At 37.2% G+C, this 72,089-nt stretch overlaps 1 protein-coding gene across 7 annotated transcripts; it reads left to right on the top strand.

Moving 5' to 3' along the window:
• The first annotated feature begins 31,796 nt into the window (after positions 1 to 31,796).
• Positions 31,797 to 57,332, top strand: LOC131062798 (pentatricopeptide repeat-containing protein At4g02750). Of its 7 annotated transcripts, XM_057996536.2 has the most exons (5): positions 31,797 to 34,388; positions 34,519 to 34,661; positions 56,335 to 56,473; positions 56,704 to 56,796; positions 56,910 to 57,332. In XM_057996536.2, the coding sequence occupies exon 1, from the start codon at positions 31,968 to 31,970 to the stop codon at positions 34,095 to 34,097; it is 2,130 nt and encodes a 709-aa protein (XP_057852519.2). In that variant the 5' UTR covers positions 31,797 to 31,967; the 3' UTR covers positions 34,098 to 34,388; positions 34,519 to 34,661; positions 56,335 to 56,473; positions 56,704 to 56,796; positions 56,910 to 57,332. The 7 variants fall into 7 exon arrangements, with proteins under 7 accessions (XP_057852519.2, XP_057852522.2, XP_057852521.2 ...); XM_057996539.2 differs by having other exon boundaries at positions 31,797 to 34,093; positions 34,254 to 34,388; positions 56,335 to 57,332; XM_057996538.2 differs by lacking the exon at positions 56,335 to 56,473.
• The last annotated feature ends 14,757 nt before the right edge of the window (positions 57,333 to 72,089 follow it).

Raw genomic sequence — 72,089 nt, 5'->3', positions numbered from 1 at the left:
TAAATCCTCATGCCTTGAACCCATTTTACATGTGACAACCCCGGCCACTCTCTAACACAGGCAAGCATGTATAGCAGATAGGATAACATATAAAAATTGGACATTCCAAGATAATTACTCAAACCCTCATGCAATCTCTCCGCAATAACAGTTCCCTAATCAATGAACCGATTTCTATCCAGTATAACCTGGATGAAGAAATACATCCAATCTTCCCAGTAAAAAGAGTGAGAGTTACCCTTCACCCTACTCAGCAGTATGACTAAATCTTGGATTGCTGGAATTAAATGTTCATGAGTTAAAGGTCTCGAAAGCCTCGAGCCCCCTTTTTGGAATTTTACAAGCCGATTCTGGGCAATCACTGTTCTATAATATTGCTTCTTCTCAGAGAAGATTCCATAAGATTTACCAATAGTCCAGTCTTCATAGGGTTCCTGGTGTGGAATGCCCATAGCTACCATTATCGTCTATCTGTCAATAGACAACAAGACTTCACCATCATTTCTCCTTATACACCTATTACCCTTGTTGTAATGATTCATGCATTCTAAAACTAACTCTAGGCAGGGAGCAGCAGTGGGGAAGGTGGCAGCTTCTAATAATCCGCTCTGAGCCACATCTTTCATCATGTCTACGATTGAATTCTTTACTCTCTATGGAAAAACCTCTAAATCTAGTTGAACCAGGGCTATGTCACCCAACTCCGGTAAAGAGCTGACTAGGGAAGATGAGCTCACCAATTTGGATAAAATAGGGCTCATATTTTGATTCGTGATTTTCCCCAAATCAATTCTAGGCGAAGAAGGAAATTGAAAACAAAAACCTAAAGAATAGCCAGATCTTTTAGAACAAACTACAGCAATTCAGAAAATTGTTGAACATACCTTCCTCTGCTCTTTGTGACCCTCTATCACTGCCTAATCTTCCCGCTCCATGAACTCCTTCTCAAAATTTTCTCATGAAAATAATAATTTTGATGAGACAACTACTCAGTTTTAAGAAGAGAAAATCTTACCCATCATTACTAAAGTTGCCTTCATTACTCCTTGTTCGTGTGAAGTTACTTTGAAATGATTACACTGAGGTACGCCTTAACCATTAAGTCACTTCTCTTCTGACATAGCCAATCTTCACACATACTTGCCATAAATGGCAAATTTCAAATCATTAGAAAAATAATATTACTTTCCTCAGCGACTGTCTATCATGTTCTGAAAGTCCGGGCCAACACCACGTGGCAAGTCACACGTCTTCCAAAATAAAAAACCTAAACATAAAACTCAGAGCCTTACGCAACCATCACAAAAAGACATTGACAAGACGAATGTTGAACTTGAACTTTGAACCAAAAAAGGTTCAAGTTCAAGGTTCAAAGAATGCGAAATGCCGACAAGACTAATAAAGCTTAAAGTTGTGTGGATAAGAAAGACACTTGAAACAACGCCCGTTGAACTTTGAACCTTGAACCAAAAAGGTTCAAGTTCAAGTTCAAGGTTCAAGTTCAACGCAGTGACACCTACCAAGGACTAAATGACAGGAGCAAAACTTAAGCAAGTTGTTGACCGATGAACTAAACAAGCACGACTTCTAACAGGGATGCATATGGAATGAAAATTGTATATGGGCCCAACATATACTAGATTTAACAGAAAAAGTGGGGGCATTAGAAAGGAACCCAATCCCTATTCGACTTTAGATAATGGGTTAGCCAGAACAACTTTTTGGAAATCAAGGCTATCAATGGAAACTTTACTTGGAATAATAGAAGATCAAGTTTCAACCAAATAACATATAAATTAGATAGATTCTTTTTTAAAGGCAATGTTACCTATTTTTGCTCAAAGCAAAAAATAGCCTTTCAATGATCACCAGGCCTTATCTTTGGGGTTTAGTGTTATTGTTTCTAGGAATAAAAGGGTCAAAATTATTATATCAAGTACCTTTTATTGTAAAGTTGTAATTTTACATTTATTTTATGTGTAATTTAAAATTAAGCCTTTCTTGTTTGGAGGGAAAGTTGAATTCAAAAAAGGAAAAAAAAGGGCAATTTTTCTTATGATGCATGAGATACTAAAAGATTAAAATTATCATTGCTAGGAGATGAGCCATGTCATAAAGTTATATGCTACATATTAAAGGTCAAACTTTTAGTTATGCATGGCGAAAATGGATTTCTTCATTAGTGTTTGTGGGGCTTCTCCTTGTTTAAAAAGGAATTCATGTTAACTAGGGTTTATCTGAGCTCCAAAGGGGCACAACTATCAATGGTAAGCTGGAAATGTAGAGGTTACCCTTGGAAGAGGGGGCCTGGTTTAGGGCCAATTGAAAAGGGTATGGACGTGATTGTCCTCCTTGAAACACATGAGCATGACAGATGTAAGGTTCCAAATTTTGAGGGATATATGAAGGTATCAATATGGAATGAGCTAACTGAAAGTGGAAAAGGCCATGGAGGAGTAACAATCTTAGTAAGAGATTCTTGGGAAAGAATTACACATGTGGAAAAAGAATACCCCAATAAATAGTACATATGGATAAAAATAAAGGATAAAGAGTTCACAATCTACCTTGCAGCATGCTACTTTGCTCCTTATGGCTCAAAATTTTATAAGAAGAGGAAATTAGACAAAGAGGACCCTTATGCAGCCTTGAAAAAAGATATATCAGCATATAATCACAAAGGTGAGATCATATTAATTGGAGACTTTAATGCTAGAACAACCAATAACCGGTCCCTTTGCCTTAATGATGAGGAGGGAATAGGGTAAAATCCTTTGTGGTTAGAGGAAGAAGGGGGTCAAAAATGGGAAAGAATGTCTCAAGATGAGAAGGGAGCTATCACACATTATGGGGCAGAATTGCTAGGAGTCTGCAACTTGTATGATTTGATAATATGCAATAGTTTAAAGGCTTGGCCGAGATCAAGGAACATTACGTGTCACACTTATAATGGTCAGAGTGTAGTGAACTATGTTATAAGTTCAAAGAAGCTTGTGAAAAGTGTAATAGATATTGTGGTGAAGGATTGTCCCATAGAAATGAAATCAGATCACAACCTAATATATGTTAAGATTGGCATGCAAAAAGGCAATCAACATCAAAAGGAGATGCAACAATTAGAAAATAAGGAGGTCACTCAAGGATTTATCCTCTTGACACGTTGAAATCAAGAAATCTTTCAAACAATGCTCAAAAAATAGCTGCAAGAAGAGGGTGTCAATGGGTTGGTCAATTCAAATAAGGAAATGGTTGGTAGCGTAAAGTTGACATCTATAATTCTCAGGGATCTCAAATCATGAAAAAAGTCTAGACCTAAAATGGACAATAAGAATAGCTTCCCCACAACCCCATGGTATGATAAAGAATGTAAGGCAACAAAGAAAATGGTCAAAATACAAGGTAACAACAAGGAATATACAAAACTAGTGAGAAAGAAAAAAGAGGAGTACATGCAAACAAGAAGAAAAGAATTGATTAAGCTTGGGAGACAAAATCCAAGGGACTTTTGGAAAGAGTTGCAACAAAGAGACACAAGCAAAGAAAATAATATCGTAAATCTTCAATAGCTAGAATATGCAAAGTAGCTATATGAGAGAGATCAAGACAAACATAGTCCTCTGATGATCAAATCAAGAAGTAAACTCTTCCCCTCAGACAATATTAGAGAAGGAATTAGAAAACTTGTAGTGGGTAAAGCTTGAGACATAGATGGCATACAAGCAGAACATTTAAGGTGGGGATTAGAAATCCTCATGCCTCACATCAAAAGAATATTCAATGGAGTCATCCAAAATGGATTTCCAACAAATTGGTCAACTAGTGTGGTCATCCCTTTGCTCAAAAGTGGTGACATCAATAACCACTCAAATTACCGCACTATAATGATCAATCCTCTCTTTGGTAAACTTTTTGGAAGCATGATAGAAAGGTGAATCAGTAGTTGGGCTAAAAAGGAGGGAAAGAGAGCAAATGGGCAAGCGAGCTTTAGACCAAAGTATTCTACCATTGATCATCGCATAACACTTAGACATTTGATTGAGAAAGTATGGGATAAACAAGGAGGGGAAGTCTTTTTTTGTTTTGTATATTTCAAAAAAGCTTTTGACACGGTACCTAGAGACAAATTGTGGAGTAGAATGGAAGAGTTGGAAATTCTAGTACAATATAGAGTTGTTGTTCATAGATTGTATGACCAAGTTTGGGATAAGTTATGAACAAAATAGGGACTATCAGAATGTTTTAGAAGTGACATTGGGGTCAATCAGGGCTTCCCATTATCTCCTACCCTATTTGAGCTATACATTGACAAGTTAGAGGAATGGATAGACAGGTTTGGGGGTGGGGGAGTTCATTTGCCCAGCTATGTAATCAAGCTACTTTTATATGTTGATGACCTTGTTTAAATGGAAAAAACAACACAAGATTTGAAAGAGCACTTGAAGGCTCTAGAACAATTTTTCCAAGAGGCGGGGATGGAGGTGAAAACTAGCAAAACCAAGGTCATGATCTTTACCTTGAAAAGAAAGAAGGTCCATAGAGAATTTGTCTTTGAGGAAAACACCTTACAAGTGGTCAATGAATATAAGTACCTTGGCCTATATTTCCATATTAAACTCAGTTGGGAAACATGTAGAACAAAAAGGATCCAATGAGGATGGAAATCCTTATACTCACTCCAAAATAGATGCAGAAGAGCATAATTATGGGATTGGAAAACTAAGAAAACTCTTTTTGGACTTCTTGTGGTTCTGGTGGTATTGTACGGGTGTGAGGTATGGGGCAGCAACACTTCAACAAGGAAATGGAGGCAAATGGAGAGATTACAAAAGCATTTAATTACAACTAGTCTCAAGATTAAATCATCTATCCCATATGAGATTTTCCTCGTGGAGGCGGGGGCTTTCCCTATTGAGGCATCAACTATGTTTCGATTACTAAGCTACTTAAGGAGGTTAGAAACATGGAGATACATCATTGGCCAAAAATGGTAGCAGGGGAGAAGTTAGACAGAAGGAAGAGCACATGGATGAAACAAAACATTAAATGGATGAATAAATGGAGTATTAACCTACAAGACTGCCCGAATAACAATGAAGAAATAAAAAAATACGTACAAGAAAAATTCAAAGAAAACATTTGAGCAGGTCAGTTGGGGAGGAAAAAAGAATACTACATCAAACACTTCAATACTACACATGACCATACAAAAAAGAACTACATAGGAATAGACATAAAGTGGAAAGCAAAAATACTAATTGCTTAAATAAGGACCAACTCACATCAACTTAGATGCAACACTGGGAGATGGGTGATACCCAAAGAGGAATGGGAAGATAGAAGGTGTAGATATTGCACGCAAGGGGTGGTGAAGACTGAATGGTATTACATCATGGAGTGCCTAGCCTATAGTGACATCTGGAGTAAGTATGTTGAGATACTAAATGTGAACACCTTAAGTAGTCTATTTGATGAAGAAAAGATACCAAGAGCTGCAGATTTCCTAATCAAGTTACACAACAGAAGATCCAAGATGCAGAAGGAGAAGGAGAAAGAGGTTTAACAGTTTGGATTTGTTTGGGCTTTGCATGACTTCTTTGCTAGCTATCTGTGGGTCCCATAGGTTGTTTGGCCTCGTGGATGTTATTAAAAACATTCATTCATTCATTCATTTTGATTCCTACTTTCAATTATGAGAGTTCATTCAGATACTTTGACAGTTTCAATGGTCTTAACCTTTTGTTCTCAGAGCTTGGGCGTTCAAAATCTCAAAGACCATGCATGCAAAGAGCAATCTCAGAGTTCAAGGAATAAGTGGAAGAAGTTATACTCAATGTTAATAATGAGGTATTGACCTAAAGCATACAGATTGCAAGGGAAAAAGAGTATTCATGCATTTTTTCAGTTTTCCTCGTATATTCTTCATGCATTTTCTTTTAGATCTTCTCGTATTATATAGATTGCAGTTATATAAGAAAGCTTTCAATGGTAAAAATAAGTGCATCTCCAAGGTTTGAGTAAACCATCGTAATGATCAACATAAGGCAAGTTCTTGTAAAGTATAAAGTAGTGCTTCCAAGCAACATGCATGCAAAGAGGAGAACCATTCATGTCAAATGATAATCAAAGCTAGGGTTGTATTCCATCCTTAGATCGTTTAAAAATCAACCATACCAAAAGACAATCCTATCTTCAGTGTCGGTGGGGTATCAAAAGCTTAAAGGACAACAATTCTTTGAGAACTATGACCTAAAAAGAAAGTCATGTCCATAAGATTCTCAAAAGATAGTCATTAAATTAAGCAAATATTGGCAGCCAATACATTGAGATACCCATCAATGAACAAATAGTCCCTAACCTCTAGGATCAAAATTCCAAAGCAATGGTAGCCATTGAAGGCAAAAATACAGTCTGAGGCCAACTAAACCAAAGGCCATTATCAGATTTTACAGCAGAGAAATGATAAAATCATAGTCAAAAGATCATCAAATCATAGTGAATAGACATATGAGCAATGAAAAGGCTAAGAGCATTGTAAATTCCAGTCACAGTGATCAAGGAGATATATTAATGATTGACAAAGACACTTGATAGCAAGGAGCAACAAAATGCAATCTTAGTCATGAGGATCTCAGTCTAATGACAACCACAACAGATAAAAGGACCAATGAAAGGAGTCAAGAAGATAGTCTAGAGAAATGACAAATAAAGAGAAGAAGAGACTTAAAAGTTACATGCACGCTAGAGGAGAGTCTTTCTATCATAAAGATTTTACCAAACAATATTGTTAGAACAATAAATAAAGATCCTATCATCATTCGAGTATACACAATCAAGAAGACAGTCTTCATGAAGTTGTTTACATTGTAAGTATACAAGGATCATTGTGATTTTGACATTATAGAGGGATTAATTGCCTCATTCACAAATCAGTCATATTACAATCAAAGGGTCTATTACTACAAATGATGCAATGTATAGTATGAACAAGATCATTGTCAAGAAGACAAAAGAAACGGTGGAGTCTATTTAAGACAAAGCAACACAAGTAGCAGCATCATCCATGTGACTAAGACAAGAATATAGTGATAAGATGTTCTATGCCCAATGACATCAAGGTGATATAAAAAAGAAGTCAAAGCCCAAAGAGACAAAAGATAGTGTTTACATTCGAGCACAATATTGCCATCAAGGGACAGGTAGATAGCATGATACACAACCATAACAGTCATAAAGAAACATAGTGACAAATTGAAGCAGAAAACATAAGGCATGTTGAATACTTGACAAATATCTCAAAGAAATGTGATTGGTTGCAACAGGTACACTATTTTGAGTAGTCTAAATGAATGGAAACAAAGCCAATCTCAAAGACCATAAAGGTAAAAGCAACCCAGAAATCAGTCACAAGACATATGAGGACATTCACAAAAAGATGACCTTCAAACAAAGCAATGAGTAGATTGAGATAAAGACACGATTAACAACAAGGTAGGCATCAAAGTCACAACCCTAAAGTAGTATGACAGCTTAGATAGCAGTCATTTGTTAGACAGTTCAAATAAATAGAAGGCAACTGAGAGGGGGGTGAATTAGTTGTCACAAATTACTAGAACCTTAAGCAATTAAAACTTTAATATTGGAATGCTTAAACCAAATACCGGAATAACAGATAAACGAATTAAGTATAAACAATAATCAGATAATAAATACCATCCACATGACACCAAGATTTATATGTGGAAAACTCAGTAAAGGGAAAAACAATTGAGGGGCCTACACTTGCAACAGCTTAGAGCACACTTCTCATCACAAAAGGAGTCTCACTGAGTACATAGAAATCCAGACTACAATCCACAAGAATGAATGAACTGCAAAGATAGCATCTCCTCTGCCTGAATACAGTTTTGGTTAAGCTCAATACAGGAGGACTAAATACTCTTACATAAACCCAATTCAATCTCCAATGATCAACCAAATTCTTTGCCTGAATGATATTACATTATTTGCACATTACATATCCATATCCCTTTTCTATATCCCGATTATCTACAATGAGATCTTACATCATATATATACAAACCCTCGACCATAAACAATCAGGTCGACCACCAGACAATAAACCAATTACATAATTACAAAACATGTCAGCCTTAGACCAAACAAATGATATCCAACCCATAAGACATCTCAGAAACACATCAAGAGGTCCAATCCATATGTTACATTAAGTCGGTCCATAACCTAGGTCAACCGGGACCCAATTAAGGTCCATACACACCAAAGCAATAGTCCCAATTTGCCAAGTCTCGAACATGATGACCATCAACATCCTGAATCTCCACCAAAAGCCACACCAAAACCACTTATGCATATCATCAAAGATCTTCAATAAAGCTCTGCTGGTGAAACCCTCGCCAAAACCACAAACCAAGCTTCCAAGAAAATAGGATAGCATCTGGTCACCATAACAAAACCAACTGACTAAATATGAACATGAGTAAGCCAATTCCATAACCCAAACATATCGGAGCATACCAGATCATGCCGGATCCAAACCAACCAGAAACCACACAACCTATCAAGACCAGAAGAGTGTCGGTAAAGCATCCAAAATAGCTAGTGTTGACATCAATGACAAAACATCAATGCAACACATAATCAATTCCTCCAAATGGCCAACAATCTCCCCCTTTGGCATTGATGGCAACACTAGATGTGAAAAACATCTAAGTACCAAGAAATGTCAAGCAAGTCTCCCCAATGGAAGACAACCAACAATCTCCCACTCAAAGATATAGCAAAGAAGTTTTGAAACAAAGACCAAACTCCCCCTGTGAATGCTATTTCTATAAAGCTTTGTATTACACATATATTTCTCCCCCTAATGTATACAACTCCTTAAGTTTTTCACATTAGTATCTCTCCCCCTTTGACATCAATGCCAGAAATCTGACAAAAATATCAAAGCAAAAAAAACCATTGAAACACAAGGCTAACTACTCCCCCAGAGTAGGATCATCCCCACATCAGTGCCATAATAATTAATATCTCTGATAATGCATACCAGACTGATGCCAAAAAGCATCAATCAGTTCTCTGTCGGAGGGACAGAAACCCCTAACCTGTCTCTCAAGTACTCAAATGATTCTTTAGGCAAAGGTTTAGTGAAAATATCTGCAATCCGCTCTTTAGTGTTCACATAAACCAGTCTAACTTCATTTTCTTCCACCTTCTCCTTCAAAAAGTTATAGTTGATAGATATGTGCTTTGTCTTAGAGTGAAATATCAGATTATTTGATATGTTAATAGCAGCAGAGTTATCATAGTGAATAACTATCGGTCCAATGCAATGCACTTTGATATCCTTCAACATTTGCTTCATCCATAAAACCTGTGTATAGTTAGTAGTAGCAACAACATACTCAGCTTCAACAGTAGATAAAGAAGTACATGATTGTTTCTTGTTGATACATGAAACCAACTTCTTTCCAAGAAAGAAAGCACCACCGGAAGTACTTTTCTAGTCATCAACATCACTAGCCCAATCAGCATATGTATTCGCACATAAAGTAAAGTCATCATCCTTAGGGTACCACAAACAATATTCAGATGTACCTTGCAAGTATCTAAAAGTCCTTTTCACCACACTCTCATGATTTTCTCTAGGATCACTCTAAAATCTAGATGCAATACAAACAACATTCATTATGTTAGGCCTAGTATGAGTCAAATATAGTAGACCTCTAATCATAGATTTGTATCTTGTAGGATTTACCGGTGCAAAAACATCTTTCCTTGTCAATTTCTCACTTGTAACCATAGGAGTACTTACCGGTTTAGAATCTCACATACCAAATTTCTTCAACAATTCCCTAACATACTTAGTTTGACAGATGAAAATACCTTTGTCAGTCTAAATAATATGAAAACCTAAGAAAATTTTCATTTCCCCAATCATAGACATTTCAAATTCCTTCTCCATATTCATAGAAAATTCCATGCACAACTTATCTTCACCTCCTAAAATGGTGTCATCAACAAATACTTCAATAATCAATATATTATCATCAGTGACCTTATAATATAAATTACTATCAACATTACCCTTAGTAAAACCAAGCTTCAAAAGATATTTATCCAACCTTGCATACCAAGCCCTAGGTGCCCGTTTCAATCCATATAAAGCTTTCCTTAACCTGCAAACCATGTTTGTATCATCTAAAAGTGAAAAACCATCAGGTTGTTCAATATAAACTTCCTCATCAAGATCCCCATTCAAAAATGCACACTTAACATCCATCTAATAAACCTTGTAGTTCTTATGGGCAGCATAGGCAAGAAATAATCTTACAACTTCAATCCTAGCTACAAGTGCAAAAGTCTCACCATAATCAATTCCTTCCTTCTGAGAATATCCTTTACAAACCAATCTAGCCTTGTTCCTTACAACTTGACCATCTTCATTTAATTTATTCCTAAAAACCCATTTAGTTTCAATAACATTCTTATTTTTAGGTTGGGGAACTAAAGTCCATGTGTTATTCTTCTCAATCTGATCTAATTATTCTTTCATAGCTTTCAACCAACATTCATCTTTACATTCTTCAATTAATGATACCGGTTCAACTTGAGAAATTAAACATACCTCATTAGTTGGCAGTATTCTTCTTGTCATCACTTCATAGTTCTTATCTCCAATGATCTGATCTTCTGAATGATTAAATCTCACATACCTAGGAGTCTTCTGACTCTTTGTTCCTCTTCTCAGTTCTTCAGTTACTGTTGAATTTTCTGATATTGTCAGAGTAACTGGTTCAACACTTTGTTCCGGTAAAGGTGCTACCAGTTCAGATATAATCATTTCCACTACTAGTTCTTGCTCATAAACTCTGATTTGACTTATATTCAGCTCATCCACCTTGGCATTAGCACTCTCCACAATTCTCTACAATCTCTTTTTATAACATCTATATGCTTTTCTTTCATTAGAATAACGAATAAATACTCCTTCAACACATCTAGGATCAAATTTTCCAATGATATCATCTCTCTAGATATAACATTTACTACCAAAGTATCTAAAATATTTAACTGTAGGTATATTGCCAAACCATAATTCATAACGTGTCTTACCGGTTTCTCCTTTGATATGTACTTTGTTGAATGTACAAACCATTGTGCTCACTGCTTCTCTCCAGTAGATATGACATAGACTAGCTTCCATCATCACTATTCTAGCAACATCCAAGATAGTTTTGTTCTTCCTTTCCACAACTCCATTCTACTGAGGTGTCTGGGGAGCAGAAAATTATCTCCTTATATCATGCTTCTCACAAAAGGTATTAAACTCACCAGATGTGAATTCTCCACCATGATCTGACTTCAAACATTTAATCTTCAATCATGTTTCAGTTTCCATTTTAGCCTTAAATATTTTAAACTTTTCAAAAGCCTCAAATTTCTCCCTTAGAAAAGTAACCCACATCATTCTAGAATAATCATCAATGATTAACATAAAATATCTATCACCTTGAAAACTTTTAACTCTAGCAGGGCTACACAAATTAGTATGAATAAGATCAAGAACATCGTTAGATTTATCTTGTATACTCTTAAAAGAGGTTCTAACATGTTTACCCATTTGACACTCTTTACATACCAGATTATAGGGCTTAACAATCTTAGGTATATCTCTAACTGCCTTAGTTGAACTGATCTTAACAATGCAATCAAAATTCACATGACATAGCCTTTAATGCCACAGCCAACCCTCATCAATTTGTGCAATCAAACATGTCTTCTCACTGGAATTCGAATGAAATATATTACCTTTTTTCTGTGTACTAGTTGCAATCTCCAAACTAGTTCTGTTAAATGATTTTGCATTTTCCATCCTTGAACTGTAATTGAAATCCCTTATCCACCAATTGCCCTACACTTAAAAGATTATGCTTCAAACCTTCAACAAAATAAACATTATTAGTATTGTGCTTACCATCCAATGATATAGTTTCTTTTCCTTTGATCATACAGAATTTGTCATCTCCAAATCTAACCAGACCGCCATCAAATTCTTGCAAAGATAGAAACTTCCTTTTATCTCCAGTAATATGATGTGAACATCCACTGTCAATTACCCATTCATATTTGTCTTCAATTTTAGCAGCAAGTGCCTTCTCTTCAGGTACATTCTCTTCTAGTGCCAAGACATCTTCCTTGATAGCCAGGAACACCCATTCCTTCCCATTGCCGGAACCACTAGCAGAGTCTTCTACTGGTTCATCATCAGAGTCAATCACACCTTCCTCATCCGCTATGTAGCATGATTTATCTTTTTTTTTCCTGTACTTATACCTTTTCTGATATCCAGGGTTAGGCTTAAATGATCTTCTAACTCTCTCTTCAAATCTTGAATTCCTTTCAAGACATCTAGATGATAGTTCCTATACTTAATGTAAGTACAGATGCCAAGCTAATAAGATGAGAGGGGGGGGTGAATCATACAAACTTAATCTTCCATAAAAACATCAGATTCAACCTTAGTAACCTTTACTTTAGTAATATAACCAAAACTGCTAAACATGTAAACTCACAAGTATATAAACATCATAACACTCATAACACCAGATTTAACATGGAAACCCAAATAGGGAAAAACCACTGTGGGATTTTGGACCCACTAAGAAATATACTCTTCTAGAGTATGCTCAGTTAAAAGCAAATCCTGTTAAAGATTACAAACACATTGCTAGATGTGACCCAGTTAAGGGATTTCCCTCAGATCTGTTAGGATCTTCACCTTGTTAGAAGTGACCTTGTTAAAGGATTTCAAAACACTCAATCAGAATGTCACCTTGCTAGAGGGTTTTACAAATAAGACTGTTAAGTCCACTCGGTTAAGAGATTTTTTGTCACTTCACAAAATAACTGTAATAAAAATCTATCTGTAACTTCACATCTAAAATGCTAAAGCAAATTCTTATTTGCTCAATACAATATAGACATAGAACTAATCTTGTCCATCTGCTGGGCTCTATACTCTGTTATTCAAAACAGGTCTTCAAGCTTCAGTGCTCGGTAATCACTATGTAGCATCCCTGTGCATACACTTGCCCGCATACATTGTTTATCAATAGTTCCTTATTTATAAACAATAGCTAACTGCTTAATCTCCTTGATCACATTTCCCATGATCAATCATAGCCATCAGATCTTCAAACTTTGTCCAGGTTCAATGTATTCGCCGATCTGGAAACGTGTTACCCCGCCTTGGAACTTGCATACATTTCTTGGAACTTGTGCTAGGGTATTGCAGTTCAATCTGAGCTGTAGATCTTCCTGCCGATTTTCCTTTGCCATAGATTCTTTAACAAACTTCATTCACTGCAAACCAATCATTTAATCATAGCCATCTCATCAGCTTCCTTCATTAAATAATGCTTTTATTCATTCAATGCATTTTATTATTACTCGGTTGCAACTCGGTAAATACTAAACTTCACTCGGTAGACATTTTGCCTTCATTAACCAATAGCGATAACCTTAGGGTTTACCGACTAGGTTCTTTGCTCGGTAACATAGTATAGTATTAACCTTACAATCAATAACATATGTATGATATCAAAACAATCTAAACATCATGATCTCATCATTGTCTAACTCGGTAATAGTCGCCCATTGAATAACTTATTTCTCCCCTTATTCATCATATTCTTTCTGTGTCTTTTATCGACATCATTATACTCATCAAATCATACTTCTCAAGATATGGCAACATCATACTGAATTAGAAAATCAATTTCTTGACATCAATGACAAAATAATAATATTAAGACAGTAATCATCCTTAATCAGTTATATCCATAATCATCAACAACCTTCTCAATATCCTTATTGAAATGCCAACAATCTCTAGTTGTCTGTTATAATGCCAACACTAGATGCAAAATGACCAATCTTATTACATGCAAAATATTTAAAAGGTTCTTTTCCTTCATACTTACTTCCTACCAGTCCTTTAGGTACTCTTCTACCAAATAGTGCTTCAAGTTGCTCAAAATTGTCATTTTCTCTCTTCATATCATCTAATTCCTTTGCATATAAAGCTTTCCAATCTCTCTTACCGATTGATCATACAGATGCATGAAAAGCAGGTTCAGACTTCACAACTCCAGAAGATCCAAATTCTTCAAGCTCAAAAGAAAATAATTTCCCAACCAGGGTATCTTTGTTGACATAAGTATTAGCCATTGTTCTCAATTCATTAATTGCAGTAGCCTTCATCTTGTAAGTCGGTGGCAGGGCTCTCAAAACTTTAGAAACAATTTCATCTTCACTCAAAGTTCCACCACAACATTGAATTTTCATAACAATCTCATTTACCCTTTCCATGAATGCAATAATCCTTTCATCTTCTTCCATCTTCAGGTTTTCATATCTAACTCGGTAACCATCAAGTTTAGCAATCTTCACAGTAGGGTCACCTTCATTAAGAGTCTCCAACTTGTCCCATATAACCTTTGCAAATTATTTGTCAGTTAATCCCATTATTTGTTCATCAGAAAGTGCACACAAGAGGGATTCTCTTGCTCTACAATCATTCTCAAGCTCCTTATCCAAGTTTTCCAGAGGAGGATTGCCAAATGCTGGATTATGAGGTGTCACACCATTTTGTGTGATCTCCCAAATCTCCTTACAAAGAAATCTTAGATGAGTCTCCATCTGAATCTTCCATACTATGTAATTTTTTCTATCAATCCTAGGAATATATCTCTAAAAGATAGCTCTAGATGAACTAGATGAACTTGAACTGTTAGTCACCATAGGATCTTCCTCAAGTAGTTAAGATTTATGCAGAGAGGACCAAAGCTCTGATACCAATTGTTATACAGTTCAAATAATCGGAAGACAACTTAGAGAGGGGGGGGGGGGGGGGTGAATGAGTTGTCATAGATTACCGAAACCTTAAGCAATTAAAACTTTAATACCAAAACCCAAAACATTAATACCATAATGCTTAAACTAATTACCAGAATAACAGATAAACTAATTAAGCATAAACAATAATCAGAGAATAAATACCATCCACATGATACCAACATTTATATGTGGAAAACCAGGTAAAGGGAAAAACCATGGTGGGAAGCCTACCCACAACCAAATAATACTTCTATAGTAAGTATGTGAATTACAATTGAGGGGCTTGCACTTGCAGGAAGGCCAACAGCCTAGAGCAGACTGCTCATCACAAAAGGAGTCTCACTAAGTACATAGAAATCCAGACTACAATCTGGAAGAATGAATGAACTGCAAAGATAGCATTTCCTATGCCTGAATACAATTCCGATTAAGCTCAATACTGGAGGAATAAATCCTCTTACATAAACCCAATTCGATCTCCAATTATCAACTAAATCCTCTGCCTGAATGATATTACATTATTCGCACATTACATATCCATATCCCTTTTCTATATCCTGATTATCTACAATGAGATCTTACATCATATATATACAAACCCTCGACCATAAACAATCAGGTCGGCCACTAGACAATAAACCAATTACATAATTACAAAACATGTCGGCCTTAGACCAAACAAATAATATCCAGCCCATAAGACATCTTGGAAACACATCGAGAGGTCCAATCCACATGTTACATTAAGTCGGTCCATAACCTAGATCAACCGGGACCCAATATAGGTGCATACGCGTCAAAGCAATAATCCCAATCCGCTAAGTCGCGAACATGATCACCATCAGCATCTTGAATCTCCACCAGAAGTTGCACCAACACCACTTATGCATATCATCAAAGATTTTCAATAAAGCTTTGCCAATGAAACCCTCGCTGAAACCACAAACCAAGCTTCCAAGCAAATAGGATAAAATCAGACCACCATAACAAAACCAAATGACTGAATATGAACATGAGTAAGCCAATTCCATAACCCAAACATACCAGAGCATATCGGATCATGACGGATTCAAACCAACTAGAAACCACACAACCTACTAGGACCAGAAGAGTGTCGGTAAAGCATCCAAGACAACTAGTGTTGACATCAATGACAAAACATCAATGCAAGACATAATCAATTCCTCCAAATGGCCAACATTATTAACATTCGTCAAAAGATAGTGGACATGCAAGTGATAATGATTTGATCATTTTTGTTTGATTAACTCGTAGAGCGGGCTAAGAATAGTGAACGGTGACCTAAAGAAAGTAGTCTGATGGATGACAACAAAGATAAAATTAACAGAAAAGAGAATCAAATAGAGATTTGAGTAGCATAATGTTATCACATAGGTCAAGAATAGTCAAATACAGAGATCATTGACAAACTTTGAACAAAATTCTTTCATTGTTTAAATTATCATTTATTGTCATCTCAGTTTTTTGTATAAGTCACTATCTATACACCAAATACACATTCATACATATCAATTCAAGGAGAAGTAATAAAGAAAAGAGTCAGTGGATCAATCAAACAAATAGACAGTGTCTTAAATGTATCTTAAAAGAAGTAGTACACTATCAAGGGGCCCTGCTATCACTGATGGTCTTGTGGAAAATCAAATAGCGGTTCAAGAATAGTGTTTCAAATCATAAGGATAAAAGGAGGCTTTGTCTCTACTCAAAAGCCTAGAAGCCAAGACAAAACTAATGAAGATCAACAGTCTACTTTCCAAATCAGAAAAGAATAGTCAAAGATAGTGGTAGAGATGTAGCAGGTATAAGGGATAAAGTACACATAACTTCATAAAAGGACAGTCTTCAAGAACTAATAATCTTCACAAGGGCAGTCCTATCAAAGATTGCAAATATACATGTCAAAATGAAAGACTAGTAAACAAGAATGCAGTGATGAAAAGACATTTCTCAAGTTGTATTGAAGATAATTGATCACACTCAGAGACCAAATACCATGAAGAAACAGTGAAAGAATATATCCAACTACAGGTTATAGTGAAATTCATAATTTCACTTATAGTAGAGAGGCAAATTTGAGATCAATCACAACATATGAACATTGTCATTTTTTAGAAGAAAGCATTCAAAGTTCACTCATAAATGCACTTTCAATACAAAATGTTAGAACATATGGAACCTTGAGTACTCAAAAGATTCTACGTAGACCTTTAGAATCAATTTAAACTCAAACCAAATCATGGTCTTCTCAGGGTCTAAAAAATTAATAAGCAGCTTACTGTCAGTTCAAAGGCTAGTTAAAGAAGTGGAGGTGGAGATTTCAAATGCACACATCAGTTAAGACCCTGAAGTTGAGCAATTTTGAAGTAGTTTCTAGCAGTTCAAGGTCATTTTGAACTCCCTCATGGGTCATACATCAATCAAGATCCATTTTCCAGTAGTTATCACTTAGTTTCCAGCAGTGAGAGATGCCTTTATGCATGCTTTCCTCTCAAATTCAACCAAAAGGACTTCATCATGAAAAGTTGGAGATAGAATCAAGGAGGAAGACCAAGTTAGCATCAACAGTTCAAGCCAAGATCAATAGAGGCACAATCAGTTACAACTCTCAGTTAAAAGATGCTTTCTTTTCTATAAATCTTCCTCTCTTCTCTTTTTCTAGGTTAGTTTCTTTTTCTCTACCCTTTTCTTTTCAGCTAGGCATGAAGATTGTAGCTCATTTCTTGATGCAGGAGCATCCTCGGTTCATAGCAATCTTTCATCAACCAAAAACATTTTCCTTTCTGTTTTTCTTTTTGTTTGCAGTTTCAATTTTCATTTCTATGTGTCCTAGTTTTGGCTCACAGGATCCTGTGGAGTTGGATTCTACTTGAAGACTTGACCATCTTTCTTGCTTCTAGACTACATCACATTTGGATCATTTTCTGGCAAGATATCGCTATTGGTTTCCTTGACAATTTCCTATTATCGGTTGGAAGTTCTTGTTACCGGTTGCCTGGACCTATTTTGGTGATCTACCAGAACCCCTTCTAAAGCTTGCAGAGCCTTGGGCATTGATTCTGATGTTCCTTGGTGTGTGAACAACCTTTTCCTGTGATCTATGTTTCATCCTTTGGATTTTTCGGAGGAATCTCTTGGTGGAGGCCAACCTTGTTTATTTTACACGTTAGATCTCGTTCTTCAGGTTTTGATCCCTTTTGGGTCAACAGGATCCTTTGGATCGATATATATATATAATTGTAATTGTGTATTAGAATGAAATCAATCAATAAGAGAATCAAGTAGCTAGACTATGCATCGAAGATAGATCTCAAGATTCAAGGTCCTGATTGTGACCTATTTTGTATGTTCTAACCAGGCTCATGAGCCGATATGTTGTAACCCGGTTGTTACCAGTTGGTTGTAATCAATTTTCACGTAATAAAACAATATGTTATGCATTGCCTTCATCATGTCTTTTTATTTTCATTGTGTTTACTCTTGGTGACCGGTCTGGATTGATCTCTTTGAGGTCCCTTCTCACCGGTGACTGCTTCATCCGAGGTTATTGAAAAAGTGAGCCTCTCACTTTGCTGGGGTCAGAGGGAAACCAAGGCGATCTACCTCTTTTTGAGAAATCCAAGATGAATCTTCAACTAGTATGTCCTTCCATTTCACAAGATATTCCTTATACTGACTACTTCAGGTACTACGCCCAATCCTACTATCCAAAATCTCTTCAATCTGATCCAATTCCTTCTGGGGAAACTGTTTCTCTAAGTCTGCAATACTGTCCTCACTAAATTTTGGTTCATGATACTCATGAATATTTGCAATGTTAAACACAAGTGAAATACTCAGACTATCTGGTAACTATACTTCGTATGCATTTCCAGAACTGAACTTCCTCAAAATACTGCAAGCTCCAAACTTCTTCATCTACAACTTGTTATAAGTTCCAACCAGGAATATCTCTTTTCTCAGATACACCATCACTTCATCGCCAACTTCAAATTCCTTGTCTCCTCTTCTCATCTGCCTTCTCCTTATATTTGATGTTCATGTCTTCCAAATGATGCTTAACCTAAATATGCAATGCTGCCATGTGATCTACAAAGTCTTCTACTTCTGAATTTCTCTGGTCTTCACTGCTAATGTCTCTCAATTCTGATATACCTCTAGGATGCACTCCGGTACCAATCTCAAAAGGTGTTCTTCCAATACTTCTATTCACTAAATTGTTGTAGGCAAACTCTGCTTGTGCAAGGATCAAATCCTAACTTCTAGTTTTATCTCCCACTAAACATCTCAACAAGTTTCCCAAACTCTGGTTAACAACTTATGTCTGTCCATCAGTTTGTGGATGAAAAGTAGAACTAAACTTCAAATCTGTCTTCATCTTCTTCCAAAGTGTTCTCCAAAAATAGCCAACAAACTTAGTGTCTTTGTCTAAAACTATGCTCTTAGGTAATCCAAGTACAAAATCCATGCTCATATCCTCCCAAGGTCTTACCGGTACTATCAAAGGTTTATACAATCCCACATTCTGACTACTACCCTTTGCAATTTGACAAACTCTACAACTCTACACATATCTCTTAACATCCTTATGAATTTGGGGCCAAAAGTACCACTCAATCACCAATGCTACTATTTTCTCAATGCCAAAATGTCCAGTTAGTCCTCGACTGTGTTTCTCCTTTATTAGATTCTCCCTCATATAACTCTTAGGTATGCACAATTGAACTCCTCTTAATAACATCCCATCCTGATGGAGTAATCCAACCAGTTGCTTTTATCTACCATAACTGGTTCTCTACATGCTTTCCAAGGTTCTGCAAAATCTAGGTCATCATCATACAAGGTCTTCAAATCTTCAAATCCTAATACTGTCACTCTCATCTCTGTCAACAAATTCCTTCTCTGACTCAATGCATTAGCAACTTTGTTAGATTTACCACTTATATGCTTCAACACAAAGGTATAACTCTGCAATAATTCTACCCATCTCATATGTCTCTGATTCAACTTACTCTGACTGTTCAAATACTGCAAAACTTGATGGTCTATATACAACACAAACTCCTTAGGCAACAACTAATGTCTCCACTTCTTCAAGGCTTGAAATATGGTATAAAACTCTTGATCATACACTGAATATCTCCTTCGGGCATCATTCAATTTCTCACTAAAATAAGCTACTTCTCTCCCTTCCTAACTCAAGACTGCTCCTATTGTTGTTCCACTTGCATCACAATCCACTTGGAATACTTTATTGAAATTTGGTAAAGCTAACACCGACTGCTTAGTCACTTTCTGCTTCAATAGTTCAAAACTTTTGTTTGCTCCGGTGGTCCACTTGAATTCCTTCTGATCTCCTCTCATGGTCTCAATCATAGGATTACAAACTGTACTGAAATTTCTGATAAACTTTCGGTAAAAACTAGCCAATCCATGAAATGATCACCTCTCCAATGCTTTCTGGTGTAGGTCATTCAACAATTTCTTTCACTTTCTTAGGTTCCATCTTCAAACCATCCTCAGTTATCACAAATCTCAAATAGACTAACTCATCCTTCATGAAAGTACACTTCTTGATATTGATCAACAACTTCTCTTCTTTCAACCTCTGCAAAACTTGTCTTAACTGCAACAAATGCTCCTCTTTCATCCTACTGAAAATCAAAATGTCATCCAAATACACAATAAAAAACTTACCTAAGAATTTCTTCAATACCTCATTCATCAGCCTCATGAAAGTACTCGGTGCATTAGTCAATCTAAAAGGAATCACCAACCATTCATACAGTCTTTAATTTGTCTTAAATGTTATCTTCCACTCATCACCTTCTCTGATCCTGATCTGATAATATCCACTCTTCATATCTATCTTTGTAAAGTATTTTTCTCCACTCAAACAGTCCATTATGTCATCCATCCCGGGCAAAGGAAACTGGTATTTCACTATGATCTTATTATTGCTCTGGAATCGGTACATGTTATCCATTCTCCATTCTTCTTAGGTACCAATATTGTTGGTACTACACAATGGCTCATACTTTCCCTGATCAAACCTTTCTTCAACAACTCCTGCACTTGTCTATTCAGTTCTTCATTCTCTATCGATGTCAACCAGTGTGCAGCTTTGTTAGGCAAACTAGCTCCGAGAACCAAGTCCATGCAATGACTAATACTTCTTACAGGTGGCAATCCATCAGGTACATTATCAGGAATGATGTCCTCATATTATGTTAGCAAATATTTTATCTCTTCTAGGTATTCTCCTTTCGATTCCGGTTTCTCAGTCTTCTTAAGAATTAAGGCAAAACACACATTCTCATGTCTCAATCCATCCAGGAATTTCCTTCCATCTACCAAAAATATTCTAGCATTTGTACATACTTCACTCTTCAAAGGTTCCTCCAAGGGTAACGAGGTTTGCTTCATCCCATTGGCCACAATAGTGTATGTATTCTTCCTCCCATCATGTATTGCTTGTCTATCAAACTGCCAAGGTCTACCCAACAAAAGATGACAAATATCCATACGCATAATATCACACAACACTTCATCATGATAATTCCAAATTTTCAATTTCACCAAACATTGTTCACTTACTAACAACTTATGTTCATCCTAAATCCATGCTATTTGATAAGGCTTGGGGTGTTTCAATCTCTCCAATTTCAACTTATTTACCATTTCTTCTGAAACAAGATTATATGAACTACCACTATCGATAACAACTTTACAACACTTATTGGATACCTTACGTCTGGTCTTGAACAGATTCTTCCTCTACAAGGGCTTTTCATCTCCTCTAGTATGACACAAAGCCCTCCTCATCACCAACAATTCTCCATCTTTCGATTTATTGTCTGATCCGGTGGGGTTTGTAAAAGTGTTGCAATTTCCAATTTAATAAACAAGTTATATGCTAGATAGTATATTTCTGATTTTGGTATGATTATTATGACAATAATATTATCGTTTTTCTTTTCTGCAGGTCTGAAGGATGAACATGTATTGATTTCAATGTCATTCCTTTTCTTTTGAATGTTGTATATATAGTAAAGCAATCATGATCAAGTGACACCTTGATCGGACATGTCTTTTAGACATGTCCGACCAAGATGTCACTTGGTCGTGATTGTCTACTAATTCATTCGATGTTTATGATAACTTAATCAGTGCCATTACTAAATGATAATAGATCGATAAACACACCCGATAATGAACTGGTGTAAAGGCAAATGTTAATTGATTGATATAACCACACCCGAATGAATCGGTGTCAAGGCAAATGTTAACTGATCGATATAACCACACCTGAATGAATCGGTGTCAAAGCAAATGTTAACAGATCAATAACTAATAGCATTATATATGTGCCACTGGGTTAATACCCCGATAGCATATTAATGCCAATCCATTTATGGATCGACATTAATGTGTTATCTGGTTACTAGCCCGATAGCATTAGATTGACGCTTAAATTTGTTAAGCAAGTCGTCGATCTAAACCATGTTTACCAATGTCAATATTATAATCAGATAAACATATTTAGTTTGGAAAGCATAATCAAAATAGAACAAGAGAGATTGATAGGTTAGGAGAGACATATCTTGCATAAGCTACTAATGCATTAACAAGGTTTTCTTCCATCACTATTTCTCTTCCAGTATTTTATGTCTTCTTACGCTCGAATGCATGATGTCCTTCTCCTCCACACTTAAAACAGGTTCCTCTAAATGTCCTCTTGTCTTTTCTTCCAAAATTATCATTCCAATAACCATCTGGTTCTCTCCTCCGATAGAAATTTCTATCATCCTTCCGTTATGAATTACCTTCTTTGTTCACTTCCTTGTCCTTTCTCTAATCTATGTTGGTTCCTCTTCCTCTGGTATATCCTCTTCCTCTTTGAAATATTCCTTCGGTAAACCTTCCACCTCTGCCCCTCTACCTCTGCTCATGTCTTTTGTTTAACTTCTCTTTTCCCTTTAGGGCATACTGGTAAGCCTCTTCAACATTCTCCAATTTCATCAAACTGAGTTCATCTTGTATAGACATCCACAATCCATTCAAATATCTTGCAACTTGTTCAACTTCATCATCAACATGTCCGGATCTGATATTCAACTTGTAAAATGCTTCAGTGTACTCCTTCACACTAGATTCCTTCTATCTCAAATTCTGCAACTTCCAGAATAGATTCACTTGATAATAAGATGACATAAACTTCGATTTCAATTTAGCAATCATTTGATCTCATATCTTAATCTTCTCTTTACCTCTTCTCTATCTATCAATTTGCAAATGCTCCCACCAAAGAGATGCATGACCTTTCAACCGGGTACAGGCATATTTCACCTTCCTCTCTTCTACAGTGTTTTCAAAATCAAAATAATTCTCCATCTCTGAGATCAAATCCATTTGAATCTAACTTCCCATCATATTCTGGTGGGGTAAAATGAGGTTTAGTATTTGCCCTACTCAAAACCCTCAAAAACCTTTCCTCATCTAGATCAACCATCGGTAGGTTTGCTTATTCTATCAGGGCTTCTTCTCCTTCATCTTCACTTACATCTTAAATATGTCGGCCTCTTCTCTAGGCTATCTCTGCAGCTTCCAACCGGGCTTCTATACCTCACAACATCTCCATCACAATAGGGTCTGCATTCCCACACGCTCCACCATTCCTAGCTCCTCTTCACGCCATTGTTCATGCAAGTCCTCTGCAGCTGTAGGTCGGATCCACAATGTACCACCCTACAATAAAATTTCAAGACACACAACCTCCATAATGAAACTTCGCTCTAATACCACTTGAAGCAGTCACCGATGAGGAACCTCAAAGAGATCAATCCCGACCAATCAGCAAGAGTAAACACAATAGTAACACAAAGATATGATGGAGGCAATGCAGAACAGATTGTTTTATTGCATGAAAATTTGATTACAACCAACCAGTAACAACCGAATTACAACATGCTGGCTCACAGGCCTGGTTAGAACATACAGAATAGGTCATAACCGAGACCTTGAATCTTGAGATCTATCTTCTACGCACAATCTAGCTACTTGATTCTTTGATTGATTGATTGCATTCTAATGCACAATTATATATATATATATATATATCGATCCAAAGGATCCAGTCGGCCCAAAAGGGATCAAAACCCGAAGAACAAGATCTAATGTGTAAAATAAACAAGGTCGGCCTCCGCCAAGAGATTCCTCCGAAAAATCCAAAGGATGAAACGTAAATTGAGGGAAAAGGTCAGCCACATGCCAAGGAACATCAAAATCAAAACCCAAGGCTCCACAAGCTTCAGAAGGGGTTCTAGTAGATCACGAAAATAGGTCCAGGCAACCGGTAACAAGAACTGCTAACTGATGACAGGAAATTGTCAAGGAAATCGATAGCGATATCTTGTCAAAAAAATATCCAAATGCGATGTGGTTAGGAAGCAAGAACGATGATCAAGTCTTCAAGTAGAAGCCAACTCCATAGGATTTGATGAGCCAAAACCGGGACAGACATAAAGGAAAACTGAAATTGCAAACAAAAAGCAAAACATAAAAGAAAATATTTTTGGTTGATGAAAGATTGCTATGAACCGAGGATGCTCATGCATCATTTCTAAGTATTGTAACAACAAAATTCTTTGATGTTTCAATAAAATAGAAATATTATTCCTTCCCAATACTTCTTATTTCATGTTATGAATGAGTGATTTGATGAGCTTTTGTGATTTTTTTTCAAGGTCCTTTAATTTGTCTCATTCGATCATAGTTTGTTGTGAGAAAATACATGGTTGATGCAGGTCTTGAAATGTGTAGTTGATTTTGATGATTTGTAGTTGTGAAAACCAATTGGTTTTCCTTCAAGCAAGCATTAGGCTCAACCATTTTTAAGAAATACTTATGCATCACAATTGTTTAGTTGAGTTGTGAGAAATCTAGTTCTATTTTGTTGAAGGGTTTTGTGACTTAAGAAATTTGCAGGACTCAGATTAACTATTTGGTGCATCGCTTCTTAGGATAGGTTTCAATTCAAGTTTTCTTCCTATCCCTTTTCCCATCAAGTCAATATTACAAGAGGTTCATCAAAGAGAACCAGCTTGCTCTGGAGGTTGATTTCCACCATAGGCAACCCATAGGCATGGAAATCATCCCATGTTTCACAAGATTGTTGAGCTTTCAGCTTATGCATCGCTAGTGCAATCTTGGTGACAACATGCAACCTGACAAACTTTCCATTCTTCATGAACTCAAAAATTCTTCCTAATTTTGGCTTTGATCACTATCCAGTGCAACTCATTATAGAAGAAGAAACCAGACCCACAAGGTGTCCTTTCAAATTTGAAAAAATGTGGATGATGGATGAAAAATTCTTCAAAAACGTTGAACGGTGGTGTAATGAAGAACAATTCATGGGGTCCAAACTTTTTTGCTTTGTATCAAAACTAAAAACTGTCAAAACGAAGCTACTTCAGTGGAACAAAGAACACTTTGGTAACATCTTCAAATCAAAAGAGAGATTAGAAAAAGATTTAGAAGGATTAAATGAGGTAGTAATAAAGGAAGGGATGGACCAGAGAAGCTATCGGAAAGAGAAAGAGTTATTAAACCAATATGAAGACATCCTAGTAAAAGAGGAAGTATTTTGGAAACAAAAATCTAGAGAATCATGGTTATCAGAGGAAGATAAGAACACAAAACAATTTCACAACAACACTAAGCAAAGAAGAAATGTTAACATGATCTGTAGAATTAAAAATGGGACATGTATTTACATTGAGGACCCTAAGGTAATAGCCAATGAGGCTGTAAATTTATTCAAAAACAACTGGGATCCTCAAACCTTAGAGCCCAATTAGAGATCCTGAAAAACATTCCAAGATTAGTAACTGCAAAACAAAATCTAATGCTAAACATGAAATTTACTGCCAAAGAGATCCACACAACACTAAAAAAAATGCATCTAGACAAAGCCCCTAGACCGGATGGATTCCCAGCATGTTTTTTTCCAAAAATGCTAGCACATTTTGGGTAATGAAATGATGGAGGCCTTAGAAGCAACTAGAAATTCGAGCAGATTCTTGAGGGAAATCAAGAACACCTTCATAGCCTTAATACCTAAAAAAGAGTAGGTAAAAGACTTTGATGAATACAGACCGGTCTCACTCTACAATAGTACTATTTTACAAGATACTCGCTAAAGCTTTAGATAATAGGCTAAAAAAAATTCTATCATATGTCATAGTTGATGAATAAACAGGTTTTGTTCTAGGAAGATCCATCTTCGATGGAGTTATCATAGCTCATGAAGTAATACACTCTATTCAACAAAACTCAAATCCTGGTATGTTAATTTGGACATTAAGAAAGATTATGATAAAGTAGACTGGAGGTTTCTATGCAAATGCCTCGAAGCATTTGGCTTTTCAAAACAATGGATCAATCTGATCTATGAATGCATTTCCAACCCTAGAATATCAATACTGGTCAATGGAACCCTAGAAGGCTTCTTTGAAATTTCTAGAGGACTTAGACAAGGAGACCCTATTTCTCCTTTCCTATTCATCATTATGGTAGAAGCCCTAGGGAAAACAATCTCAAATGCCCATAAAAATAACCAAATTAAAGGCATCAAAGTAACCAATGGCATAGAACCTATCAATCATCAACAATTTATTGATGATACCATGCTCATGGGAGAAGCTAATAAACAAGAAGCTAGGATGTTTATGAAAATACTGTCTATTTATTCTAAATCATTAAAGAAATTGGTTAACCAAAATAAATCATAAATATTCTTTTTTAATTCTACTCCAAGGATAGAATTAGAAATCTATAATATTTTGGGCTATAAGAAAGGTGAAATACCCAATAAATACCTAGGACTACCTCTAGACAAGGGGCAGAGAAACAATAACCTATGGGACCATTTGTTAACCAAGATAGATATGAAACTTGAATCTTGGAAGAGTAAATGGCTCTCTGCAACAGGGAAAGTTACAATGTTGAAAACAGTTCTATATGCTGTAACAATTTACCAAGTGTCCTGTCTCCCCTATCAAAAGGAATAGATCATAAGTTGAATAAGAAACTAAGAAATTTTTATTGAAACAGAATGGCAGAGAAGAAGAAGCTAGGTCTAATAGCTTGGGACAAAATATGCAGACCAATAAGAGTTGACCATAGTGGAAGTCACCAATAGTAGATTGCTTTCCCAACAATGGAAGGAAGTAGTTCTAACAATATGGGATGAAACAACCAGGAACAAATGGTTGGGGCTAAAAATTCCACCCTACATTGGAAATGGCAACAAGAATAATCCATACAAGAGGGATCAAGTTAGATGGATGGTATAAGCTAAACTTTGATGGAGCTTCAAGAGGTAATATGGGAGCCTCAGATATTGGATGTATTATTCACAGTTGGAATGAAGAAGAGATAGCCAACCAAAACAAACCCATAGGGGTAGTCACTAATAATATGCAGAAGGCCCGTTGTTAGGCAAAAAGTTAAATATTAAGAAAATAGAGATAGAAGGAGATTCGACCATAATGATTAATGCAATAAGAATAGGGACTACCCCAAATTGGAAATTAAATGGCCATGTACAAAGAGCACTTGACTTACTCAAATCATTTGAAGAATACACAATGAATCACATCTATAGAGAAGGGAATGTGATAGCAGATAGATTGGCTAATAAGGGTGCGAATGGTATATCTAATGAAATTGTGCTTGGTCATATGGGTAGGAATCAATGGTTCAGAATGAGGGCGTTTTGAGCGAGTGGTAGGTTGGCATGATGAGTGGACATCATGAAATATACAACCCAACAAATCACAACAAGTTCAACCGTATTCCCCTCCATTCTATCTAGCTTATCGGAGAGAGTCAAGGCTTCAACATTCTATCAAAAAGGCTTTACCAAAAAGTAAAGCTATGACAAAAAATTTCCCCTTGATGCCTACACTACCCCCTGTTACAACGAAATATTCCTTGTTAGCAAAGGGTGTTGCTTTGATACCCTTACTTAACCGCTTTACCGAAACTTCAAGTTACACCAAAAAACTACTTTTCACCAAGACTCGGCAATGTCTTATTGATATTGGATTTTTGACATAGGAACAAGACTTCGGTAATCTCCCTTGAAAGTCTTAACAAACACTGGAGTTACACTGAAATCCTATTGTGTCACTAAGACTCTCCAACTATTTAATCGATATGGCCTATCGGTGTTAGATGTGACTTCAGCTTACTACTTGGAGAGCCTTACTGAACTCCGAAGTCACATCGAAATCCCCTGTATACTTCATCATCACCAAGACCACCTCTTGTCTTCCCGATCTCTCACAACATTTTTAGTTTAGATGAGATATTTAGATTGTCTCACTGAAACCAAAAACTTTATCGGAATGATAGGCGAGTTGGCCAAGACCGAAGTGTGACTTCACTGAGTACAGTTCTTTGTTCGATGGAATGGGGGTGTTTGGAGCGAGCAGTGAGTTGGCATGCTGAGAGGGTATACAACTCAACAAGTTAGCATGAGATCAATCATAGTCCCCACCATTTAATTTGTCTTATCAGAGAGAGTTAGGGCTTCAACATTCTCTCTGAAAGGCTTTACCGAAAATCAAAGCTATATCAAAATCTATCCCCTTGTCGTCAACATTTCCCCTCTCTATAACAAAATATTCCTTGTTGACAAAGGGTATTGCTTCGACATCCTACCCTTACCACTTTACTGAAACTTCAAGTCTCACCGAAAAATCGCTTGTCGACAAGACTCGGCAATGTCTTATCGATATTGGCTTTTCGACATAGTAACTTGACTTTGGTAATCTCCTTCGAAAGTCTTATCAAACACCGATGTCTCACTGAAATCCCATCGTGTTGCCAAGACTCACCATCTGTCTCATCGATATGTTCTTATCGTTGTAAGATGTGACTTCGGCTAACTGCTTGGAGACTCTTACTGAACCTCGAAGTCACATTGAAATCTCTTTTATTATTTGACATCGCCAAGAATGCTTCGTGTCTCCCCGAACACTAATAACTTTTACCAAATCGATGAGACATTTAAATGTCTCACCGAAACCATAACCTTTTTGGAGTGACATACGAGTTTGCCAAAGGCCGAAAAGTGTATTCACCGAGCACTCTTATCTATTTGTTGGAATACATGGTGGCCGAAGGCTGTGAACATCCCCAAGATTTTTTCAGACATAGAAATGGTAAGGTTCCAAGTGTTTCCACCAATGGTGATTAGGGCTAGTCATCTTCATGTAGGGGCTGAGAAGACAGTAAGAGTCTTTTAGAAAAAGTCGGTAGAATCCAAGGAGAAAGCAGATTCATCCCATGTAGCCACTAAGAGACTCCTTCCTCATGGTGACTGCGTATATGTGGATCGTAGTCTGCCTGTAATAGGTAGACCTAGCTTCGGGTGATTATGTTTTAGGCACTTTATCCTCGTTGTCTTAAATTTACTTGTTTAGCATGGATAGTTTACACAAGTGGGTACTGTCCACCATTTTTGGTACCCTAGTATAAACTGTATATGTCATTCTTAAGCAGGAAAGACTATTAATTATAATAGGTAAGTCTATTGGGAAATATTCTTGCCCTGTGAGTTTGGAATAAAACGATACTGAATGTATAACTTATGCTCATTATTTGCTTGTTTCATTAGACGTTTATGTTCTGGCTAGCTAACATCGGAATGAGGATTTTGTGTACTCTAATTGGTTTAATTAGAAATGTTTGGAAGCTTCTAACAATTCTTGTTGAGGATCATCTCCAGAATCAGCAGGTAGGAAATTATGTAAAATGTTGGTGAATGAAACAGGTAACTTCTACTATCTCCATTATCTTTCGGCTCACACCCCTTATTTATCAAAAAAAAATTAAAAAAATTATTATTATTTTTTGATAGTTAAATAGTTGGCAAGGGGCAATGCCCATTGTATTAATAATAATTTTTTTTACATCTATTATCACTTATAGTGAGTGTTCTTCAACCATGCTTCTATTCTAAACTACTTGAATCTATTGCCAAGTTCCAAAAAAGTGAACCGACCCCAAACCCAACTCCAAACCCACCATACATGCCTGCACATTCCTAAACTCATATTTCTAGTGCTCATCAAACAAAATTGAAGACCATATGGACATATAATATCTAAGTCACCAAAAGGCAAAATGGCGACAAAAGAGTCATTTGCAGAAATACATACAAAAAATAGAGAAAACTAGCACTATGACCTCATAGCATTCATGAATAGCCCTTGCCCAAAATTTTCAGTTTTCGAACCGCCAAGGCTTTTGTCACCATTGGACATTCGGAGCCACATGCATCATGAGAAAAGCTCATTGCAATTTCTTTAATGTCTTGTTTGTCGTTCTCCAGCGATTTCTCACCTTGCACAAGTAGCACCAAGTTTAGATCCTCAATCCCATCTCTTTCTTCTCCACTCTCATTTTCGTCCTCCTCCAATAGTCCTTCCATTTTCATGTACTCTTTCACCCATCCCTCAGTTGGGCCTGCCATGATTCCAGCCAGAGTGCAAAAAAATGAGGCTTTGGTCAGTGTTATTCCACCTTCCTTGTAGGGTATTCGACTCGAGGGTTTGAACCATTGGGTATTTCTTCACACCCCCATCTCTTTCACACCCCCATCTCTGCCACGACTCATATAATAATTTTGTAGCAGAGGGACCAACAAATTTCTATCCACATTGTCTAAGGCAACATCGATTTCCCCCAGAAAGGCATGCTTGAAAAGCATTTGGCACATCTTCTTTGGTCTAGCCTTCGACACACCCATGTATAACATCATGGCAAGAAACATTGATGTGATATCAATATTGACCTTGTGCTTGTCGAGGGCCATGAGAAATTCTCGTCCTAGGACCACCTTGATAGCATGTAGCATCACTGGGTACCCCGTAGTTAAAATAACGACCAATCTTTTGTTTGATACTTCACCTAAGAACGACATCTACTATTTGGTGGATTCAAGGAGGGTCGTGCCCATACTTAGTAGTTCTATCAACACCTGAGATAATTTAAAAATGAAAATTTAATTTTATTATTAGAAAAAGTTTAATATCTTTAACATTTAATGCTTTAATAATTAGTTTACAATTCAAATTGATTAAAAAATTTATAAATCTATTTTAACAATATGTAGATTACCATCTTTTATTAATTGAATTATAATCCTCAACCTAATGTAAATATTAAATAATATATACTAAAATTAAATAATATGTACCATCTTCTAATTGTAGTTAAGGTTAGGGTTGGATTAAATTAAGGTTTTTCATACAAAGATAAAGTTTAACTTAGGGTTAGACTTAGTATTTGAATTCAATTAAACTTAGAGATATTGTTATTTAAATTTAATTTAATTATTATAATAAAAATAGAAATAATATTTTTTACTTTAAAATTATTATACATTATTTTGTTTAAAAGAAATAATCAACAATGTATGAACAAGTTTTAGACAAAAATTTGATATGTTTTTCTTGAATTACAATAGTTGTATAGAAGATGTCTACAAATGTAATCAATATAATCAAATTCTTTAACTTAATAAAATACTTTTTATTATAATTTATTTTTTCACATCTTACTACTTTAAATTAAATTACATTCATTTATATATTTTTTTCACCTTTCAAAATTTGTTCATTTATTTTATATTATAAATAAATAATTACTTCTCACAAAAACAATTTTAACTGACATTTTTTCCACCTTCCAATATATTACTCAAAAGTTATATATTTTTTAAATACTAAATTAAATGAAAAAAAAAAAAAATTACGAGAAGAGATTGCGTATGAGACGGAACCAAAACCACAAGCCAATTGCATTCAAAGCAGATTTTTTTTTTTTGGAGGATACGGGGAAACGGGAAAACGTTTCTTTAAGCGGAAACCAGAGAAATAAAACAAAAACTTGCTTACATAGAGTTATTTGAAACGGGGATAAAGAGATTGGATGAAATTTTGAAATAACAGGCAATGAAAGCAGTTTCCAAGCCGTGCGTGGACTTGAGATGGAAGCAGCAGAAGCACTATGCACTGCAAATCCAAAGCTACATTAAAATCACTCGAATATATCTAAGTTCAATTTCCAAATGGAATTCAAATTATAGAAGCAATGAAACTGTCATTTTAGACGTGGGTTCTCAAAATGCCAGGATTACAAAATATGCAAAACAGGGTAGAATTGAGGATGCACGCCAAGTTTTTGACAAAATGTCTGAACGAAATATAGTTTCATGGACTGCCATGGTTTCGGGGTATGTTCAAAACAGGAGAGTGGAGGATGCACGCCGACTATTTGACAAGATGCCCCAGCGAAATGTGATCTCATGGACTGCGATGCTGTCTGGGTATGTCCGCAGTGGACTAATCGAAGAAGCGAAATGCTTTTTCGACAAAATGTCTGAACGAAATGTGGTGTCGTGGAATATGATGATATCTGGACTTTTGCAGAAAGGAAGAATTGATTCTGCTCGCCAACTGTTTGATGAAATGCCAGAACGAAATGTTGTATCCTGGAATGCAATGATTGCTGCGTATGCCCGAATAGGGAGCATGGAAATGGCTTGCGATTTGTTTGACAGAATGCCTGAACGAGATGTCATCTCATGGACTTCCATGGTTGCAGGGTACTGCCAGAATGGTAGAATTGATGACGCTTTCAGAGTGTTTGGTAATATGCCACAGAGAAATGTAGTATCATGGAATGCTATGATAGCAGGATATGTGAAAAAATTGAGATTAAAAAATGCACGCGAACTGTTTGATGAAATGCCAGAACGAGATGTTGTATCATGGAATTCTATGATAGCAGGATACGTGCAGACGGGGGTGATAGAGGATGCACGGAAGTTGTTTGAGAAAATGCCAAAGCGAAATGTAGTCTCATGGACTGCAATGATTACAGGATATGTGTTGAATCAAATGAGTGAGGAAGCCCTCAAATGTTTTTTTCAAATGCTACTGACAGACATCAAGCCAGATCCAACAACGTTCACCACTATTCTGAGTGCATGTGGAAGCTTAGCTGCTCTACAGCTGGGGAAGCAGTTACAGAATTATATGATTAAGCTTGGGATACAGTCAGATAACTTCGTTGGTTGTGCTCTTATCAGCATGTATGCAAAATGTGGTTCTATAGATGAGGGTCGTCAGATGTTTGACAGTATGTATGAAAGAGTTCTGGTTTCTTGGAATGCCATGATTTCAGGATATGCCCAGCATGGCTTTGGCAACGAGGCACTGCAGCTTTTTGAGGAAATGCAACAGAAGGGCATGAAACCGAATGATGTCACCTTTGTTGGTGTGCTTTCTGCATGCAGCCGTGCAGGACTTGTGGATGAAGGCTTGCAATATTTTATTTCTATGGACAGAGATCATGGCGTCCCAAGAAGAGCAGAGCACTATGCTTGTATAATCGATCTCCTTGGCCGTGCTGGGTGTCTGGAGGAGGCCAATAAGTTTGTCTGCAAAGCTACATGCGAACCAAATTCTAGTATGTGGGGAGCATTGCTTGGTGCTTCTAGGATTCATGGCAACATAGAGCTGGGTAAACTTGCAGCAGAGCGGCTTTTTGAGTTGGAACCAGAAAACCCGGGAAGGTATATGCTTTTGTCGAATATTTATGCCGCAGAGCATAGGTGGGAAGCTGCGGCACAAGTGAGAAGAAGGATGAAAAATAGGGGACTTAAAAAGCTGCCAGGTTGCAGTTGGATTGAAGTATTGAACAGGGTTCACGCATTTCTTGTAGGAGATAGATCTCACGTAGAAACAGAGAAGATCTATTCAGCATTAGAGAATTTGGAAATACAAATGAAACAGGCAGGATACACACCCAATACAAACTTTGTGCTACATGATGTGGAGGAGGAGCTAAAAGAACACATTCTAAGTCAACACAGTGAAAAGCTGGCAATCACTTATGGCCTTATTAGTACGCCTAGTGGGACAACCCTAAGGATTTTCAAAAACCTCCGAGTATGCGATGATTGTCACACTGCTACCAAGTTTATTTCAAATATTACCAAGCGAGAAATTATCATGAGGGATGGCAGTCGATTTCATCATTTTAAGGATGGGGTTTGCTCTTGCAGAGATTACTGGTAATGCTAAGGAAATATAAGTAATAGTTGCGATTCATCTTGTTATCAATACTTTCAAATCTAGTGATGCAAATTGTTAGAACAAGCAAAGAGGTGGACAGAAAGCATCAGTGAAATCCATCTCTACAATATCCTGAGGATCTCTGGTTACCTCTCACAGATTTGTTCAACATATTGATTCAAAGGATCTTCTCAATGGTGTCTCACTGTGAAATGATCAAATTTCATTGAGCTTGGTTCAGTTCATCATCTAGCAGCTATAGATTATGGATTGCATAAAATAAGATATGGGCAGGTATTTCAGCTACCAATTCCATTCCTTCATTGCTATATACTCTTCCATACATTTGCTCTGGTTCTTGTTTCTTCTATTGTCTTTAGAATAAGTTTTAAAAGATCAAACATTTATGCGACTTCTCTCACAGGTCGTATAGCTAAATGGGTCATGTTGTTGAGTGAGTTCAACATCAAGTATGTAGACAGAAAAGCAATCGAAGGCAAGTTATGATAGATCAATTGGTTGAAGCAACTCTAATAAACAATCATCCACTGATTGTGGACTTTCCGGGTGAGTCCATCTTCACACTTAATGATTCATACATCTGGAATCTGTATTTTGATGGTTCTAACACCAGTCATGGAATAGATGCAAGAATCTTGTCTTTCACTCCACAGGGAGATCCAAAAGCTTTTAGATTGGGTTTTCTATGCACTAATAATATCAGAAAATATAAGGCCATACTCATGGGTTTTATAATAGTAGATTAGTAGAACATCCTACATCTCTGAGTCTATGGAGATTCTCAGCTCATATCAAACTAAGGATGGCAAACTGGTCCCCTATAAATGGATGGTCAACAACTTCAAGGAGTGCTTTACACACATCTAGTTTGAACAAGCACCCCGCCTCAACAATAAAGCAATTGACAACATGGCCACCATCAAGTCATTTTTGGATATGCCGCAAGAAAACCAGCACGGAGAATTGCTGATTAAGTAACTTCTAGTCCGTGCATACAATGCCCCAGACTCTAAGATTGTATGTGAATTCGTTCACAACTCTCCTTGGTACCATGACATTTACACATACCTCCATGATCAAATCTTATAACCTTACCTTTCACATACCCAATGCAAAACCTTTCTCCAATGCACAAACCAATTCACCATCCTTGGTGACACCCTTTATTGAAGGAGTTTTGATGGTACCTTACTACAATACCAAATTTCGAAAGAGGCTAATCTCTCACTCAAAGAATGGTCCTGACGAAGAAGCTCTTCAGAACAAGCTATTATTGGCTCACCATGGAACACGATGCATGCCAGTATGTTAAGTGGTGTTAGGCCTGTCAGCAACATGGAGATCTGATTCATGCACAATGACAAGCTTTTTAGCCCATTACTATTCCTTGGCCCTTTTAGCAATGGGTCCTCAATCTTGTTGGCAAGACTCACCCCTCTTCATCCATCACCCATAAGCTCATCATTATTGCAACCAAATATTTTACCAAGTGCTTCAAAGCTATTCTCTTATTTCATAGGCCAACAAATATCCAAGTTCATCCTCCATTATATCATTTGCCGCTATGGCATCCCCATTGCCATTGTTACCACAATGGTGAATTTTTCAATAACCATGATGTCTGGACCTCATGCAAGTATTTCCACATCTAACATCACTAGTCTACTCCCTACGATCGCCAAAGTAACGGTCAATCAAAGGCATCTAATAAAATCTTGCTCAAAATCCTCAAAAGATTGTCAATGATGTGGTCATGATTGGCACCTCCAACTTAATCCAGCCCTATGGGCCTATTGCTCTAGTATCTGCACATCCACTAGTGTGACTCTATACTTCCTAGTCTTTGGCTTTGAAGCTATCTTGCCAATCAAGGTAGAATAACCATCATTGTGCATCTCTTTGTGTAATCTCATTGATGATGAGTAGTACAAGATTGAATAGTTGCACAAGCTTAAACTACTTGATGAGAGTCATCTCATCGTGATTTTTGCAATCTTATTGAAATCATCTCCATAGTTATAGCAAGAAGAAAATAGATTGTGAGTTTGAAATTTGTGACCTTTGCTCAAAGAGAATCAATAGAACTGTAGAACACGGCAGTACTGCTGAGAGGGGGGTAGTGAATCAGTAGTACAACAACCTTTTAAGTTTTCTTTGCAACTTTAAACTCTTAGTGAACTTTAATCTGAAAAACTGAAAGATATAAAAATTGCAACAATTGAATCTGAAAAAGATGCAACACCAAAAGCACAACACACTAAATTTTATGTGTAAACCCAATGTGGGAAAACCATGGTGAGAAATGCCACTAGGATCTACTGTCCTAATCTGGCCGCACAGTCTTCACTTCAATAACAATGTTTTTTTAAGGGCACCAACCCTAAGGGGTCTTCAAACCCCTGTCAAAAGTGCACCAACGCTCCAATCCAAATCCTTTGAGCACCAACTCAAAGTTTTACAAAAGATCTCACTGCCACTAGTCACTTTTAGAAACAGAGATACAAATACAGTTTTTGACAATGTATTTCCTGAACAATCTAGAAATGTAATCAAATTCTTTCTCGTGAATTCAAAAACAAACTGTGTGTAACTGTATCAATCTGAATTTTAAATACTACAGATTCTCAGCAATACAAAACACAGAAGAAGAAATCATGTATTTTAATCTGTAGAAGAAGTACGGAGTCAAACAATCTGATCAGAATGCTTCTGTGTCTCTCTGGTGTAAATCTGCGTTTGAAGAACAACCTGAACACTAGAAAAGACCTGTGTGTCTTTATTAAAAATCTGCATACCATCAATGTTCTTCCAGAAACAAATAACCACTGCTGTATATCAAAGTTGAATTAAAAACTTTGGATGATATAATATAAATGAACAAAGATTATACCACTCATTATGAAAGAGCTGCTTCTAGAATTTCCAGCAACACTGAATCGCTTTCAATCTGTCTTCAAACGTTATTTTCCATACAGTACACTGTGAATGCACAAAACTCTCCTTATCGTACCATGATTATATTCATCATTGTCTCTGTATCATATTCAAGTTTGAACTTTGTTGCCCGCCCTGCACATTTAATCCCTAGTCGGCCTTTTATGTCGTGAATTTCACATCATCGCGGAAGTCCTTCACCTGCTGTAGTTCTTAAAAACCCCAATCGGCCGATAAACCTTTAGGTGTTGAGTCTTGTGTATGTCCTAAAAGGGGCCCCACCCCACATTATTGGGATATCGCTATATAACCAAAGTAAACCCATAAGCTTTGCTGTCGGTAAGTCTTGTCCCACCCAATATCCCAATCTCCGATAGTCCTATGTCAGTGAGTCCCTCACAAATAATATATCGGCTGATCGCACTTTAGGAGTTTTTCTGCACACACTTTCTTTGTTCAGCAATTCTCAAAGAACGGGACTATCCAATACTCCGATGGTGGCAATCCCAAAGCCAGTCACTTGCATTGTGACGTCAGCAGAGTGCCTTTACGTAATGAGCAATAAATAAGGCCATTAATAAAGGCTTTGTTTCAAATCCCAAAGCAGTACAACAGCCGCCAAAACTCAAGAATCAATTGCTCCAGGTTTTCATGTATCTGTCAACCTTGCTCATGGCATTTGCATTCGAGACTTTTGGGAAGTTGGAAGAGGCGCTCAAGCAGAAGCATAAAACCAGGTTCGAAAGGAGAAGCTCTCTTCGTTTAAAATTGTTCAAATTTGCAGTTTTCTTGTTGATAAAATAGTAGAAGCTTCTTTATTTAGCATTCATGAACTCTTGCTTTCCTCACTGCTCCATCTTGTTTTATCCCAACTTGAGCTTCCATCCTTTATTGGAAACCCTAGCATTTTTGCATTCAGTTTCAATGTCGCCCAAACCCTCTTAGCCCATAGAAAATAAATTGGATTGCATTAAAGACACAGAAGTCAGCCGTTTCACCATGCATGATATCCAAAAGAGGCTGCATAGTTCAGAGAAGTCTCCCATTTCACAAAAAGTTATTGAATTTGCTCTTTCTCAAGCTGGAGGCTACCCTTTTGCAATTGCATGCCCAAAACTAGTCCTCTCCTGTGTGCAGCATTACCACCCAGATTCGCAAGAAATTCGGGGTGCAAACCAAAGTTTAGTAGCCAAAATAAATACAAGTAACATCTCTCTTGCACTACACCTCCCCAAGAGAGAAGGGCAGATGGATTTATCCTTTCAGTTGGGATGGGAATACTTCCATAACTGGGTAGACTAGTGCCTAGACACAATTGCACAATGTTGGCTGAAAGTCCCTCGTTCTGGTAAATCCAGACTACTTTATCGGATAAAAACAGAGCTCTTCCGAGACGATATTGCTGATATCATTGTACTGTTGTGCCGTGTGGTTGGTAGATTGGGAACAAAATTCTTTGAGGAGTGGATGTGTCATTTTGTTCTCACCATCTATGATGATAAAAATCAGATTGTCTAGGCGAAATTGATATGTGACTCTCTCCATGAACAACTTGTCAAATTTAATGACAGGAAGCAATTTCATTTGTGCTCCGTGCTCTTCTATGTGATAGCTGCCGGGAGGATTTCCTGGCCAGGTTTGAGACAAGTTGGAAACCCTTTCGATGGTGCCCCTGTTTACAATTGTTTCCCTAGTTGCAGAAAAAAGAGGGTATGAGAAATTTCTCTCGCATCCATGACGCTTTCCTCATGGCAATCATTAAGGACATTGAAGGGAATCCTGAGAGAAGAGTATCAAAGGAAGCTATGGCCTTGATCCAAACTTATGGTAGTTTGTATGTTCAATTCAGGAGTTTCTCTTATCTGGGGGTCGAAGGTTATGAAAAAACCCCGCTGAAACTACCCAGGTATCCCTCTGATTACGTTGTGTTCTTAGAATTGTGTTGTCAGATGGCCTTTGTAAATATTAAATATGTTCAGATGAGAAAGAAGGGATATTCTTTCCCTTTGTGCCTCTCCCATTTTTCTTGTAAAATAATGAATCTGCAAGGTTCTTAGACAAACTTCTAGTTGAGTTAGGTCTCTCTTATCTGCCAATGAGAACCCATTTTGACAGTAAGGGGTATGTTAAAAATAATTTTTATGGAGCAGCCCATTATGTGCATGTGCCCAAGCTAGAGGACTTTTGGGAGGATTGCATTGATGAGAACGAAGTTTTCAGGAGAAGCTTTATGGGGCTAACCCTTAGCCAGATGCTCAATTTCAATGTTATCTCTATTGCAAAAAATGTTGTTGATGATGATTTAGACTTGGTCGACAATTCATACCAGAATGCTAGCTTACCCCCTTTTCAGTGGTCAAAGAGTGAAGAAGAAATGGATATCAAAGGTAGGACTTCACAAGTTGTGGATAGGTCACAAGCTTGGTTGGAGCATTCAATTAGAAGTCATTCGGGTTCCTCGTCACAAAAGGGAACACCAAAGGAAACCAGTACAATTGCCCAAGCTTCCCAAAGGGTGGTAGGTAAATCAACACCAAGAATCAGTATGCCTCAAGCAGATTCGCAGTCCGGTGGAGACAGTAACCCACCTGAAAAGAGCCAGAAGCTAAAATTTGTCTGTGAAATAGGTACTGTAACACCACCTAAGAAGAAGAGGACAGCTTTGCAAATCAATTCTAGCGAGGAAGACACTCAGTTTCTTCACCAATTGGGAGAGCAGAACCCGCTTGTTTCACTGGTTGATGATGTAGATCCTGAAGCCCCTCCTTCTGATGCTTCCTTGTTGACCCCTGCTACCACCATCAATACTTTGTTTGTCAAAAGTCCGACAAACCCTTCATCCACCCCATGGCTTAAAAAGGTGATTGAGAAACAAAAGAAACAATATTCACTGGCCACTGAAATCAGAATTGACACAGTAACACGCTTGTTAGGAGAAACACCAGAACCTAAAAAAGGCAAGGCAGATGGCCAGGATGATTGTGGATTCACAAACAGAGCACCATGTCTTAGAAATTGCTTATCCTAATGTGGATAAAATTGAGCAGGAAATCCTTGAAGAGGAGTTTAATATAAGCAGAATTGACATGGGGCCTGCTACAACAGAAGGAGACATTTATCATGCCTAACATTTTGTCGTTGTTTTGTCCAGAAGAACCAAAACTGCTGAAAGGAAGAATCAAGAGCTCACCCAATATGTAGATGCACTTACTTCCTTCATCTGATCTGCCTGGTCAGCTGAGAATCTCACCACCAGCTCTTCCTTTGGGATATCTATCACTGAATTTATCAATTCTGACAAGTTGGAGATTGTCAAGCGAACACAAGCTATAACTAAAGCAGTTGATGGCTGGGCTAGCCAGTGATCCTAAAAGGAATGACATTAATCGAGCATGGCTTGAGGAACTACGACACTCTCAATCAGATGATCAGTGTACATCGGGTCGAATCGCAAAGGGCAAAGAAAGAAACTGATAGATTAACCGTTGCTCTCTTAGAGATGTGGGAAGTTACTAAATTGCCTCAAAATGTTTTGATTGTAGAACATATCATTGAAAATTCTGATGTAGACAATGCCACTACTTGGATGGAGATGCTAGAATGGAAGCATTATGTTACAAATGAGCTCTGATCACACCTTACTGCTTTAATAGTCGAATACGGACCTTCGGCAAGATCTAAAAAGCTCCTTTGATACAACTGGCATCAACATACTTAGTGATGATGGAAAAGAGTTATTAGGAGGAGAAGTGGTGAGAAGAGCTTTTCGCCAAAAAGTAGAGGACAGCCTCTCCGCTACTAATGCAGGATCAAAGTCTCTTGAATGCCTAAAGGATGCAATGATAGTATTAAATTTTGTCTGTGAGGAGGTTCAAGATATCCTAGGAAAGATCACTGATGCAAGTCAGAAAGTTGCCAAGTGGAAAATCAGGGTCGAAGCCACAGCTGAACCTACGACAGAGAGCATATCACTGATTCTTTCGAATTTCAGGGCATATAGGAAAAAGCTAAACCCACAGGTGGCACAACAACAATAGGGCAATGTAATGGACACAATGGTGGAAGGTCAAGAAGTGGCAGATGATGATGTGGAGCTGGAAGACAAAGAAACAAATGGAGGCATGGTTGTTTAATTCTTTGCTTTCTAGTTAGTTGTTTCATTTCATTCTTGCTCATAAACTATTGGTCCTGGTGGATCGTTTATTTAATGGCTATGTTTAAGACTTTCGCTGTCTCCAAGAAGCCATAATGTTTGGTTAGTTTAAGTCAAACTATTTAATGATGGATTTGTTGGTGTACGTTTTATCATATACTGAACATTAGAATAAAATATCCAAGGATACTCTATCCTCTCTTGAACAAAATCACTACTTGTGCCAAGATTGCGAGAAAGACCACAAGGCAACTCCAAGGTCTATATGTGCAAACGGGCGACTTTATGTTGGATAGCTACCTTGGTTATGTATGCTGAAATACAAGGGGGACTCACGCTTGGGCTCGTTCAATTCACAATGGAGATTTATCATTTTGGGTTTTGGATCATGGATTTCAAGAAAACTGAAAAGGAGGTAAGGGTTTAAAACTTCTAATTCATTCCTAAGAATTCAAGAGACGGTAAAGACTAGGTGAAACTAATAAACAACACTTTGTTTCACCACTCTTGGACAACTACACAAAGCATGTGCAATCTTTTAAGGTTGTGCTCAAGATTTTCACACTTATGAATAATACCAACAATTGAACAATATTACTCAAAGTAGAAGTTAAGCATCCACATCAAAAGCTTAGGCTAACTTTACACATTGAATGAAAATCATCCATCCAACAAAAGTATGAGCAAAAGTTTCACCAATCTAAACTATCAAATCCTTCATTCATCTAACGTACATAAAATAAAATTTAAACTATGATGAGGGATAAGAACCATGCCAACTCCAAAATAAAAGAGGTAATCAGCATCAATTCGAACAATGCATTACTTTTTACTTTGGCAATTGTATGCAACAATTTACTTATCTCAACATGTTTTGCAACATGCTCCCATAATTTACAAATGAGGGGTTGAGCTCAATTTACAGGCTCCCCAATTACAATTCAATGGCCAGGATTGATTTCCAATCAACGACTGAGATTAAAACAACCTAACCCTAATCAAAGTTTCCCAAAATAAGTCAAATATCCGTCGGATGAGAGACAAGTGGCACAAGATGTTATTTTTAGGATTGCACCCCCTTCTCCTATTGAGAGGCAAAATGTTCAATGAACCTAGACGTGTTGACTTGAATTCCCCAATTTGTGTCGAAAAACTTGCGTAAGTATGGAAATTTGTCTAGAATACTCTTCTTGCCACCAATTTATGTTGCGCGTGGGAGCTTGTCTTTGACTCTTCAGAAATGAAATCCTTCAAGAAATCTAGAATTTCTTTTCATACTTTTGCCAAGTCTGAAGATTTTTCCTTCTTGATGCCTGGAGACTCTTTCAAGTGCCTTGAATTTGGAGAAGAATTTGATTCATGTGCTTGTCTTGTCAAATTTATTTCTTCCTGGCATGGCAGACTTGGATGAAGTCCAGCCAACCTTTCTTTATGCTTTAATCTTTCTTCCATGCCTTGGCATGCTTCGTGTCAATTTGTTTGCCCTTGGACTTTGAATGTTCTTGGACAATCATCCTTCAATTTGCCTTAATCTGTTTTATGCCTTGGAAAGAGTTCGGACAATCATCTCCTTGTGTTTGGTGGATTTGGAAAAGTTTGGACAGTCGTGAGCCTTCTTGTCTTTGGCAGATTTGGAAATATGATCAGACAATTTGTTTTCCAATTTTCCTTGATCTTGATTTATGGCAATCTTGGAAGAATACATGCCATCCTTATGCTTGCTTAGCAAATTTCCTCTTGGCAAGGCGGAATTTACACATCCTTGGATAAGTTTCAATTTGTGTCTTATTTTATTGGACAAACCTTGGCTAATCTTTTCCTTCCAAGGCGAACTTGGATTGCCCTATCTTCATGGATCAGATTTGGAGGTCTGATCACTAGGCTTTATTTATTCTTTCCATGTCATGTGCTTGGAAGATCATGTTAATGTTTTAGCAGCAGGAGATTTCATTATGACTGCGATGGTTTCTTCCTACACTTTAAGAGAAGCTGATGTGTAATGGCTTCCTTAATAACTGTCACCGACCTGCATGTATGACTTGCGGCTTCGTGGGAGCCTCATGCGTGGTGGCAGCGGTTTCTTTCCTCTTCACATTTCATCCGATATAAAGATTGTCTATGTGGCTTATGTAACGGCATATATGTAACTGCTGATAAGCTTATGGTGTCTTTTGGCCTTCCGTCTACCTCCAACAAGAGATATTTCGAGCCTTGTCTTCTCTTTAAAAGGCATGTTGCTGTTTGTGCTTTAGTGGGGGGTGAAGTTCTCAAGAGAGTCTATATTAATATGTGATCATCCGTGCTGACTGTAGTGTAGAAGCTTTCAGTTGTTCTGAGATGTTATCGGCTTATAGTGTTGATTGTTAAGTGTTAAGAATCTTGCTTAAATCATTGCTTGATTACGCCTGAGAGCATTGTATCAGATTTGTGTCTTTTAATAAAGGTTGATTTTTGGTGTGGCTGGGTTTTTCACCCTCAAGTGGAGGGTTTTCCCAGGATAAAATTCTGTGTATCTTGTTCTTGTAAGATTTTCTAAGTTTCAGATTGTTGTGTCTTACCTTTCTGGTTATAACATTAACATGGTATCAGAGCCAGGTCTGAGGCCGTCTCCCTCACAGGAAATCTCAAGATTCTGGGAGGGTTGCTTGTTTATTGTTTGGTGTTATTCAAACTATGTTTTTTTGAAGACTACACCTTTCTCTAAGCTGCGACTTCATTTCTTCCTATTTCGGATTTCTTGAGCGACCCTGCAAAACTCGACGGGATCTCTGCAATGTGATTTATCTGGGTATCACATTGTGTGAGGTCCACTTTATTGTTTTGGAAGACCTTAATGCATACCTAAATATTCTTGATATAAAGAACAGTGTTGGAGGAGTCTTATGAGAAGATAGGACTCAACTACAGGACTAACTCAATGGGAACCGGCTATAAAGAGACAAGTTTCTTTTATGTTTGAATGATGTTCATGAATTTTCATAACATTGGAATAGTGAATCATTATTTCTATTTGTGCTTGTTATTATAGGTGGAGGCTACACATGTTCTAGGTGCATAGCATGTGTTTGTGAACTTCCAACTGAATGCTATATCTGAGCATCATTTGAGCTATCATTATGTTTCATACTGTTGGAAGTGTCGGTCACTCTATTGATGGGAGATCTGGAATTGGGGTATGCTCCAACATACTTCTTGACCGCTACAACATTAAAGATATTAAAATTGAGACAAGAGGGCTGTCCCGGTGAGAGGGAGCCTAACATTTCAGCTTCAGAGGGAGCCTGGCTTTTCAGCTTCAGAAGGAGCCACATCATCATGAAGATTTTGTTAATGCATTTTTCTCTGTGACGGAGAAATTTGAGGTGCAAGCCCTTGTAATGCATTTTTCTCTGTGACGAAGAAATTTGAGGTGAAAGCCCTTGTAATGCATTTTTCTCCGTGATTGAGAAATTTGAGGTGCAAGCCCTTGTGATGCATTTTTCTTTGTGACGGAGAAATTTGAGGTGAAAGCCCTTGTAATGCCTTTTTCTCTGTGACGGAGAAATTTGAGGTGAAAGCCCTTGTTGCTCTTTCCACTCATGGGAGTAGCCATAGTGGATGCCATGTTGAGAGACTCCATGACAACATCACGTTGAGTGACTCTGTGATGAGAGCTTGTGTTTATTTCACACATGGGAGTAACCATGGTGAACATCATGTTGAGTGAATCCATGATGCTATCACGTTGAGAGAATCCGTGATAAAGTTTTGCTTTTTACACATATGGGTTTGTCATGTTGAGAGACTCCATGACTTGAAAATCTATAAATGATATCTCCTTTGCTAAGAGGGAGTGTTAATGTTTTAGCAGCAAGAGATTTCATTATGACTGCGATGGTTTCTTCCTACGCTTCAAGAGAAGCTGATGTGTAACAACTTCCTTAATAACTATCACTGACCTGCATGTATGACTTGCGACTTCGTGGGAGCCTCATGCGTGCTGGCAGCAGTTTCTTTCCTCTTCGCTTTTCATCCGATACAAAGATTGTCTATGTGGCTTATGTAATGACATATATGTATCTGTTGATAAGCTTATGGTGTCTTTTGGCCTTCTGTCTACCTCTGACAAGAGATATTTCGAGCCTTGTCTTCTCTTTAAAAGGCATGTTGCTATTTGTGCTTTAGTGGGGGGTGAAGTTCTCAAGAGAGAATCTATATTAATATGTGATCATCCATGTTGACAGTAGTGTAGAAGCTTGCAGTTGTTTTGAGATGTTATCGGCTTATAGTGTTGATTGTTAAGTGTTAACAATCTTGCTTAAATCATTGCTTGATTAAGCCTAAGAGCATTGTATCAGATTTGTGTCTTTTAATAAAGGTTGATTTTTGGTGTGGCTGGGTTTTTCACCCTCAGGTGGAGGGTTTTCCCAGGATAAAATTCTGTGTATCTTGTTCTTGTAAGATTTTCTAAGTTTCAGATTGTTGTGTCTTACCTTTCTGATTCTAACATTAACAGATCATTCTCCAAGCCTTCTCTTTTTATTATCCAACCTGATTGCTTGGAAGTTTAGACAGTTTGTTTTGCTTTATTCCTCAATGAATTTGGATAACATTCTTCCTTAATCCTGGTAGGGCAGACTTTCTTGAATCTTGGACATGAATGATTCGTTCTTGGAAGATTTTTTGTCATTCCTTCTCAGGTGGACTTAGAAGACAAGAGATGTTCTTCTTTGTGGGCGAATTGTAATATGCTAAGACATATTGCTTTGTCTTTGTGCTCATCAAACTTCCAATCTGCTATCTTTTAATTCGCTGTCTATGATGAACTTGGATGAGTCTTGGACATGTCGAACTTATTGAGTGCTTCCTTCAACTTTTTGGAATGCTTTGTTTCCTATCTCCATGCGAATTTTGTTGTCTCTATCTGAAGTCTAATAATCTGATCAAGTTCTATCATGTTTGGAAGTCGTTTACTTTGCCCATCCTTGGCGAATTTTGGATATAGGCTTATGTTCCAACTTTGGCGAACTTGGATGATGTCTTGACATGTTCATTGCCAACTTGGAAGGTGGATTTGGATGAGAATTTGAACATGTCTAGGCAGACTTGGCAAAAGACTTTGCCATGTGCTCATGCTTTGTTGCCTTGGACGAACTGTTGTGAGGTATTCACACATCGCCTCATCGCAAATGGGGACCCCCACTTTTATCTTGCTTCCTAGGTTGTGTTTGGGTCTTTTGCTATTAGCCTTTGCATTAGAGAAGCATAGGCGCTTAAAATGGCCAGGAGTCAAGTGAATAGCCTTGTGTGAAATGTGAAGTAAGTGAGTAAGTTTATAGGGTTTGCATGTCATGCCGGTTAATCAGGAGTCTAGTTAAAAAGTTGAATAAAATTGCTAATAGTGTCAATCCAAGAGTTCAAGGTTGTAGGTAAGCTCCAATTTGTTTTAATTTTCCCTTGAGTCTTTTGCTTAAGAATTGGTGTAAGTATGAGTTTGAGCAATTGAATGAATTATTCCAAGGATTGAAATCTTGTGCAATGAAGTGATTGATAAGCTCATTTGTAATCCACCTCATCTCTAAGTCTTCTCTAGGTTTTAACTTCATGACTCACACTTTTGAAGCGAACTTCATGTTTGAAGGATATGGAGCGAACTTCATGCTTGGAGCTTCTTCATGTTGGAGTGGAAGAATGAAGGAAATTGCCTACTTCACGATCAAACACTCAAGAGCAAGCTTCATGAGTTCACCATTTCAATTAAAATTCCTACTTCATGACTTGCCTCCTTGGAGCGAAATCCTTACTTCATGACTTCATGTAGAGGAGCAAAATTCATACTTCACGACTTGAGCAAGTGGAGCGAAATTCACACTTCATGACTTCACCTTTTGGAGTGAATTCTTAACTTCATGAATAGATGATCTCAAGCGAACTTCATGAGTTGGGGTATTGGAGAGAATTTTACCTTCAAGGCTTCATAAATGAGATGGAAGATAAGGAGATGAAGGAAATTTAGAATCACTCACTTCATGTTGAAGCATTCACAAGCAAACTTCATGAGTTAGCATCTTGGAGCGAACTTCATGACTAGCCTTCTTGGAGCGAACTTCATGATTTCACCCCTTGGAGCGAACTTGAACTTCATGAGTTGGACTTTAGGAGCAAAATTCATGAATAAAGAGATTGGGCCGATTTACATCTTCAAGTCTTCATGAGTAAAGTTGGGAATAATGGGATGAAGCAAATTAGAGAACATGAACTTCACGAATTCAACCTTTGGAGCAAAATCCTTACTTCATGACTTTGCATAGTGGAGCAAAATTCACAACTTCATGAGTTGCTTTTCAGGAGCGAAATTCTCACCTTCATGAGTTGCCTTCCAGGAGCGAAATTCTCAACTTCATGAGTTGTCATCTTGGAGCGAAATTTTGCAACTTCATGACTTTGCACTTTGGAACGAAAATCATACTTCATTAGTTGGGTTTTGCAAGTGAACTTCATGATCTCACAAGTTGGAGCGAAATCTATACTTCATGAGTTTAGCAAGTGGAGCGAAAGTCATACTTCATGAGTTGGGTCTTGCAAGCGAACTTCATGATCTCACAGTTTGGAGTGGATTTCATGTTTGAAGCAACTTCATGAGTTGGAGTGATGGAGCGAACTTCAGGTTGGAGACTTTTGGAGTGGATTTCATGTTTGAAGCAACTTCATGAGTTGAAGTATTGGAGCGAACTTCAGGTTTGAAGGGTTTGGAGCGAATTTTGCATTTGAAGTAACTTCATGAGTTGGAATATTGGAGCGAACTTCAGGTTGGAGAGTTTTGAAGCGGATTTCATGTTTGGGAAAGACCAGCAAGCCTAGCAGCAAAGGCAATGGAAATAAGACTTCATGTGCACACTCCCTTAGAGCAAAAAATGCAACTTCATGAGTTGCCACTTTGGAGCGGATTTTGCAACTTCATGAGTTGCCATCTTGGAGCGAATTTCATGTTTGGGACATTTGGAGCGAAGTTCATACAAGTCTACTTCATGAGTGGATGGTTAGGAGTGAATTCCATTCAAATGAACTTCATGAATCAATAAAATGAAGCCAACTTTATACAAAATGCACTTCGTGATTTGGAAAATTGGAGCGAATTTCACATTTAGAGTAACTTCGTGACTTCAAGGTTTGGAGCGAACTTCATGTGTTGAGGATTTAGAGCGCACTTCATGAGTCAACAATTTAGAGCGAGCTTCATGTTTAGGAAGTTTGAAGCGAACTACACAAGTCAAGAAAATGGAGCTAGGTTCATACTTTATGAATCAACAAATTGGAGCGAATTTCATGTAAAGGTGAACTTCACGAGTTTGAAAATTGAAGCGACTTCATGAGTTGTGAGTTTAGAGCAAACTTCATGAATCCACATAGATGAGCGAATTTCATGAATTCACCTAGGGCAGCAGACTTCAAGATTCATGATACAACAGCCAACTTCGAACTTCACCTTTGAGCCTTCATGAGCGAAATGGGAAGTAAAGGAATGAAAGAAATTTGAGGACACTTACTTCATGATCAAACAATTTGGAGCAAACTTCATGATTTCACAATTTGGAGTGAACTTCAGGAATTGAGCTACGTCAGCGAACTTCAAAAATGAAGACACATGAGTGAATTTTATAAATCAAGCTTCAAGAGCGAATTTCAAGTGAGTGAACTCTACTTCATGTGTTCCCAGCTGAAGGCGAAGGTGCAAGATTGGCTACATGAAAACTACCTTAAACTGATTTGAAGTTTGGAAAGAGTCATTTTGGGTTAAACTCATATAATGAAGGAGAGTAAGTCCAAAGACAAGGACAACTTCATGAAAATCAAGGGTGGAGTAAACTTCAAGAGCTCCTCTCTAAGAGCGAAAAGCAACTTCAAGTGTCCCTCCAGGAAGGCAAATTCTCTTTATGTGCTCTTATTAAACCTATATCTCAAGTGTATTTGATACTTATTTGTTTGTTTTGCAGGAGATGGAGAAAGAAATAAGGAGATCACACAAGAAGCATTCACTTACACAGAGGCATGATCTACAACATCAATGACATGAAGGGAGTCGCAGGAGAAGGAATTCCGAAGGAGAGACAATGGTGACATCAGAAGTTCATCAATACTTCAAAACTACTTTAAACTGATTTGAAGTTTGGAAAGAGTAATTTTGGGTTAAGCTCATATAATGAAGGAGAGTAAGTTCAAAGACAAGGACAACTTCATGAAAATCAAGGGTGGAGTAAACTTCAAGGGCTCCTCTCTGAGAGTGAAAAGCAACTTCAAGTGTCCCTCCAAGAAGGCGAATTCTCTTTATATGCTCTTATTAAACCTATATCTCAAGTATTTTTGATACTTATTTGTTTGTTTTGCAGGAGATGGAGAAAGAAATAAGGAGATCACACAAGAACCATTCACTTGCACAAAGACATGATCTACAACACCAATGACATGAAGGCAGTCGCAGGAGAAGGAATTCCGAAGGAGAGAGACAATGGTGACATCAGAAGTTCCTCAATACTTCTAAACTAAGATTTTACCTTGCACTTCCATGATCAAGGCATTCGAGAGGACAGTTTCAGAAGAGTTAATCAAAGTTAAAAGATCACCGTCATCATCTTTGAAGCTAGATAATGTTGAGTATCAAGAGATATTCTTTCATGATAATCCATCAAACCTACAAAGTGCGAGTTGAAGTGGCATCCTAGTCATCATTTACCAATCAGGGAAGGTCTACCTTAGCATGTCTTGATTCAATGTACCAGACTCACCAGTGTTTGCACAAACTCCGAGGCACCTACCCTTGTTGTTTATTGGTTATCATAAATTGTTGTAATCATTTTATTGGCCGAATTGAGTTTGTTGTAACAAACCCTAATTAGGGTTTCATTGTAAAATCTTGGCCATTGATGGAGATTCAATCTTGGCTGTTCATTGTAAATGAGCTCTCTATATAAAGCTCAGACTCTTCATTTGTAAAGGTTAATAGTTAATAGTTGGCTAATAGGGAGTAGAATAGTGAATAGCTAGAATAGCAATAAGAATAGAAGTTAGAGTAGGAGAAGGCAAAGATTGTTGCCAAACATTGTTGTAGAGAACAAGTGATTTCATTGAAGTTATGGTGAATTTGATTCGTTACTTCAACAACTCGCATGGTGTTTGCTTCTCAATTTGCTTTCATGTTTATTAGATTAAGTGGAGTAATATGTTGGATGTATTTGTGTGGGATCCGTTTTGTTCGTACCACTAGCCTCTTGCTGATTGTAAGTGTGCCTTGTGTGGTCAACTGGAATGATATGAGCCTGACTTCGAATCGTTCTGCACTCATTGTGATGCAGCCATAACCGGTAAAACCCTCAAAGAGAATCAACCAGCTTATGCAGCAAGAGTAACACAAGGAAAGCAACAAGAAAACATAGCAAGATTACAGAAACAAATCGTATTATTGCCTTAGAACTTCCGGCAACCAACCAGTTATCACCATACAATCATCATGAAACATCCGGTAGTTAACCGGTTACATGCAGGCTTCAAGCCAAATACAATCCAACTGGGACTCTAAAAATCAACCGGATCACAAAATGCGAATCTCAATCCTTATTCTCAATTCTATTACCTCTGCCCCTACAAATGATTACATAGTGCCATATTTATACCCACCAGAACATATCTAGGTCGGCCATAAAAGATTATATTTACCAATGCAGGAAAATGAAACGTGTAACTAGGTCGGCCCTAATAATTAAAGAAATCTTTCTGGAAAATAACAACCAAGAAGTGCGGTTCAGCAGGAAGGTCGGTCAAACGCCAAAGAACATTGAACAAGACCCAAAAATAGATCCACGCACCAAGAATAGCTCTGGTAATGAAGGAAAGTTAACCGATAAGCACAAAAACTGTCCCAGAACCCAGAAACAGTCAACCGGGAGCAATAACTGTCCGGAAAAGAATCCAAATGGACTGAAATCTGGAATTAAGCACATGAACTAGCATGGAAACTGAAAATAGGATCTGCAATGAAAAGCAAGCAACTACCGGTACCAACCGGTAAGAACACAAAAAACTGCACACTGAACTAAACAAGAACTAAACTGAAAGGAAATATTTTTGGTTGATGCAAAATTGCTCAGAGACCGGGGATGCTCCTGCATCACATTGCTTATGCATTAACTTGAATGGTGATCAATGTTTGATGGTATTGATTCGAACATCTTTGAAACATCCTTAGAAGATTTCATTGAGCTTGAATCAAATTGTTCAAGTTGATGGTGAGACCTCGCTCGGTAGGATTCCATCTAATCATTTACTCATCTTCCTACATTCTTAGGATTAGAATAGACTTTCTCAACCCTTTCCTTTTGCCATTTTTTTAAACTCAAGCTAGTTTAGGACAAAAAACATCACCATATTGTAACATCAGATGATCAAGTTCCAACAAATCAAGCATTCAGGCATTCAAATGTAAGTCCCCTTGTGATACCAGCAATCACATCAACCAACAGAGCTTATCCACACGTAGTGACCCTACATTCATGAACCTTGGAGTCTTCTCAAGTGATCCTAAAGCTAATCTTCAGCTTTTGATAGATTTTGTGTAAGAGAGCATAAGATACTTTTGGGTATTTTACTCTGTGTTCGCATGTGCATAAAAAACACATCAACACGAACTTTGGACAATCACTTTCCAACTTTCTTGACCTCGTGTAGGAGTTTGACTAACTCTTGCCATGGGTTAGTTGACTTAAGGTAGGAGTTTATCATGTGTCTGACAATTTTACTTGCCTAGCGGATTTCATGCTTCATTGGATCTTCCTTGTGTTAGGGTGGACTTGGATAATCTCTTTCCAAACTTTCTTTGCTCTTCCTTTGGCGGACTTGGAAGAAGCCTTGCCAACTTTGTTTTGATCATGCTTAGGCGGGATTTGAGGATGTCCAGACATGTTTTTTATCATCCAATCTAGGCGGTGTTTGGAGTGCATTAGCCAAGGGCGGACTTTGTCTCTCCTTGGGCATGTTTTTTGGGGCGGATTTGCTTCTTGCTTAGGGAATTTTCCTCGACACTTAAACCAAATTTTGAAATTTTATTCTCCAAGGTATCAACACTCAGCCAATTTTTCTGAATTTTATCCGTAACCAAAGGTAGGAGTTTGATGAACCTCTGCCATGGGTTACTTGACTGAAGGTAGGAGTTCGCCATGAGCATGCCAACTTTGTTTGCACATAGGCAGAGTTTGAAGAGTCTTAACCATCCTTCCAACATACATAGGCAAACTTGAATGTTTCCATGCCATGGGCGGACTTGAGGATGGCTTGGCCATTCCAGTTGATGTGCAATCTTCCAAACTTCTAGACAACCTTTGTTTGCCATTCCTTTCCTTGGGCAAATTTTTCATTTGGACAACCATGTGCCATTTTCCATGCTTCTAGACAAGGCGAATCCTTTGTCTACCATTCTTGCAAAAACACATGAAAATTCCATATTATTTTCAGGTTTTAATTCTGATTTATAATCCTCTTTTTTGAAAATTTCACTTTCAGCTTGTCAAAAGGTTAAATTTTTGCAAAAAAGCAGACAAAAAGTGAAGGATCTGGTCAAGAAATTGATAAAATTGAAAGAAATAAGACATAAAGGTAAGAAAATTCAGTCGGATTGAATCTTTGAATGACTGGAATTTACCTTCAACTCTGAAATTTTGTTGTAAAATCTAAAAAAAGCACCTAATTTCTTGATTTCAACACTTCAAAGAATTTTATTCTGGAAAATTTCTCTTAAAAAATTCAAAATTTACAAATTTTGAGAGAAAACTTCTTCTCAATTGCTCTCCAAATTCTCAACCTAAATAATGAATTGTGAAAATGAGTTGGTTGAAAATATATAGAGTCTAGGATTTCTTACACATACTACTATAGAGTGTCATCTTATTATATTTATGTTTTCTTTGTATGTGTATATGCCATATATCTAAGTCTAAATTTCATTGTAAGGTAGTGAACCTTCCCTGAGGGTTGTAGTCTTCTGGGTCAATGTAATTTGAGCTGTGAGCTCTAAGCAGTGTTCCTGAATGCATTTGCATTCCCCATTGTAATATTTACACATACTACTGCAAAGTGTCATCTTATTATGGATAGTGTTTTATTGTTTGTTTTTTTCTTTTTTAATAATTTTTTATTTTTTTTTATTTTTTGAAATAATTCTGAGTGTTGAAAAATAATCATTGAAAATAATTTTAATTTATTTCATGTGCCATTTTATTTTCCAACTTACTTTACACTTTCATGCCTCAATTTATTTATTATTTTATTTTATTTTTTTTTCTTCCAGCATGGTCTAACCTCAAGTAGGAGTTTAACTAACTCTTGCCAAGAGTTAATTGACCATTGGTAGGAGTTTACCAAGTGTTGGACATTTTTGCTTAATCATAAGGTGAGCCCGACTTAGTCTTGGACAACTTTCTTATGCTCTGGCGGACATTGATCCTGCCTAAACATCTTCCATACTTGACATCCTTGGGCGAATTTGACTGATCATCTGCCATTCCATTTGTCTGACTTTGAACCTTGACGAGCTTGTCTAAGCATCTGCCATTTTTACTTCTCCAACTTAGGTGAAATTTTCAATGTGCCATACCCAAACTCTTCCTCTATACTTGATCAACAATGTTCATATTGATACCATGCTGATTCATCTGGAATAAAACCCTAATTAGGGTTTCCACTCCGCTTTTTGCACTTGGAGACCTCATTTTTCGAAATCTGAGAACATGGGCACTGATAATATGGCTGATCTCCTAGAACAAAACCCTAATTAGGGTTTGGATTTTGCTTTTTACCCTTAAAGACAATTTTCAAAATCTGAGAACATGGGTAGTAATAATTTGGCATGAAGATCAATAACCTAATCTCGGAAAAAAGCAAAAATTTCAAACCCTTGCATTTTATACTTAGAAGCAAAATTTCTCAAATTTGAAGACATGGGCAGGATTGATATGACCTAAAGAACAAAACCCTAGTCTCAGAAAAAAGAAAAAATTTGAAGCCCTGCTTTTTATACCTAGAGACAAGATTTTCAAATTTCGACAAAAACCCTTATGCCACTTTTAAAAAAGCAGAAAAAACAAAAATTTCTAAATATAGCTGGTTGTCAGAAATGACCCAAAGCAATTGCGATCCTCATCCTTCGGACCTTCTGAGCACTTTGACAACATTCATACATGATTTTGAGCATGATTTCTCAACTTGGCTTGGGATGAATTCTCAAAAACTCTAACTCCTCATTTGCAAAAAGATTGGTGATTAGCAGTTGTGATGCCAAAGCAAAACCCTAAAAAGGAAAAAAAAAAGGGGCTCCCCATTTGCAGTGGGGCGATGTGTGAAAAAGGTCACAATAGGATGGAACCATGGTAAAGGGTTCCGGATTTTGGGAGTTTTGAATGCATAATTTACAGTAGACAGTAATTTTGCAGATTTTGTGAAAAACTGAATGGAATTCTGTCTAGAGGAGACTTTGAGCTGTTTCAGTTAGGATTCTGATCTATGTTTGATGCTATCATCAATTATTATATCTGAGTGGTTCATTGAATGTTGCTAAATGAGTTCTTGATTTAGACTTTGTGCTGTGTTGAAGGATTATTTACTGCATTATTGTGAATCTGCATCAGATATCATGTATATTGCTGCTGCTGTTTTTTTATATGGTAATCATTCATTAGTATAAATCTGTGTATCTATGCTAGTGGATGATTAGAACTTGAAAACTATGGTGATTGATCTTTATACTTGGTTATAGAGGTCAAAGTAGTTATTTTTATCCATCTTTCTTTATTCTGTAAAGTTTGTCTTTCCTGCTTTCTGGTCAAAAGCATACCCCAAATTTATATCATAAGAGGGAGCTGTACCTCTAAAATTCAGAGGAAAGTTGCAGAAAAACAAGCAACTTCTCCAACTGTTGATTAATAGTTTGTTCCTTAGTTCAGGGCTTGGAGTCATATTGTTATATTTTAGAGGGGAACAAAATCTGTTAACCAACAAGCTTCCACAAATTTCTTTTGCCAAAATCGAACTTTAAAAAGGACCATGTTCAGTTGTATGGTTAGAAATCAGTTTATAACTGCCCAACCATCAAACCAACTAGAACTTGTAACTTTTAAATTTTTTTGTTAATAAAGTAACCAATGACAGTTACCATCGGTTCTAACTGATCCACCAGAAGTTATATCAATATAACTCGATATATATAAATGATAAAAGCAAACAATAATCTGCTCTGTGAACAATTATACTGCTGAAGTTTGAACCGACTTCAATCACAAAAAAATAAATAAAAAGACATGAGTCCAATCTGACATTGACGTGAGGATCCAACACAGTAGCGTACAAAGACAAACATATTCAGAATTGAACCCAGCATATATGCAGAATATAATCAGATTTAAGGTAAAATCGCCATCATGCCTTGACATACTTTTAACTGTTATGATCATCAAATGTGGCTAAAAGAATCTGAAAGAATCTGTGTATACTTCTGTGACAGATGAATACTGGAGACATCAATGACAAATCCGAGGCTAACAGGAACACTCTAGATCATGAAACAAAAGGGAAGTTTGAACTGAATTGGTTAGGCCTCTATGTCATCATTGCAAAATATGGGTCAGGATTTTATCAATTGGCCACTCAGCTACTCAAGAACTTGAAATGTGTATGTTGCCAATTAGTCTTAATGGAGATTGTATGATTTACATTTGTCTTAAGTTGCAGACATGTGTGAATCTCAACAATAGAGGATATACAGAACACTTTTTTGGCCTATTTGACCCAAAATGCTCAATTGAAGTTGTCATGGATGGAAATACTAATCTATTCACTAATATAGGTTCACCAAAAACTGGAACTGACTGCAACACAAGATTTAAATGGAAAATGTCCTGTGACTTGCCAATGCAAAGATGGTTAAGGGACTGTAACTTGAATTTCACAATGCCATTGTGACCTTTATAGAACATAGTTTTGGATCTGTGTCATTGTACCTTGATGACTGTGGCTGCCACTGGATCCATGACTACTTGGCTAGATGAAGTACAACATGGCAAGACAGTAGTTTATCACTCACTGCATGCTGAATCGTTTTCCCCTGTTGTGCAGGATTAGTGAGAAGAGTTGTAATGTAAGCGCTCCTCTTTTCCAATTTGTGCTCACCCATAAGTAAGGAGGCCGCAACGATCATGTATAGCTATGCCTTCTTGACCAGGAGGTACTACTGTTCATTGGAGCATAGCTACAGGTTGGTGTCATTCTCGTTTAGGAGCTGGTGTTTGCCTCATCCTTAAGAAAGAAAAAATTCCAAGGAGCAATCTAAAGCAAAACTATCTTAGATGACCAATATTGGCTACAAAACTCATCAGTTTTAGTGGTCATAGTACTACTGCAGCTAATTCAAGAAATGTAATAGGATTGAGTTCCAGTTGGGGTCCTTTGTTTTTGTGGCTCAAAGGCTGATTGTTTCATTCTCAGGTGGGTACAATTGGTCTTCCTTTTCTTTAGGTTGTGCAACAACATTCTCAAGTTCCCGTTTGCAGTTCCAAACATGGCATGGGGCATCTACAGGTTGGTATTTTGAACAAGTGTTAACATTGGCCTGAACATACCTTGTTAAATGAACACTAACAGTATATAGTTGTAATATACAACATTTTTTGACATTCTGATTTATGTTGAAGGACTGAGTCTTGGGATATTCAAGTAAGCATGTTCCATTAAGTTCATTCCATTATGGGTAAGCAAGTGTGGCGGTTTCCCTTCTAGAACAGTTTTGTTTCCCTCCAGTGTTGGCATGAAGTAGAAATTTTAAAGGAATGCAGGTTGGTGGCTCCAGTGTAAATGACCTTGGCAATTGTAAGGCTGATTGCTTCACAGTACAGGTGCACACACTTAATTATGCTCACAGAAAGAACTGTAAATGCTATCTTTCTTATAGCATTAACTTGAAATTCATAATTTTCATTATGCAGTAGGAAATTAAACTCATGGTATGTGTTACATTTTAAGCTCTGTTGTGGGTGATGTAACATTTTTGATGGCTTATTGAGGTAGAGCAGTTGTATGCTCACCAGGTATGGGTTTCTTATTTTTTGCCTACAACTCTAATAATATGTGCTTACAAAATTTATTGAAAGCAAGTACAAAATTGTTGTTCATAATTCATATATCATCCACATAGAATTTAGATAACCCTGGAAAGTAACACAGTAACGGTGTTACAAAATAATGATTCATCTCCACTTGATGCTGCATTGAAAATTCCAGGATTAACGCAATAATTCAGTTGGCATTTAGGCTGGAATTATATTCAATAATCTTGTTTTTTCTATGTATCATACCACATTCTTATAATTATAAACATGCAATAACCATGTAAGCCATAGTAGATACGTCTCCTATATTATGAAGATGGTGTGGCCGAAATGCTTATTTTTTCAGTCAATATTGAAAATCCAGCACAAATAATCTTACGTTTTGCATAACTTAATAAATGTTTAAAAATTAAGAAAATTATAAATTAATGAAATGTAGTTTTTGGAGTTGGGAATTTATTAGAATATTTTTCTTTAAATGATAAAATGTTTTCCGCTCTTTCTGATTTTCTCACATTATCGTACTCTTCCTCTCCTCTGTTTTCAGTTTCTGTTAAAATTTCAAAATATCTTTTTTATAATCAGACTTTTAATCTGTATATGTTCAAAATCAAATAGGAATATTGGGTTTTGAGGTATATTTGAAAAAACAAAAACAAATTTGGGGATTTTTGAGACAAATTCAATTTGGGGTTTTAGTTAATTCTTAAAAATTTTATTGTTGTTCCTTTAAAATTCGTGATTAGAAGGAAAAATTTGTGTTCATGGTTTGTTCTCTATTCCACTTATTCTCTTTAAGCATTTATCCACCATTATCTCTTTTTTTTACCAAAAAAAGAAGAATAAAATAGGGAAGATTGACCCCCAAAACTAGAATTAGTTTGCCACCAAATCACCTTGTCTAGAGTAGCCCATTTTAAGGTATGAGCAGGTCCTTTTAGGGCATTGGTAAGCCTTTTTAGGTCACGCTAGCCCATTTAAGGGTAACAAAAAAGTTTTTGGCCAAAAATAATGCCATAGCCCTATCAAATTTGGGTTGTTTTGCCTAAATGGATAATCTGCCCTATGGTTTGTGAGCCTAAAATTGCACAATTTATTTTGGAAAATATTTTGTAAGGTTTGCTAATTGAAAATTGTACAATGGGTAGGGTGTGATAGAAGTCACAATTCCCACCAAAATAATTACCATTTTTTTCTACACCTTACATAGTGGCTCCAAACTCCCAGAGCCTGAAGACTTCTAATATTTTTTACGAAGTGTTGGGAATTTCATCCCAATATGATTGATATTTGAACATCCAAACCTATAAAGGTCAAGTGATCCAAATTGTAGTTATGTTGTTACATTCAATCAAAAAAACATTATGAAAGAATATGAAATCGTATACAATACACACACATGAACGATGAGGATATAGATTGGGAAAAAATCTTAGGAGAAAACTTACTAGTGAAAGAGAGTAATGGTATTAATTTGGAAAAATAAGTCAAATATAGTGAATCTCCTCATAACTTTCCACAATCTACAAACTCTAGTGTGCATCCTCAAACAAACTTGACAACATCACCACATCATAATGGACAATCTTTACATCAACCTATTCCATATATACCATGGAGTAGATTCAACCTTGATTCATTATCTTGGAATCCCACCTAATGCAACACTTCAATTGCTTGGGGATTATGTAAGGCTATTTCAAGAACTTTCTCTTTGTGTAGTCAATGTTAGGCACACCTTTGTGTGTTGATATTTATAAAATAACACACTCCTTTCCTACAATGGTATCAAATGGAACAAACAGTTGCTTATGGAGAGCATGTGTGTAGATCTTATTTGGTTAACAAGGTTACTATGCCTTTTTTTTTTAACAAGTTCCACAACCAACTAGTTTGGATAAACACACTAAATGACTCAAAGATTATGACAATGTTCATGATAAACTTTGTTTGTCACTTTTTATGGACTTTCTTCATTGCATTAAGAACATGAATTGCCCTTATACCACCGAGATGACCCTTTTGCAAATTTTTAGTGAGATTTTTATGAAATGACACTCCTTTCCCACAATGATATTGAATGGAACAAATAATTTCTCCTGAAGAGCATATATGCTTTTTTGGTCAACAAGGTTTCTATGCCTTTCTTTGTGGACAAGTTCTAGATCCAACTAGTTTGGATAAACACACTAAATGACTTAAAAATTGTGACAATGCTTATGGTAACCTTCCTTTGTAACTTGCTCTATAATTTCAACACTCCATTGGCAACATTAATTACCCTTATACTACCTTGATGACCCTTTTGCAGTCGTTTGGTTGGATTTGTCATTGTCTTGTGTTCAATGGATACATGTAATTATTGCCACTTATAATAATGATAATGTTGAAACATAGCATTAGGACTCATGCACAACTTGATCAAATTGTCAACTTGTGACATATTTTAGGGGTTATTGTGTAACATTGGTTACCTCTTTTCCAATCTCATTTTATGACTGTCCTCATTATGTAAAAGGCATTGCTTTGTTATTTGATGTGGATTGTAGACAAATCTTCTGATGAATTAACTTTCACTATGATGAATAATGATGAACAGTAAATACCCAACTTATATTGAGAGGGGGGTGGGGGGTGAATCAGTATAGTCAAAAACTTCTTCAACAACTTAAACTGCAAAGACTTCACTAACTAGTAAACAATATCACTAGTTTAAATCAAGGCACTATCGGTAAAACACAGTATGACTGCAAAAGACATAAACTGATAACATCTAGATCTTCTCAAAACCTATTATCTCATCTCAACTTCACCCATATGCTTAAGCAAGTAATACATCAGAAATACAATGACCATTGGATCAGCTTGCATTATCGCTTAACAGAAAACACTAAAGCATCACATGAAAAAGCATCACACATAACACACTGATTTTTCACGTGGAAACCCAATTGGGAAAAACCACGGTGGGGATGAATACCCACAAGTTGTTCTTGAACTCTTCTGAAGTTCGCTTTGTTAGGAGCCTAGTCCGGTTAAAGACTTTACAACAGGTTTTGCTAGAAACTGATCCTGCTAGGGATCACCCAGTTAAGGGATGGCTAAATACTCGGTTAGAGGTTAAAACCCTGTTAAAGGTTACCTTGTAAGAGGATTTAAAGAACTCAATGATTTTGAGTCACCATGTTATAGGATTTACAAAAGCCTGTTAAAGCTACCCGGTAAAGGGATTTTCCATCTGCTGAAATGGTTAGAAGTCAACAGGTAATACACTGATCTGATAACAACACTTAATGCCAAGGCAGTTCCACTTTAGTTCCTTTACATTTGCAATCACACTCTACAGATCTCTACTCACTTCTCTAGTTTGGCAAGAATCACTTCACATACATTCATTTGCCAACAACTTCAAATGAAAATCATCATCAACCTTATAGACAACAATTAGGTCGGTGGCCAAAACCTAAAACCCTAAATGTCTAGGTTAACAATACAGTCGGTCCAATCCGGGCAGTTTAAACACATGACATAGAGTAAAACAATCTTGAACAAATCTCAAGACGTTCTCCATCGTCCGTTCTTCACCGCTTCTGGAAGTTGATAACCCAACACATGCTCTCCATCGTTTACTAAGATTTTGCACATTCCCAAGGTAAATAGAATCAATCTTCTTCATGCAAGATCCTCAAGGAGATTCTTCACGCACACAAGGTTGACGTGGCAATGCAATCTAATCTTCATTTCAATGCTAACTCATCACATGATGTCGTCGGTCGAATCACACAGACTTGGAATGCATCAACAGGAAACCCTGAAGCTGAGACTACCAACTGGTAGTCATATCAAATGAAACCCCAATACAAACTTTGCATATATCAGTTCACACTCCAACATATCGGTTCACTTTTTGCATATACTGGTTCATACCATCATATCGGTTCACTTGCCAGTTTGCTTACTTCAATATACTGGTTCATACTTCAACATATTGACATCAATGACAACATACAATTCCATCATGTCATCAAACTCTGCACATATGCCAACAATCTCCCCCTTTGGCATTGATGGCAATACACAAAGATATCTCTACATCTTCTTTCATATTATATGTCTTCAATACTGCAGATATCTTCTCTGCTTCACATCTTCTCCCCCTTTGACAACAATGTCAAAGTGGAGGCACAAACATCCATGATCTACTATGTTGCTCCCCCTGAGGAGTAGCATCCTTCAACACATCAATCCTGAAAATATTTGACAATACACAATACAATACCTGACTGATGTGGAGCACATACCTTTAGTTCACCTCTTGAAGGGGCAGCACCCCTAATTCACCTCTTAAATAGGTAAATGTAGCCTTCGGTAGAGGCTTGCTGAATATATCTGCTAACTGCTCTTTATTTGAAATATGTTCCAATACAATCTCTTTGTTCTGAACTTTCGCCCTCAAGAAATGATACTTGAGCTCGAAGTGCTTGGTTCTAGCATGCAATACTGGATTCTTGGAAATATTAATTGCACTTGTGTTATCACAAAATATACTCACTGGTTCAGATACAGGGACTTTGAAACCACTTAATACATGCTTCATCCAAATTGTCTGAGTGTAGTTCATAAATGCTGCTATATATTTTGCTTCTACTGTGGACTGAGAGATACAACTCTGCTTCTTGCTCATCCATGAGACTAGTCTACCACCGAGAAAGAATGCACCACCGGTTGTGCTCTTTCGGTCGTCCACATTACTAGCCCAATCGGCATCAGTAAACACTTTGAGATTGAAATCATTACTATATGGATACCACAATCCATAATCTATAGTACCCTTTAGATAACTAAGAATCCGCTTGACTGCTACCAAGTGGGATTCTCTTGGACTTTTCTGGAAACGTGCAACAATGCCCACTGCATGTGCAATGTCCGGTCTGTTGTGTGCTACATAGTGCAACTTACCAATCATTGACCGGTATTCCTTCTCATTCACCAACGCTGAGTCATCTTCTTTTGACAATTTACAACTGGTCATCATCGATGTACCAACCGGTTTGCTATCTTCCATGCCAAAGGTCTTCAACACCTCTTTGACATACTTGGACTGAGTGATAAAGATACCATCTTTCATTTGTTGAATCTGTAGTCCAATGAAGAACTTAATCTCTCCGATTAGTGACATCTCGAATTCCTTCTTCATTTTATCTGCAAACGCATGGCTCATCTTGTCATCTCCACCAAAAATTATGTCATCAACAAACACTTCACATATCAGAATCTGATCTCCTTTTGTCTTCAGATAGATATTGCTATCTTCACTTGTTCTTTCAAATCCAATCTTCACAAGATGGGAGTGTAAACGTTCATACCATGCTCTAGGTGTTTGCTTCAATCCATACAAGGCTTTATGTAGCCTACACACCATATCATTGTCTTCTGATAAGGCAAACCCATCTGGTTGCTCTATATACACTTCCTTTTCAAGTATTCCATTCAGGAATGCAGATTTCACATCCATCTGATACACTTTGAATCCCTTGAAGGCTGCATATGCAAGTAGCATTCGAACTCCTTCCAATCTAGCTACTAGAGCAAAGGTTTCTCCATAGTCGTCTCCTTCTTCTTGAGCATATCCCTTACATACCAATCTTGCTTTGTTTCTTACCATTGTGCCATCTTCATTCAGCTTGTTTCTAAAAACCCATTTGGTGGCAATAACATTTTTGTGCTCAAGTTTGGGTACCAAAGACCATGTACCATTCTTTTCTATCTGGTCAAGTTCCTCTTCCATAGCCTTAATCCAATCTTCATCTTTGTGTGCCTCTTTAAATGTTTTGGGCTCAAATTCAGAAATCATGTAAGAATTCTCTCTAACCTTTCTTCTTGTAAGTATTCCTGCATCCTTATCCCCTATGATCTACTTTGGATCATGATGCAGCTTTACATGCCTAGGAATGATCTTAACTGATTCCTCTTGTTTTTCCTCTTCATCCTCATCTTCATCAACATCTATTGGTGTAGGAGCACTGTTACTTTCACTTAGTTGTTTTGCAACTAGTTCCCAAAAGGTTACATTCGGTTCATCTACCGCTCGCTCGTTGTTGGTTTCTTCAGGTTTCTCAGAGGTTTCATCAACTCTAACATTGATACTATCAACAATTCTCTGAGTTTTATTGTTAAAACACTTGAGAGCTTTGCTCTTGGTGGAATACCCTAGGAATATTCCCTCATCACATTTTGCATCAAACTTGCTCTGGTATTCACTTCTCTTGATATAACACTTGCTACCAAACACTCTAAAGTAGCTTACTACTGGAGTCTTACCAGTCCAATGCTCATAAGGAGTTTTATCCTTACCTTTCTTGATGAGTACCCGGTTCATAGTGTAGACTGCAGTGCTCACCGCTTCTCTCCAAAAAGTGTGAGCAAACTTCCCTTGAATCAACATCGTTCTAGCAACTTCAACTATAGTCCAATTGTTCATTTCTGCTAGGTCATTTTGTTGTGGAGTCTAGGGGGCAGATAGTTGCCTCTTAATGTCGTTCTCTTCACAGTACTTATTGATTTCACCAGAAGTGAACTCACCTCCTTGGTCGGTTCAAAGGCATTTAATCCTTTTACCGCTTTCTTTTTCAACTAGTGCTCTAAAGGCTTTAAACTTTCCAAAAGCTTCAGACTTGTCTTTCAAGAATGTGACCCACATCATTCTTGAGCAATCATCAGTGAGAATCATAAAGTACCTATCTCCCTGAACACTCCTAGTTTTCATAGGACCACACAAATCGGTATTCACAAGATCAAGTAAATTATCTGCTGTGAAAGATTTACCTTTTAAGGTTGAGGAAGACATTTTCCCCAGTTGGCATTCTCTGCACAAAGGATTCTCCGGTTTGTTCAGCACAGACAATCCTCTAACTACCTTAATCTTACTGGCCTTCACAATATTATCAAAATTTACATGGTAGAGTCTCCTATGCCATATCCAACTGTCATCAAACTTAGCCATTCGACATTGATTGATATTTGTATTTAATTGAAATAAGTTACCTTTGGTTTGCATACCGGTTGCCATCAGTTCACCACTCTTTCCTTTTATTTTGCACACTCCATCTTTGAATTCCAGAGTGAGTCCTTTATCATTTAGTTGGGCAACACTCAAAAGTTTATGCTTGAGACCTTCTACCCAATACACATTATCAGCACTGATTTTTCCATTTAGAGAGATGGACCCTTTGCCTTTTACCATACATGGTGCATCATTACCAAATCGGACTACACCTCCATCATACTCTTCCAGAGACAGAAACTTCCTCCGGTCACCAGTCATGGGGTGAACTCACAAAGTTGGTTACCACTTTTTGGTACATCCTGATTTTTGTTGAAATCATACATTTTTTGGAAAATATAATTATTTAAGCTTTAAGAGGTCCCATTTGAAGTAATTAATTGAAGAGAGTTAGATCAAAGGCTCTTAGATCAAAATTTCTTGGATAGAACCTCTCTACTTCTAAATCATACTTGCAATGGAGTCTCCTTTGCATCTATCAAATGCTGATAAAAAACCAACTTTACATTAGCTTTTGAGGGGTCAAACGAATTCATTTAGAAGTTTTATTTTCTTGAGGATTTAGTCCTTATTATAAGCTTTCCAAATAGTATAATTTTTAATATATTTAAGTTTATTAATATATTTTTATTTTATTTTTTATGAATGTAGGTTTTTCACCGAACATGAACTTCTTTGTTCAATGCATTGGGAAAAATAGCAAACTAATTCAAATAAATTCTGAAAAATATCTATGCCCTAGGTATTGATGTCTTCTTTCTAACAAAAAAAATAAAACTCAATTTTGATATATATAGAGTAAGTTATGTGTTCAAACGTACACCTATATCTAAATTATAATTAGTCGGACTTCAAAACTTAATAAAATAAAAAATATTCAACATATCACTATCAAACCAACTGCATGCCCTGGGTATTGATGTTACAAACCAAAATTTAAAAGAGATAAGTTTTTATCATTTATAGAAAAAAATTTATACGTTTCGGGATGCACATCACTCTTAAAAAATGTTGTTTCCTGTAAAAAACTACTTTTGAGGGAGATGGAAAAATCAATAAAATTTTATTCAAAAAAATTTGAAAAAAATATATTTGGAATCTACAAAAAGGATGTTACAAATCACTAGTTTACATCATCTTCAAATTCTTAACGATTTAAAAGTTATAGGTGTCGGAAAGTGAAGGTTTTTTGCAAAATGTTCATCTAAGTGTCAAAGTTGGTCAAAAAGTGGGAACCGGTATTGTGAGTTCACCCCATGTGGTGAGAACATCCACTATCAATAATCCACTCATTAGAATTATCAAAGCGGGAGACAAGAGCCTTCTTGTCTAACACATCTTCCTTAACAGCTACAAATACTATGTCTTCGCTTTCTTCATCTTCTGATTCATCATCAGTGACACCTTCATCGACTGCAACAAGACAGTTTCTCCTATTTCCTCCTTTGAACTTTTTAAACTTCTCCGGTTTGTCCTTATTATCATTGTTAGGACAGTTGACAACAATGTGTCCTATCCTATTGCAAGAAAAACATTTCAAAGGGAGCCTACCTCTGTATTTTCCAGTTCCCTTAGGAAGTCTCTTGGCAAGAAGAGCTTCAAACTCCATCAGGATCTCCTCATCATCCATATCCCTGCTTTGTTTGGGTTCACAGCTGGTACCAACCTCTTTTCCCTTTCTAGATAGTGCAGCAGATGCTCTAAAGGCTGATTCAATCTTCTGAATACTGCCATCATAACTGTTTAGCTCATATGCAGTCAACTTAGCAATGATGGAGTCAAGGAATACCTTTGTCTTGTCAATAGATCTCAACTCCTGAATAGCAGCAACCCTTATTGCATAGATCGGTAATAAGGATCTCAAAATTTTGCTAACAACGGTGGAATCATCCATTGTACCTCCTGCACTCTTGATGTCTCCAACAACAGTTTTAATTCTTATCCCATATTGTTGAATGGTCTCTCCTTCAACCTTTCGCATGTCTTCAAATTTTCCCCTAAGGCTCTCTTCCTTAGCTTGCTTCACATGCTCATCGCCACCATAGATAGACTCCAGAGTATCCCATACATCTTTGGGATTGTCTTTGTCTTGAACATCTATAAACTCAATATCAGATAGACTACTGATAAGAGCTTCCATAACTTGCCCATTCTCCTGAATTTCTCTTCTTTGATCATCGTTGAGAATACCGGTAGGGACAACATAAGTATTCTCAACATAGTTCTAGTGTTGAGCGCCCATGCTTTTAATGTAGATCTTCATTCTATCCTTCCATATATTAAAGTTATCTCTGTTGAACTTAGGACCTTCCCTCTTCATCATTAGAATATGATCTTTTCCTCAAGCGGTTAAGCTTATAACACAGAGGACCTAGAGGACGCTCTGATACCAATTGATGAATAATGATGAACAATAAATACCCAACAGATACTGAGAGGGGGGGGTGAATCAGTATAGTCAAAAACTTCTTCAACAACTTAAACTGCAAAGACTGCACTAATTGGTAAACAATATCACCAGTCTAAATCAAGGCACTACTGGTAAAACACAGTATGATTGTAAAAGACATAAACCGGTAACATCTAGATCTTCTCAAAACCTATTATCTCATCTCAACTTCACCCGTATGCTTAAGCAAGTAATACATCAGAAATACAATGACCATTGGATCAGCTTGCATTACCGCTTAACAGAAAACACTAAAGCATCACATGAAAAAGCATCACACACAACACACTGATTTTTCACATGGAAACCCAACTGAGAAAAACCACGGTGGGGATGAATACCCACAAGTTGTTCTTGAACTCTTCTAAAGTTCACTCTGTTAGGAGCCTAGTCCGGTTAAAGACTTTACAACAAGTTCTGCTAGGAACCGATCCTGCTAGGGATCACTCGGTTAAGGGATGGCTAAATACCCGGTTAGAGGTTAAAACTCTGTTAAAGGTTACCTTGTAAGAGGATTTGAAGAACTCAATGATTTTGAGTCACCCTATTAAAGGATTTACAAAAAGCCTGTTAAAGCTACCCAGTAAAGGGATTTTCCATCTGTTGGAATGGTTAGAAGTCAACAGGTAATACACTGATCTGATAACAACACTTAATGCCAAGGCAAATCCATTTCAGTTCCTTTACATCTGCAATCACACTCTACAGATCTCTACTCACTTCTCCGGTCTGGCAAGAATCACTTCACATACATTCATTTGCCAACAACTTCAAATGAAAATCATCATCAACCTTATAGACAACAATTAGGTCGGTGGCCAAAACCTAAAACCCTAAGCATCTAGGTTAACAACACAGTCAGTCCAATCCTGGTCGTTTAAACACATTACATAGGGTAAATCAATCTTGAACTTATCTCAAGACGTTCTCCATCGTCCGTTCTTCACCGCTTCTGGAAGTTGATAACCCATCACACGCTCTCCACCGTTTACTAAGATTTTGCACATTCCCGAGGTAGATAGAATCAATCTTCTTCATGCAAGATCCTCAAGGAGATTCTTCACGTGCACAAGGCTGACGTGGCAACACGATCTAATCTTCATTTCAATGCTAACTCATCACATGATGTTGTCGGTTGAATCACATAGACTTGGAATGCATCAATAGGAAACCCTGAAGCTGAGACTACCAACCGATAGTCATATCAAATGAAACCCTGATACAAACTTTGCATATACCGGTTCACACTCCAACATACCAGTTCACTTTTTGCATATACCGGTTCATACCATCATACCGGTTCGTACTTCAGCATATTGACATCAATGACAACATACAATCCCATCATGTCATCAAACTTTGCACATATGCCAACACACTACCTCTGTAGGATTTGTATCTTTGTGATAGGGTTGTCATTTTATTGAATTTCAACATGACTGTCCTCCCTTTTTGGCGAACATTGTTTATATTTGATGAAAGTTTCCACATGAGTGTTTGCTAAACTCTTCCATCATTTGATTCCCTTTCTTATCAACCTTGTTTTTGAGGTTATTGTTACTATCCCTTTTCTTTTGTTTGGTGGTCCACCTTGTCTTATGGATCCTCCTTTGTACATCAAGGATGCCAGTTGTAAACCTCATCTTTGTGTTGGACATTCTTACTTTGGATGATCCATATTCATTGACTAACTCTTTGATGGTGATATTTCAATAGGTTTTGTTTAATATATTTTTACCACTATGGTAGAACATTGAACTAGTACCAAACACTCTCTTGTTGCTTCCTCCATATCTTGTTTTGGATTGAGAAGGCTTTTAGCGTGTATTACATGCTATATCTTCTCACAAGGGAAGGAGTGTTGTTCAATGCTAGTGGGCCTTCTTTAGTGTCCAATATTTGTCCATCCTCATTAAGTTGTGTCTCTTTGGTGTATTGACTTGTATTTTTAGACCTCCAAAGGAGCAACAACACTTCTTTCTAGTATCTTCATTGAATCCTTGATATTTTCATTTTCAAACATTGTTAGTGCTTAAGGAATTTGTTTATGGGTTGAAATTATTGTACATGAGTATCTTATTAGGCCTTCTTGTCAAGTGCTATTTCTCAATTTTTAGAACCTTGTTTTATAGTGATTACTAAGTTGCACTTTAAGTGGGGTGTTGGTATGGTTGTGTACCTGCCATGATCTAAGCTTATTTGGCTAGTTAGTTTTTTCAAACTATTTTCTTATTTAGAAAAAATAGGAAAGGAGAAAAGTTAAGCTACTATATAGGTCAAAATCAATCTTAACCTTCAATTTGGCCAATAAAAATAAGGGTGATGTAATCTAATAGTTAGTTTAGAATTCTATAAATGAGTTTTGGAATTCATATACAGGAGAAGAGATTGATTATATAAGAAAATAACATGAGTATTGTGAAAAGACATTATATCAAATTATCTCCATGAAAAGCTTATTAATGCAAGAACTTATATGAGGAGCTTACAAATATAATGTAAATAAGACCTTACTATTTATGCATCCTATGTAAAAAAAATATCTCTGAAACGTTGTGAATAGGGATGAACCTGTGACCTGTGAACCCTAACCCTAGCCGTTACCAGTATTCTCAACTTTGATCATACCTAAAAAAATCACTAGATCTCAAGTTGCCTCTTGCAGTGTCCTTCAGAGCCCACATAACACTTAACCCCAAAACAAAAAGCATGAAAAAGGTGCAAGAACGTGGCAATTCGAAGGTGGATAAAAAAAAGGTGGAAACTTGTCCAAGCCCACTTTGGAATCAAGGAATGCTACACTGAATGTGGTTGCCAAATCTGTTGAAGCATACATTGGAAACAAGACCCCAGTAGTCGTTAATGCTTCTACCTCAACTACATCAATGCACCCCACTACAAAAGTTGGATCACATGATGCCCCAAAAGAAGGTAAAACAATTTCCTTTGAGCTTCTCAACAACATCGTTGAAGTCATTTCAAAATGTAGAGCAAAAGCAATTTTTTTATTTTTCTTGTAGGTATTCTGATAGAGCAAGAATTTTTTAAATGGACACACACTAATTGGGAACTCAAGGGCTGGGGTATTGAATCCTTTAGAGGTTTGGGCAAGGGGTATGTAGCATGTACATTTTTTTTACCCTGACTATGCCTGTGTGGCACTTTAATACAAATCTTGGATTATTTGTGGTGAAACCTATTATTTTCAAGCTTAGGACCTCAATTTTCACTCGGAATTCACCCAAAAGGCATTACTAAATCAAGATACCCCATGTGGGTTGAGTTTTCCTTTCTCAACCTAGCCTTTCACCTCTTTTTGCAAGATATCGCAACCTAATTAGGCAAAGTTCTGTGTTGCAAGCAACATTTTGATAAATGGGCCAGCCTACGGTCTCACTTTAGGGCCTACATTGAAATAGACCTAACTTAGCCACTTCACAGCTCTATTAAACTTAGTAGGACCTGGTTTTGAATTTGATCAATGCAATAATTATCTCAACAAGCCAAACACATGCTTCTACTTTCGTAGGGAAGGCCACCTCATCTGTGATTGCCCTTTGCATAAGCCCAAAGTTTCACAACCATCCTCAAATAACAACCACATTGTTGCCCAGTTGATGATGAATCTCATAATACTCAGAATCCCACCTGCCCTCTCACCTCTTCTCTAAATCTGCTCAACAATCCTCATTCTTACAATACCTAACCTTCCCCTTTTTCACCCCCTCCCCATCTGTTGGAACACAATGGACCACTGAGAGGGGGGTGAATCAGTGGTGATCAATAAAAAACTTTTACTCCCAAAAGATCTAAGCGACAATTACTTTAATCACACAACCATGAGCAAACATATTAAACACATGAGCACACACACATAAGAGACAACCCATAACACAAGTGCATACGAGGAAAACCCACGGTGGGGAAAAATCTCAGTGAGAAATGTTGTTGGAGTCTATTGCTCCAATCCAGCCTCACAAGTAAAACTGGTTACAAAATTTAGGGCACCAACCCCTAACTCTGAGCACCCACTCAGAGATTACAATGAGTATATAATGAATACAGTTTAAACACCTTGTTGCAAATGAGGTTTTGCAACTCACAAGTATTCTTCTCTTGAGGTTGAACTGATTCGTTTCTACTCTCTGATCTTAGGCTTTAATCTCTGCTCTCTACACTTTGTCTGTCTTTGCTCTTGTTCTGTGCACTTTGCTCTCTGTCTTCTACTCGGCTTACTTCTCCCTCTCAGCCTCTCACAGTATATGCAACCCACTGTGATATTTGCCTCTGCTCTCCACACTCTGGTCTCTGGTTATGTTGCTCTCTGATCTCTGCTTTCTAAGCGTGTCTGCAAACAACTCTCTTTTTTGTCCTGCTGCCACACTCTTTGTCTCTAGTTCCTAAATTGCTCTCACTGCTCTATTTCTTCTCTCTATTCTTGGCGGCAACCTTCTTTTCTAATTAGTAGCACCACATACATAGACGTTTGTTCTATCTTACCACTCTCTCTACCAACTGTTGTCCTCTCTATACTATACATGCATCAACACCACCATCTAATTCAGTCACAACACCGTGTAACTTATTCATAGGTGCTACACTACTAAGTTACACACCTCTATTCGTCACGACTACATTCATCAACTACAACAACCGTCATTGTGGTGGTTCCACGCGTCACATCATCATACAACTCAGCCAGAACGTCAGACCACTCTATGTCTGTCCTCACAGCTCTGCCTACTCAATTGCCTCATAGCTACCCTTCCTTTGCACAGTCATCTGTGTATCTGCAAGATTTGTTGCTTCACCTACCAATATCATATCTCAATGCCTTCTGCAGGAATCAATCAATTCTGTACATATCAAACTTTTCCCTCCAAATCTGCTATTTAAAATTAATTCATTGTGTCTGTCTAAAATTTGATCAGCAGGAGATTGGATTTGATCTTCTGAATCGACTACCTGCAGCAGGGGAATGAAGCCTATTGGCCTTTAGCCCCTGGGAGGACAGCTGGAATTCATTGGCTCATGAATGGAGGCTTCGATAATAGAATGCCCCTTCTTTCACGGAGGGGGGGGGGGGGGGGGCGCGACACCCACCCTCCGGATTCAGTGATTAAAGGCCCCATTCTCGGGAACCAAGGCATGAAAGAAGAGCAGGGAAATGGAGCCACTACTACCATTTATCCGGATAGTCATAACTATCAGCATAGGGAAAACTTGTCAAAATGACATAACAAGTTACTTCGAT

Source organism: Cryptomeria japonica, chromosome 9 (genome assembly GCF_030272615.1).
Source record: "Cryptomeria japonica chromosome 9, Sugi_1.0, whole genome shotgun sequence".
Lineage (NCBI taxonomy): Eukaryota > Viridiplantae > Streptophyta > Pinopsida > Cupressales > Cupressaceae > Cryptomeria > Cryptomeria japonica.
This window is presented reverse-complemented; position numbering and strand designations above follow the sequence as displayed.

What these genes read in the sequence shown, in the direction of transcription:
- LOC131062798 (XM_057996538.2), top strand. Translation starts at nt 31,968, where the DNA reads ATGAAAGCAGTTTCCAAGCCGTGCGTGGACTTGAGATGGAAGCAGCAG.